The following is a 72,089-nucleotide window of genomic DNA, read 5'->3' on the forward strand; positions in this document are numbered from 1 at the left end:
TCATTAATTTTTTGGTGGGTTTGGGCCATGGCTTTGGCCGGCCACCCTCTTAAACTTGGGCCTCATTTTTTTTCTTTTCATTTTTCTTGGGCCAACCCGGTTGGTCCCGAGTTGGGCAAAGCCCACTGACCTTTCGACCTTAACACGTCCATATCTCCATGTACCGACGTCACCTAGGAACCCACGACCTATGGTAGGAAAGCTAATTCAATTATCTATAACTTATATCTCTTGGTATTTTTCCAAATTCCAAACTTTTAATACCATTTTTGACCCTCCAAGTCAGGTCACCCGGAAACGTTTTCTTAAAAATATTCGTTTGGAGGGCTTCCACTTTGATTTGGCCCAAGGGTCCTTCATGAGTTGTGTTTAACTTTACATATGTGATTCATATAGCTTGTCACATGTTCCAAAAAAAAAATCTTGACGTGTGGGCCCCACCTCAGCTTACAAATAATCCGACGTTCAAAAATACGGGATATAACATCTTGTACATGGATGGTAGTTAATGTTGTTGTCGTGGTGTTGTTGATATGGCTCATAAATTTGTAAGAAAGAAGTGTATAAGGTATCGTATATGAAGCGTATGTTGGTCTGTTTTGTGTATAATCTTAGATGTTAATGATTTAGGTTGAAAAAGGATTAAGAGAGGTTATTGGGTTGTGGTCGTTGTTGTTGGTTTGGTTGATTGAGTGGTGGTGATTAAATATTAGGGGAAATATTGTCCGTTTCATTTTCAAACCGAATCATCATTGATGTACACGATATACGAAAGCCCTCTAAAGTTGTGTACGTATTCCTATGGTTATAGGTTTGGCATACTAATTGTGGAAAGTTCGTGATTAAGTTGAGTTCCTAGGACGACGTAAGGTATGTAAAGCTATCCCTTTTTTTTTGGCATGATCTATGTGAGACAAACAGACAACGAATGTATAAGTTCCAAAGAAACTCCTATTCTTAGAGATACTAGGATAGCTAATGTTCTTGATATCCAGAACCTATTACACATTGTCTTGATACGTGTCTATGAATGTATAAGTTCCAAAGAAACTCCTATTCTTGAAGTTCTATTAGATATAATCCATAGTGACGTTCGAGGAGTACTTGATATGACTGTTGTCCTTGATACTCAAGTATTAGTTCATTCTACTTATTCTATTGAGTCTCAGATGATGATTTAGTTTGCATATGGTTGCTCACTACTCTGCTCGTGCATGCTGTTAATATATCTTTCACTGAGTCCCGGGCCGGGTATGTTTTCGTGCACAGTTTCACTGCATTGTTCACCGAGCCCCTCACTAGAGAGCCAGGTACGTATGCATATATATGATGATATGATTATGGCATCCAGTCCCATGATGGGTCGGGTATGGTATATGATGACTTTATTCACCGAGTCCCATAATGGGCCAGATATGGTATATGATATAGACATGCATGATTCTCATCTCATAAGGCACAGGTGCATTGGTATCTTTGATTATCATAATTTCCTCCTGTAATCTTCTATTCAGTTATGATTTCTTTATTGTATTTCATGCTTTATATACACAGTACACATCTCTTATTGACCCCCTTTCTTCGGGGGGCTGCGTTTCATGCCCGCAGGTACAGACACTTGGTTTGGTGATCCTCCTTTAGGACTTCTGCTCTGCTGTTTTGGAGAGCTCCATTGTTCCGGAGCCTAGATTATTTTGGTACAGATCTTTTGATGTCGACTTATGCATATCCAGGGGTATGGTGGGGCCGTGTCCCGTCATATTTCACTTGTACACTCTTAGAGGTCTGTAGACATATGTGGGTTGTATATAGGTTTTGGTCAGCCGTGTCGATATGCTTTGTTTTAGATCTTCCCGTATATAGTGGCAGCCTTGTCGGCTTACGTATTGTGTTATGCTTTGGTAAGCTGTGACTCCTCAGGAGACAGGTTTATGATGATATATGGCATTGGGAATCTATAGTTGCTTTTATAAGTTTCCATTCCGCCCTTAGTTTCAGTCTGACTATATCTAACAGGTTCGTATACGAGTGTCCAGCTCGGGCACTAGTCATGGCCCATGGGGTTGGGTCGTGACAATAGAGATTACGACAAAGGCCAGCATAAGAGGGCTAAATCAGCTGGCTATCCTGGTGAGTTTTGAGGCAGGCAGCCTCAGCAACATATTAAATATTCTTCCCAGCTAGGACAGAGTGCACCCCCACAGTTCACAGGTATGAGATTTGACAGCACAGGGTATTCAGGAGCCGGTCTGAGCTCCAAGACTTCAGGTTCACAGATGAACAGGGGTTCGAGTTAGTTGAGGCCACCATTGCATTGGTGTTCTCGGTGTGGAAGGCCCCATTTTGGGGAATGCCGTCTTACTACAGGTGCTTGTTTTTCTTGCGGCCGTTAGGGCCATATGAAGAGAGAGTGTCCTTATAGAGATGGTACAGGTGGTGTGGCTCAGCCTACTGGGTCGGTTGCTGGTTCATCTTCTTCTGTAGCTATGCGCCCTGTGGGGCAGGGTATTCAGACATCAGCAGGCCATGGTACAGGTCGTGGCGGAGCTTCCAGTTCTAGCGGTCCTTCGAACCGCATATATGCCTTGGCTAGTAGGCAGGATCAGGAGGCGTCACCGAATGTGGTTACAGGTATATTATCGATTTTCTCCCGGGACGTATATGCATTGATAGACCCAGGTTCCACCTTATCATATATATCTCCCTTTGTTGCTAGTAGAATCGGAATAGAACCTGAGTTGATAGAACCATTTGAGGTAGCTACACTGGTAGGAGATTCTGTCATAGCAAAGCAACTATATAGAAATTGTTCAGTGGTTATATATAGTCGTTACACCATGGAAGATCTGATAGAATTAGACATGACTGAGTTTGATGTTATTATGGGCATAGATTGGTTGGCTTCTTGTTATGCTAACGTTGATTGTAGAGAAAAGATAGTTCGATTTCAGTTCCCAGGAGAGCCGATTATAGAGTGGATAGGGAATACAACATCGCGAGGGGTAAGTTTATTTCATACCTCGAGGCAAGGAAGATGGTTAGAAAGGGTTAAATTTATCATCTGGTTCGTGTGCATGATATGAAAGCAAAGGTACCGACTCTTCAGTCAGTCACGATAGTTAATGAATTTCCAGATGTATCCCCCGATGAACTTCCAGGTCTTTCTCCTGAACGGGAGATAGAGTTTACTATAGATGTATTGCCAGATACTCAGCCCATATCTATTCCTCCTTATAGAATGGCACCTGCAGAGCTGAAGGAGTTAAAGGAGCGATTGAGAGACTTGTTGGAAAAAGGCTTTATCAGGCCTAGCACATCACCTTAGGGAGCACCGGTACTATTTGTGAGGAAGAAAGATGGGTCGCTGCGGATGTGTATTGATTATAGGCAGCTGAATAAAGTAACAATAACGAATAGGTGTCCCCTCCCCAGGATTGATGATCTATTTGACCAGTTGCAGGGTGCTAAGTGTTTTTCAAAGATAGAATTACGGTCAGGCTATCATCAGGTGCGGGTAAAGGAGGCAGATATTCCGAAGACGACATTCAGGACCCGATACGGGAATTATGAATTTAGAGTGATGTCTTTTGGGCTGACCAACGCCCCAGCAGTATTTATGGATTTGATGAACCGAGTATTCAAGCCATTCTTAAATATGTTCGTTATCGTGTTTATTGACAATATTCTAGTCTATTCACGTTCAGAAGAGGAGCATGCAGACCATTTGAGGACGGTACTTAGGGTGCTCCAGCACCAGAAGCTGTATGCTATGTTTTCTAAGTGCGAATTCTGGTTGACTTCAGTATCATTCTTGGGGCATATTATTGGAGCTGATGGTATTTGGGTAGATACGCAGAAGATTGAGGCTGTAAAGACTTGGCCTAGACCTACGACACCTACCGAGGTACGCAATTTTCTGGGGCTAGCAGGATATTACAGGAGATTCGTAGAAAAGTTTGCCTCGATTTCAGTGCCTTTAACAAGGCTAACTCAGAAGGCAGCTAAGTTCCAGTGGACTGATGCTTGTGAGCAAAGCTTCCAGTTGCTGAAAGACAAGTAGACTACCGCGCCAGTTCTAACTTTTCCTGAGGGACCAGATGGCTATGTTATTTATTGTGATGCTTCAGGTGTTGGAGTAGGTTGTGTATTGATGCAGCATGGCAGGGTTATATCCTATGCCTCCCGACAGCTCAGAAAGCACGAAAGAAATTATCCTACTCACGATCTGGAGTTAGCAGTGGTAATTCATGCCTTGAAGATATGAAGGCATTATTTATATGGTGTTCATGTTGATATTTATACGGATCATAAGAGTCTCCAAGATATTCTATACAATCCAGGGAAGGCATGTTGTAGCAGATGCTCTTAGCTGTAAATATATGGGTAGCTTGACCGACGTGCAACCAGAAAGGATGGAGATAGTTCGTGAGATTTACCGGCTAGCTAACCTTGGAGTTCGTTTGGCTGATTCTGGAGACGGTGGAGTTTCTATTCGAGAAGTTGCTGAGTCCTCTATCATAGAAGAGGTAAAGAGATGCCAGTACGAGGACCCTGTTCTGGCACAGTATAGAGATACAACTCTTCAAAAGGAGAAGACCCCATTCGAGGTTACACCTGACGGAGTGCTACGGTATGGGGGCAGATTATGTGTACCTGAGGTTGCAGGGCTACGACAACAAGTTATGGGAGAGGTACACTATGCCCGTTATTCGGTTCATCAAGGGTCAATGAAGATGTATCATGACCTCAGATGTTTATATTGGTGGGATGGTATGAAAAAGGACATAGCAGAGTTTTTTGCTCAGTGCCCGAATTGTCAATAGGTTAAGGTCGAACATCAGAAGCCTGGAGGGTTATTACAGGAGATAGAGATCCCAACTTGGAAATGGGAAGTAATTATAATGGACTTCATTATAGGTTTACCTCGCACTCCACGGAAGTATGACTCTATATGGGTTATTGTGGATAGGCTGACAAAATCAGCCCATTTTCTTCCAGTCAGAACTACTTATTCAGCTAAGGACTATGCGAGGTTATACATCAAGGAGATAGTGAAACTTCATGGGGTTCCCACATCTATTATATCGGACAGAGGAGCTCAGTTTACAGCTAACTTCTGGAGATCATTCCAGAAGGGATTGAGGACACAGGTGAGTCTTAGCACAGTATTTCACCCTCAGACTGGCGGACAGGCTGAGCGTACTATTCAGACGCTAGAAGATATGTTGCGAGCCTGTATTATTGACTTCAGAGGTAGCTGGGATGATCATTTGCCACTTATTGTGTTTTCTTATAATAATAGCTACCATTCTAGTATCCAGATGGCACCGTACGAGGCCTTATATGGGAGGAAGTGCAGGTCACCTATCAGTTGTGTCATGACCCGACTAGGGGCCGTGACGAGTACCCGATACTTGTACCGAGCACCCCTTATAGCAGTACTGTAGCAGCACTGTGGCAGTCCGGTTACTGTAGCAGCATTTCTGCTCTGTCAGCCTAACTTGTAACGTCCATAATTTTCCACTTCGATGTCGTATCGACGAGCGGTTTGTTGCGCTGGAAACTAGACATGACGAACTTTATTTTAGGCTTTTACTTTGCTTTAAAACACCTCATCTACTAAAAGATATTCTTTCTCCAAGTTTGGCCAAAATTACCCCTCATATTCTCTTCCAAGTTCCAACAAATTTAATTTCCTTAATTCACTTATCCTTCAATCCTTCCATAGCTTACTATATGCACTTAGACCCTTATCATCATAAGTTAAACACATATAAGCTCACATACCTCCTGAAAGGTAGCTTGAATCTCAACATACGAAACTACGGGGTGCAACAATATTGGAGCACTTCACTTGTTTCGGAGTTACAGTTTAGCTTGGTATGATTCTTTTGTGTACATATGGGTGTGGTGGGGTCTTTTCCCTTCCTTATTATGTTATGCACTCCAGTAGAGGCTCGTAGACAGATATGCACAGTTTGATGTTCTATGGCCATCTCAGTCTTCATTTTGTTGTATCACCAGTGTCACGACCCAACCCCGTAGACCGTGACTAGTGCCCGAGCTGGGCACCCGTACACACCTATTTACCAGATTCGACGTACACTGACTTATACAGATACATAGGTCAGATATTGTCTTAAGCGGTTACATATAATCAGATGTATCACAAGGAAGCCGACAAGGCTATCATAAAACATATCATCCCACAAATACATACATATGCATATACATACAAGCCGATGAGGATGTCACAGCAATTGGAACCGCTTAAGACACAAATCTTACAGACACAACAGAACAGTAACTATTCACAACCCACATGTATGTCTACAGACCTCTAATACAGACAACAGAATCATATGACGGGACAGGGCCCCGCCGTACCCCTGAATATATACATACATATATACAACGGAGGAGTCTATACCAGAATGTGGGCTCCAGAACAAAAGAAGCACTCCAAAACAGCAGAACAGGTGTACTAAGCTGGCGGGTCACCAGAACGAGTGTCTGTACCTGCGGGCATGAAACGCAGCCCCCGAAGAAAGGGGGTCAGTACGAAATATGTACTGAGTATATAAAGCATGAAAGACAATAATCTGAATCATAACTGAACTAAGAAGTATGGAAAACAGGTACAAAATCAGTATACCAAATGCTTACTTTTGAAACACAAGTAATGCATATCAAAATCATGCATGGGGCTCAGGAACGTGGTCGCCCCTCCCGTCATTGGCGCCACAGCACATCATACTCCAGAAGATTTCATATCTCCGTACAACCCCGAAACACATCATAACATCATAGCACATCATACGCCATAACACATCATAACGCCATATATAAGCGGTACCCGGCCCGCTAGTGGGGGACTCGGGGAACCGTAACACATCATACTGCCGAATATAACATAGTGCGCACGATGACAAAACCGGCCCGGGACTCGGCGAAAGATGTAAGTACAATATGCACGAGCAGAGTAGTGAGAAACTACATGCAATTTAAAAACATTATTATTTTAGGCTCAACAAATAAGTAAACTAACCAACACTCGAGGGTTAGGACAATAATTATGTTAAATCCTTTCAAAATCGTTAGAGTCATACAAAGGGAAGTCTCGGGGACCACGGACAAGTAGCAACCCAATCCGAGCCCGCCTACGAAAGTTACAAACATAATACGCTTTAGAACTCCCTAAGAACGTATCGGAGCGATCCAAGCTCGACTATGAAAGTTACAGACATTTTTCGACATAAAGCTATTAGGAATAAAAATCCTTTACACATATTTATTATCTAATCATACAAAAGCCACAAAGACCATAGTTCGACTATATTAGGAATGCTAACACTAAGAAGTGATAAAAATCGACGACATGCTCGGATCTTATGAATGGAGTTACCCCGAGGATCATTTCATAGCTTACTTGCAACTAGGACATGCCAAAAGAACGAAATGGTAAGCTTTACATACTTGGAAGATGATTCTCGACTTTCAACTTACTTCCCGTCTTGCAACTCGCGTAAGAATTATTCGTAGCCTCGTACTCTACATATGGAATCATTCATAATATCATTAGGATCATCGTCGTACGTTCGTCTCGAAACTTTAATTAAAACCCTTTTAAATTCTGCCGAAATTCGGGCAGCATTTCCCCTGTTTATATGTCTAGCCCGAAATTTCAAATCAACAACCAACAACATCAACAACAATACCAATAGTATTAACACCATTTCCAATACCGACGTATGCCATAAAACAGCTCGCACACTGTTTTCTAAATTTCTCAACCAACCAAATTTGCGATATAACTATTTAATAATTTTATTTCCGTAAAGAAGCTGAAATTAATACCAATAACATAAATAACAACATCCTCCACATTTTACAAGTTAAATACATTTATTATCATCCAAAATTTTCTTCAAGTTTCATTCCATAATTCACAACACCAACAAATGGATTTATCAGGCTATTCTCTCCGTGCTAATCCGTCGAAACTCTAAATAAACTCGTTAACAATGAAAAGGAACCTTTTTCATACCTTAAGCATGTAGCCACCACGTTATCACTCTTCTCCTTGGTTGATTTTTAGCTCAAATTGAAGACAACGCAGCGTACAACACTTTTCCCTTCATGGGCTTTGGGATTCGGGGCTCAGATTTCGATCAAAATTGGTTTTTCTTCTCCAAGACTCTTTTTCTCTCTCTCCCCAGAATTTTCTGGGCGTTCCTGGTCTGAAAATGAGGAGGAAGGCCGAAATTTGCACTTATAAAGACATGGGTAATGAGCCTAACCCGGTTGGGCTCGGATTGGGCCTAGCCCACTGACCTTTATGCCTTAAAACGTCCATATCCCCTTATTCCGACGTCACCTGTGGACGCACAACCTATGGTTGGAAAGATAATTCAATTATCTACAACTTCTATTGCTTGGTATTTTTCCAAATTCCAAACTTATAATACCGTTTTTTCCCCTCGAATTCAGATCACCCGAAAATGTTACTTAAAAATATTTGTTTGGAGGACTTCCACTTTGATTCGGCTCAAAGGTCCTTCTTGAGTTGTGTTCAACTTCACATATGTGCTTCATATAACTTGTCATGTGTCCTAAAAGAAATCTCGACGTGTGGGCCCCACCTCAGCTTATGAATAATCTGACGTACAAAAGTACGGAATATAACATTATCAATGTGAGTTTAAATTATGTGGCAACAACATGATTGTCAATTTTGAGGAAGCGCGTGTCACGCTCATGCTCTGAAAAAGCGGGGTATAACAATCAGATAGCCTTATCGGCTTGTATACTTGATCTTAGTTTGATTACGTATGTGTATATATATTTAGGCTTGTGTCCCTCTCAGTTTATGATATCTATCAGCTAGCATCATGACCCACACTTGGGTATGATTTTGTAATGCATGTATGTTCTGTGGTGCTCGATAAGATGGATTCGGGTGCCCGTCATAGCCCTCCGGTTGGGTCGTGACATTTACATCAACTTCGTTTACTCCATCTCCACCTTGCTCCTCATCACTAAGTACCTCAAAAGCATTTTGTGTCTCAACTTTGTCTCCTTCTTCTTGACTAGTAATGTCTCTCTCCTCCCCTAATATTATTCCACTTTTATCCCTGATATACTTATTTCTCCTTCTTTGCATCCATTCCTGCTTGGCTTGATTATTTCCCCGCATTCTTGCATTATTCCCATTCCTTCTCTGATATGCAACATTGTTTGTTTCCATGGATTTTTTTTCTTATTGTTTTTATTGGCATAAAGCCGTGTATATAGTTGTGATGATTGACAAACCAGAGACTTGGAACAACCAATTCAGCATAAAAGACATTAAGATAGCTAGTTGAAGCGAAGAACAGGTCCATAGACATGTTCCATTATACAACAGCAGAGATAGATGCAGGCACATGAACACAGACGGTACAAATATGTGAAATAAAGAAACCAGATCAAAGATGCTGAGAAAAAGAGACAGAATGATGAGTGCACAGGTGAATGGAACTGGTCAAAAAACATCTACCAGATACAGACAAGCACAGTCCAAGAGGAGAGAAAAAGTGACCCAGCCTACAGAGATGTTCAGTGTATAGTATGAATGATATTTGAATAGAGAAATTGAACAAGGCAGCAAAGGGAAAGTGTCACGACCCAGCTAGGGGCCGTGACGGGTACCCGGGGCTGACCACCGAGCACCGCTCGTTCTACTACTCATCATACTCATTAAACCTCTTTTTTTTTTCGTTCATAAACTTATAATCATAAGAAAATAATTTTCATTGTAGAACATAAATACTTTTATATACATAAGCCCTTTTTCTATCAAAAGATAATTTACACATATCTACGTATATACAGTAGTGACCTTGTGAGACCATATAACCCACACATACGTATCTACGAGCCTCTACTAGAGTACTAGACATATAGACGGGACAAGACCCCGTCGTGCCCAAAATATTTATACATATGTATATACATAAAAGTATAAGCCCGATTAGCACCTCCGAAATAATGGAGTGCTTCTGCAGATAGCTCCTAAAGGTCTGCACCGTCTCCCTGTCTACCTGTGGGTATGAACACAGCGTCCAAAGAAAACGGACGTCAGTACGAATATTGTACTGAGTATGTAAGGCATGAATGAAACACACATAATAGAGAAATCATAAGTCATGAGGTGAAGGCAAAACCTGCGCGACCTTTAAGGGTGAATACATGTCATACATATATCGCATATACATAATCGTCATACATGAACCATCATAGCGTACGCATCATCATGTCATATAATACATCATCGTAGTGCAGTAGCTTATCATACACATAAAACATTATCCGTATTCGGCCACGTCGGGCTCGACAATATCCGTATTCGGCCACGTGGTAGCTCGACACTATCCGTATTCGGCCACGTAGTGGCTCGACACTATCACACACATATCTTCCATATTCGGCCACGTAGTGGCTCGACCATATCACATGCATCATACAAGGATCAATATGTCTCATCATTATCATAGCCATCACATACATCTTATAAGCTTATCGTAACCTTTCATTAATGCACACATTTAAATTTAAAGACAATCTATGAAAATCACGTCATATTCGTAACATGAATTTCGTATAAATATCGCATGATAGTCTTTATAATCTTTGGGCTTAAGCTCATCATTTCCATTATCATTTCTATAGCGTATCTCTTACCTTTATCTCACATGAAATCTTTTATGAACAAAGACTCGCAGTTTCTCAAAATATTGGTCATAGGACATACATTGAGGCTTATGAACAATCTATAACAATGTCGGGGTGACGTAAGGTCGAGAACCCCCGTGCCCATTATTGAGCATTCATAGGCATTATGCCTCACCTTGAAGGAATTGGCATATAAGGTGAGTGTAGTCAATGATCAATACTAGGGAATCGTGAACAGGGTCATTAACTTCACATTCATCATATCTCATCTTACAATCTCTCTTGCTCGTATCGTATCTCTTTTCTTTACCTCTTATGAAGTTCTTTATACTCGTAGATTCGAAGTTCTCAATATGTAGGAAAATCATGGAGAGATAGGAGGGTTCATACCCTAAGATTCATGCCTTAGAAAGAAAGGGCTAGCCTTACATACCTTTGTCGTTTAGCTATTCTATTGCTTGCTCGTCCTCCTTTGATGACACGTCTCTACCTTCAAGAGAGAATTTATACTAACGTTAGTCAATCGACGATACGAACACGCTACTATTTCTAGGGAAAATTGGACAGCATTTCCTTTGTTTCCACTACGTTTCCCATGTTTTATTTCAACTCCCAAACATTCATCATAACACTCACCATGTCGTATTAATAATCGTCATTCGTCCACATTTACCACATTCCACCATTTTTACCCAATTTCTCCACACTTACTAGTTTTGGGCTCATCATCACATTTTCTCATACATAATACTTATTTCATGGTCTAAACATCATTTGCAACATATTCATAATCACAACACACTAACATTCATGATTCAATTCAACTACCATTCAATCATGACACTATTCACTCTTGAATGACCCATTTGCTATGCTTTTATACCATTCGGGTATCTTAACCTTCCAATACCTTAAACAACATGAAATGGTCATGAAACTTACCTTGGATGATGGTTGAACTTGTCTGGAATGAAGTTTCTCTTCTTAGCACAAAAACCCTATCTCACCTCCTTTGGTTTTCTTGAGGAAGATGAAATTTTCATGAGTTTCATACACTTTGATTCATGGATTATGTGTTGTTAATCTTATTTTCCCTTGGGTTTTTCTTGTAGTTTAAGAGTAAGGAAGGTTCTAGAGGTCTCTTGAAGTATGGAGTGAGAGTTGAATGAAATATGAAATGAAAAAGGGGTCCTTATACTTAAATTAAAAGCTGGTAGACCATCATTATGCGGACCAACATACGGTCCGTACTATTTATACTAACCGTATGTATGGGCGTACATTTGGTCCAGTGGCTAGTGGCCTTCTTGGCCAATTATACGGTCCAATATACGGCTGGTATAAATTATACGGTCCGTAGATTGGGCCGTATAATGCCCAGTGATTTCGTTTTCGTTCTCGTCGTCTCGTTTGATCTCCGATCCTTATGGAACCTTCTTGACACTTTTTTAACACTTCAATATCAATCTTAGGGACATTATTACACTTCTCTAAGACATCATTACGCCATCATGGACTCGTTGCTCGAAATTCTTATCCGATACACAACGTATGATTCGCTTTCCTTAGCAACTTTCTTTCCTTGCATCGTATGCCTTTAAGACCTCGTTGAGGGTCATCTAATTCTCTCTCTTACTCATCAAAACATCGTACACGCCGCGTCCTCTGTTATCCTATTCACTGTACATGTACGGGGGATTTTCCAAGGTGTAACATTCTTCCCCCCTTTTTGGAACATTCGTCCTCGAATGTTAAACACTCGAGATTCTACAAAAATTTCGCCAGAGTTTCCCCTGTAACTTGGCACTACCAACCTGTCACAACAACCCATAATATCATCGCCTCACAGGGCCACAACATAATAGCAACATATCTATGGCCACACACGGCCAAAAGCATGAAAAGAACCATACATACCTCAAAGTTTTGGCGTTCCATCATTAATCTCTTATGAGTGTTGGAATAAGTGCTGATATTTGAAATTCATACTCTCATTCTCATAAAACATATTGACGATATAGTTTACATAATAAGGGGGCTTTGACTCACAACTAACTTACTCGGCAGCGTATGTCACTCTCTTAACTGACGCTCTCTTTTCTTCATCGACTACTATCTTGGAAGTTCTACTCCTCACATCCTGCTTCCTTAGGACTTAAGTAGCATCGTCTTTACAATCCCCTTTAAGCCCCATGGGTAGTATTCTTTAAAAAGACATTTCAAGAATGTATGTATATATATATATATATATATATATGTATAAGCATTGTTAATACCTCATATCATACTTTACTGCTTTCCGTCGTACATAGTATAAAACCTCTCAATTCATACTTGCTTAATATTACAATTATTTATTCCTCTTTTCACATATTATCAAAGGTGCAGATATACCTGTGACGGCGTCGGGGAATGACTCTGGATCCTGCTGCCCAGCTAAAGCATATATATGGGGATGAGTGGCACCTGAAGTAGATGCTCTCCCTCTGCCTCTACCTGGACCTACTGGAACTAGGGAAGTCTGCCTTCCCGGGCGCACCGAGGAAGAACCAGCCGTTGATCCTGCAGGCTGAACCGCATGCCTACCGCCTCGAAATGGGCACTCTCTCATAATATGACCTAACTGGCCGCAAACATAACAAACATCCTATCCCAATCGGCATGGTCCCCAATGTAGCTTACCGCACTGGGTACATTGTGGTATAGATGATCTCATCTGGCCTGAATCACCCCTATATCGAGAGCCCGACTCCGTGAAACTCCGATCCGGTCCGGGATGACTAGAAAAATCGGACTCCTGGCCTGAAACTCGTGGGGGTACACTAGTCACCGACTGACCTGAGTGTCTAGAATATGTCCGCCTCGATCCCCTCCCATGGTCGCTATCAGGACCTATAGATCTGGCCTTCTTACTTGGCCTCTGATTCATATCACGCTCGCCCCATTGCTGATGTTGTTGCTCTTCTAGATTTTGAGCATGAGCTTGAATGCGAGAAATATCCATTCCGTCTTACAATGAAGCCATTAGGCAATCTTTGAACAAATGTGGCCCTAGGCCACTTACAAACCTATGCACTCTATCTCCCATGTCGGCCAAGCATATCTAGCCAATGAATTGAATTGGAGACTATACTCTCGGGCACTCATATTCCATTACCTTAGATTTAAGAACCTATCCGCTCTAGCTCGGCGGACCTCAGGTGGCAAATAGTGACGGACGAAAGCATCTACAAATTCTTCCCAAACCGGAGGGAGCGCATTCTCCCCTCTTGATAATATTCAGTTGTTATACCATAAGACTGCCACATCCCGGAGTCTATAAGATGCTAACTTCACGGATTCGGTCTCGGAGGCATGGATAAGTTTTAATGTCCTCAACATCTCTTCTATGAAACCTTGCGGGTCTTCATCCGGCTTTGACCCGAAAAACTCCGGAGGATTCAAAGTCATGAAGTCACGGGCTCTTGTACTAACGGCCTTGTCACTTGCACTCGAACCCTGCAGCTGTGCCTGGGCGGCAACTAGCTGTGTCAATAGGTGTATAGCCTCGGTCACTTGTTGACCCGAAGCACCCGGTGGAGGGATTTGAGATGAAGCTCCTCCTTGTTTTTCTACATGAGGCGGAGTGGAGGAAGTATTGGATGTAGCCTTATTTTGTGACTCGCCCTCTTCTATATTCATCGGAGGCTCTCTTTCCACCAGCCTCTTTGTCGTAGTCTTGCCCTTCTGGGCGGCTGTAGCTTTTCCTTTTAGCGGCATTTCTGAAATCATAACACACTATTAGGGAGGATAAAATCTTACACACGGCTCTATCGGACGATCTCATAGAAGAAAGGTGGTCATTTTTTCTAAATGCCCTGTAGCCTCTTGTTTATTGATGTAGCGCGCAACACACCATAAACAAGACTCTACTAGACACGGCTCGTAGACACTTCCTAGGACAAACTGCTCTGATACCACTTCTGTCACGACCCAGCTAGGGGCCGTGACGGGTACCCGGGGCTGACCACCGAGCACCGCTCGTTCTACTACTCATCATACTCATTAAACCTCTTTTTTTTCGTTCATAAACTTATAATCACAAGAAAATCATTTTCATTACAGAACATAAATACTTTTATATACATAAGCCCTTTTTCTATCAAAAGATAATGTACACATATCTACGTATATACAGCAGTGACCTTGTGAGACCACATAACCCACACATACATATCTACGAGTCACTACTAGAGTACTAGACATATAGACGGGACAAGACCCTGTTATGCCCAAAATATTTATACATATGTATATACACAAAAGTCTAAGCCCGATTAGCACCTCCGGAATAATGGAGTGCTTCTGCAAATCTGCTGATAGCTCCTAAAGGTCTGCACCGTCTCTCTGTCTATATGTGGGCATGAACACAGCGTCCAAAGAAAATGGACGTCATTACGAATATTGTACTGAGTATGTAAGGCATGAATGAAACACACATAATAGAGAAATCATAAGTCATGAGGTGAAGGCAAAACCTACGCGACCTTTAAGGGTGAATACATTTCATACATATATCGCATATACATAATCGTCATACATGAACCATCATAGCGTATGCATCATCATGTCATATAATTCATCATCGTAGTGTTGTAGCTTATCATACACATAAAACATTATCCGTATTCGGCCACGTAGGGCTCGACCATATCACATGCATCATACGAGGATCAATATGTATCATCATTATCATAGCCATCACATACATCTTATAAGCTTATCGTAACCTTTCATTAATGCACACATTTAAATTTAAAGACAATCTATGAAAATCACGTCATATTCGTAGCATGAATTTCGTATAAATATCGCATGATAGTCTTTATAATCTTTGGGCTTAAGCTCATCATTTCCATTATCATTTCTGTAGCGTATCTCTTACCTTTATCTCACATGAAATCTTTTATGAACATAGACTCGCAGTTTCTCAAAATATTGGTCATAGGACATACATTGAGGCTTATGAACAATCTATAACAATGTCGGGGTGACGTAAGGTCGAGAACCCCCGTGCCCATTATTGAGCATTCATAAGCATTATGCCTCACCTTGAAGGAATTGGCATATAAGGTGAGTGTAGTCAATGATCAATACCAGGGAATCGTGAACAGGGTCATTAACTTCACATTCATCATATCTCATCTTACAATCTCTAAGATTCATTTATCGACATCATCATCATATTCACAATATATTTCTCATCCTTATCTCCTAAGAAGCTCACTACCAACGTTGATTCATCGTTTCCGGAATGTAAGAAATATCATGGAGAAGTAGGGGGAAATAATATCATAGGGAGCATACAAGGATCATTAGCTTCGTAGGAATATCATACTGTGAGCTTTAGGGCTTTTAGACTTAGATTCGTTAATAGGACTATTCTTGGCATCATTAGCTTCATGGACATCTTATCTCGCTCTAGGATTATTCACACGGATACTCCACATCATCGTTATCTTGCTCGTATCGTATCTCTTTTCTTTACCTCTTATGAAGTTCTTTATACTCGTAGATTCGTAGTTCTCAATATGTAGGAAAATCATGGAGAGAGATGAGGGTTCATACCCTAAGATTCATGCCTTAGAAAGAAAGGGATAGCCTTACATACCTTTTTCGTTTAGCTATTCTATTGCTTGCCCGTCCTCCTTTGATGACACGTCTCTACCTTCAAGAGAGAATTTATACTAACGTTAGTCAATCGGCGATAAGAACACGCTACTATTTCTAGGGAAAATTGGATAGCATTTCCTTTGTTTCCACTACGTTTCCCATGTTTTATTTCAACTCCCAAACATTCATCATAACACTCACCATATCGTATTAATAATTGTCATTCGTCCACATTTACCACATCCCACCATTTTTACCCAATTTCTCCACTTACTAGTTTTGGGCTCATCATCACATTTTCTCATACATAATACTTATTTCATGGTCTAAACATCATTTGCAACATATTCATAATCACAACACACTAACATTTATGATTCAATTCAACTACCATTCAATCATGAAACTATTCACTCTTGAATGACCCATTTGCTATGCTTTTCTACCATTCGGGTATCTTAACCTTCCAATACCTTAAACAACATGAAATGGTCATGAAACTTACCTTGGATGATGGTTAAACAAGTCTTGAATGAAGTTTCTCTTCTTAGCACCAAAACCCTATCTCACCTCCTTTGGTTTTCTTGAGGAAGATGAACTTTGATTCATGGATTATGTGTTGTTGATCTTAGTTCCCCTTGGGTTTTTCTTGTAGTTGAAGAGTAGGGAAGGTTCTAGAGGTCTCTTGAAGTATGGAGTGAGAGTGGAATGAAGTATGAAATGAAAAAGGGGTCCTTATACTTAAATTAAAAGCTGGCCGACCATCATTATGCGGACCAACATACGGTCCGTACTATTTATACGAACCGTATGTATGGGCGTACATTTGGTCCAGTGGCTGGTGGCCTTCTTGGCCAATTATACGGTCCAATATACGGCTGGTATAAATTATACGGTCCGTAGATTGGGCCGTATAATGCCCAGTGATTCCGTTTTCGTTCTCGTCGTCTCGTTTGATCTCCGATCCTTATGGAACCTTCTTGGCACTTGTTTAACACTTCAATATCAATGTTAGGGACATTATTACACTTCTCTAAGACATCATTACGCCATCATGGACTCGTTGCTCAAAATTCTTATCCGATACACAACGTATGATTCGCTTTCCTTAGCAACTTTCTTTCCTTGCATCGTATGCCTTTAAGACCTCGTTGAGGGTCATCTAATACTCTCTCTTACTCATCAAAACATCGTACACGCTTCGTCCTCTGTTATCCTATTCACTGTACATGTACGGGGGAGTTTCCAAGGTGTAACAGAAAGTAGATGACTCAGTGAAAGAAGCAGTTAATTGAAGAAATAGATGAAGTATGCAAAACAAGTTCTATACCAAAGAGTCATCAGATGCAAAGGAGGAATGATCACAGGTCATTAGGTGTAGTAGATGAATGACCTAGGAGCGAAGACATTGTATGAAGAAGAGCTTAAAGTGATCAGAGGTGAAGTTGACCAGTTGCAGACACAGAGCTTACAGTTATATGAAACAGGTCAGTAAACATGTTCAAACCAAGATCTCAGTAGCAGCTCAACAACAGATGAAGAATGAAAGAGATTGGTGGAACAGGTACAAGAACATATTCTATCTCAAACAGTGCAGAGATTTAGAGGCAGAAGAACCAGATGGATGAAACAGGTTCGTGAACATGTTCCAGGGCAAGTCCTACATCAATTAGGATTTGCAGAATTATGGAAATAACTTGGTGTTCAAGTATGAAATATTCCTTGCCATAATTGTAGGGATTAGTAAGCCTTCTACACGTATTAGAAGCAGACTCAACAAGGCAAGAATCCAAGTACTACACAAACCCTACGTGCATGTCATTGACCGACTAGGAAAGGGTTTTTCGTTAACTGACTTGTGGAGCTTCAATGTTATAAATACCCAGGTCTTTCCAAGAAGAAGTTTGCGCACCCACAAAGAGAGAGTTCAGAATATTGTGCTGTCGAAAGATATATCCAGCATATTCAAGAATCCGGGGTTGCATCCCTATTACACAAAGAAAGATAGATGGAGTTGTTTTACTAAATAATGTTTCCTAGTTCTGAAGTGTAGATTTGTGTATTAGGCTGGTTTATCAAAGTATATCTTTATTAGCTTATTTAGAAGCATTAAAGTAGATACAAACAATTGTAACTCCAAGTATGAAGTTTACTACTTAGAGACAGCTTGCTAGGCAGAGTTTGGGTACCAAAGCTATTGTAGATATTAGGTTGCATAGTGTGTAACTTAATCTGCAATTGGCTCAGTTGTAGTGAAGTTGTTGGGGAAGTCCTATAGGTATGTGTGTCGTTGTTTTTATCACCTTTGAGCTGGGTGGTTTCCATGTAAAAATCATGTGCCCTTTACCTTACTGTTTGTTTTTATTCTGCAAACACGCTTATAGAACAGGTTAGGTAACGTGTTCTGTTCATAGGCAAAAAATAAGTATAAATTGGGAAAGTCACTTAGGTCGTGCAAAGCTAATAGTTTTCTCTTCTCTATACTGTTTCTTTAACTATGGGTGTAAAGCTTTGCATTCATTCTCTCCATGCCCCTGCAGTGTTCAGTGATTGCAATACTTGAGGAGAAAATCATAGTTTATTGCTATCCACTTGGATTGAATTCTACTTGTTTCATCATCCTCTTCTGCAATATGAATCCTCTTTGGATGTTCTGCTAACAAATCTATCTCTACTTTGACTTTGGCACAACTAGGTCTAGTCCTATTTGCAGTGGCTAAATCAATTACCAATGGCTTACCAACTGCTGATGCCAAGGAAAATATTGCATCTCTTGCAAAGAAGCAGGGGGGCAACTCAGAATAACTTATCCAGGCAACTGCTAGTGAATTCTCTTCATTTGACTTAAACTAAGGGTTCCATATTAATGGTTTCATCTGGCAATATCTAGAGTGCACCTTGATTTAAAATGCTGAAGTGGAGAGCATTTTAACTATTATACCCCGTATTTTTTACGTCGAGTTATTCATAAAAGAATCGACGCGAGTTAAAGACGGAACCCTTCCCGAACACGGAATAGAAATCCTTAATTTTTCAATTTTTATTAGGACATAAATTTGTTTATAAATTTTACTTAGTATAAACATATTAATGGAGATTAGGGATTAATTAACCATGATTGGATTATTAAGTGGGGATTGAGACTTAAATATTCACTAATTATACACTAGTGGCCGTGTGGGCCCCACTACCACATGACAAAATTAGATTTTTGCCCATGCTTGAGTTGGGGGGAAAAATGGTCTACTTTGTTGACCAAGTTCAGCCACTAACTCATTTCCCAACTCCACAAAGTGAACTTAGAGAGAGAGGCTCTCATCTTCACCAAGTGAAGGGAGAGAGAGAGCCACGGCCAGCCATGGCAGTTCCACCACCATTACACGGCCAGCCCTTCTATTTTTCTTACCATTAAACCCCTAAAGTGTTCTACACATTCACCATTATGTTTCAAGTGAAGGAGAAACCATAAACATGCCATGCAAGCTCTTATAGCTCACGGCCAGAACTTGGGTTCTCCAAGTTGATTAAAAAAAAATATTTTCTTCAAGAATTTCAACCCTTTGGAAGGTGTATAACAACGTGGGATTGATCCTAGTTAGCAAGAACAAGAATTAAATTCAAGGCACAAACTCTAGCCAAGTTGAGAAGTCAAATTGTCAAGGTAAGGTTTAACTTTCTTTTGCATGTATTAAGGGTGGTTAAAACGTATGGTAGATGTGTAAATATAAGTTGCATGTATGAAATTATGAATGTTGGTGTTGAAATGTTGTTGAAGCCGTAGGGGCTGTTTTAAGGGTGATTTGAATATGTTGTGCATATGTAAATGTGAATTGCATGTATGAAATTGTGTGTGTTGATGTTGAGGCATTGTGGAACCCGTAGGGGGTTGTTTGGTGTGGAATAATGGACTGATTTTATTTAATAATTATGGTTGTTGCTATCAAGATTTCATGGTAAAAAGAATGAAAAATAATTGGAAGGTTAAAGGTGAAGTTGTGTTGATATGAACATGTTGTGATTTTGTTGAATTGAGGCCGTGTAGTGGACTGTTTTGTGTGGAAGATAGTGAACTGATTTTACTTGGTATTTTGATGGTTGTTGTCATGAATTTTATGGTGGAAATGAAGGTATTTAATGGTTAGAATTGGAACTAAAATTGTTTGTGGGTTGTTGTAAGGTTTATAATGATGACAATGTAGCTTAGTTGCGTATGAATTGATGATGTAGTTGTCGTGTGACTGCTGGTCGTAACTTACTGAAATTATATGAAAAGAAGACATGAAATAATGTGTAAAAATTGTGTGTAGTTTGCTTAGTATGTTCGTAAGCGTTTGCAAGAATTCCGAATATCTTTTATGTTGATCGGTTAGGGACTGTTTTGGATGTGTCGTTGTTGTTCTTATTGAGCTTGGGAGGATTAATGATAGTTAAGAATATACATTGTATTTATGTTGTTTGGGCTGTTGTAAAGTTGTTACATGAAAACGTTAAGGCTACGGACTATTAGGAATAACTTGAGAATGTAGTAGTCGTATGTGGATCATTATTGAATGTTGTGAATGTGGGTTGTTTGGAATGTTGTGTGGGCTGTCCGGGTTGGTATTGAACGTATGATTATTGATGCTGGATTGGTTGTATGTAGTTCGTTTGGATATAAGGAAAACGTCGTCTAAACATCTAGAAAGGAGTTACTAACGTTAGAATACGTTTTGAATCTCCCCGTAGCTTAACCGTAGTTGTTGGCGCCTTAATATAGGTTGAGGTATTATTGGGCAGCGTGTACGTATTGTGTGGCGAATAAGCGCTAAAGGTATGTGAAGTTAACCCTTTTTTCTTTTTGGCATGATCGTTGTGAAATGAATATACGATATATACACGATTCCAAAGGAATTCCTATTCCTAGAACCACTAGGATGGCTAATGATCTTGATTCCCATAACTTATATTTTTTTTTTATATTTTGATATGTACATATGATTTCAAAGTTCCATTTTGATATAATCCACAGGGACATCCGAAAGGTATATGATATGACTATTATTTGAATTTGCAAACGATGGTTCGTGTTGACTATTCTATTGAGTCCTTAAAAATGTTTTAAATTGCATATAGTTTCTCACTACTCTGCTCGTGAATGCCTCAATATATCTTTCACCGAGTCCCGGGCCGGGTATGTTATCGTGCACAGTTTCACTGCATTGTTCACCGAGTCCCTCACTAGAGGGCCGGGTACGGTATATATATATGATGATATGATGAGATGATGATGAGATGATGATATGATGATATAATGACATGTTATGGCGGCCAGGAGGGCATATGATGACTTTATTCACCGAGTCCCTCACTAGAGGGCCGGGTACGATATATATGTATATGATATATGATATTGACAAGCATGATTATGTTTCAAAGGCAAGTGTTTTGGTATTCTGAACATTGTACTTGTTTCCTGTACTCCTTATTTCAGATATGCTCCTTTTACTGTATTTCTCACTTTACATGCTCAGTACATATTCCGTACTGACCCCCTTTCCTCGGGGGCTGCGTTTCATGCCCGCAGGTACAGATACGCGCTTTGGTGAGCCACCAGCTTAGGATTTCCCTTCTGCTATCTTGGAGAGCTCCGTTGTTCCGGAGCCCAGATTTTGGTATAGATCCTTTTTTATCTAAATATATGTATATGTTGTCTAAGGGTACGACGGGGCCTTGTCCCGTCATATTTCACTGTTGAAACTCTTAGAGGTCTGTAGACATGTATGTGGGTTGTATCCAAATGTGAACAGTTGTGTGTACGATTAGTATGCGTGTCCTATCGTTGCGACAGCCTTGCTGGCTTGCAGATATTGTCATGTTGTGGTAGCAGCCTTGTCGGCTTGCGTTTATATATATAGTTGGGACGTTCCCACATTTTATGACAGCCTTGTCGGCTTATGTACTGTGTTATCTGTTGATAATTGTGACTCCTCAGGAGACAGGTTGCCGAACATAGATGTACATTTATGCGACAGTTCCGAGACTATGTTTTGGTCGTTATAAGTTCCATATTATATTGTTGTGGACTGAATATATAGCTAACAGGTGTGTATACGAGTGCCCAGCTCGGGTACTAGTCACGGTCTACGGGGTTGGGTCGTGACATTAACATAATGTTCCAACAAATTCAGTCTTATCACGATGTGCCTGTTTTCAATCAATCCAATTGTAACTGGACCTTTTATGGAACATTGATCAGGAATCCCCATCCTTAATTCTTTAATGTCAATTATGTCATAAGAGAACTTACCCAACACTGCATATTGTAAATTCTCTTGTATGATAAACTTTTTTAAATTTAGAATATTTCCATGTCATTTGTGGTTCACCATCAATATCCACTACTTACTTAGGATGCACCAATTGTATCTCTTTTTTCTTATTCTACTTCAACAAATTTGCATATTGCACAGTTTGTGACATCGGAGGTGTCACGACCCGACTAGGGGCCATGACGGGTACACGGGACTAACCACCGAGCACCGCTCGTACTACTATTCATCATACTCATCCTGTGCTCATTCATTAATCTCATGCTTCTAATCATAGGGAAACCATTTTTACTTTGAAACATAATTACCTTTATATACATAAACCCCTTGGGCTATCAAAAGAATATACATATACAAATGGGAAATTGTGAGACCATACTACCCACACATACGTATCTATGAGCCTCTACTAGAGTACTAGACATATGGATAGGACAGGACCCCGTCATGCCCAAAACATATATACACACAAAATAGTAAATCAGTAGCACCTCCGGAATAATGGAGTGCTCTCAAAATCTGTTGATAGCTCCTACGAGTCTGGATCACCTCCCTGTCTACCTGTGGGCATGAACACAACGTCCAAAGAAAAGGACGTCAGTAGGAGCATTGTACTGAGTATGTATGGCTTAAATAAAATGAGCATAATAAAGAAATCATGAAACATAAGGTGAAAACATAACCTGCTTAGCCTTTAAGAGTAAATGCATTTTAAACATATCACATACATTGGCCTATCACATATATAATCCTCATTACCCGCGTCCGGGTACCATCATATGCCGCCCACTAGTGGTGTCATGTCCGTCCCTCTAGGCACGGTGTAATCATAAGCAGCCCGCATTAGTGGTGAAATGTCCGTCCATCTAGGCGCGGTGGAATCATATGCAGCCCGCCTTCGCGGTGACATGTCCGGCTATTTAGGCACGGTGGAATCGTATCATCGCATACATCTCATAAACTCATCATAAAACATACATTAGAGTCCCAAGATAATCTATAACCATATCGGGGTGACGTAAGGTCGAGAACCCTCGATTCTATTATGGGAAAATCATAATCATCGTACCTCACCTTGAAGGAACTAGTATCATAAGGTGGGTCTAGCAATAATAATTAACGTCATACCATAGGTTTTAGAATCTCTAGACTTAGGCTCCTCATTACCATTATCGAATTCAAAACGCATCTCTTATTCTTTGTCTCAGAAGGAACTCTATATAACGTTGACTCATATTTTCCGAAATATAAGAAAGTCATGGCAAGAAAAGGGAATTCATTTCATGAGGATTATGCCTTAGAAGGAAGGGACTAGCCTTACATACCTTTTCACTTGGCTACTCTATCACTTGAACGTTCTCTTCTAATGCTCACGTCTCTACCTTCAAGAGAGTCCATATTAACATTAGCTAATCGATCACATGAACATGCTTAACTAAGGCTAGAGAAAATTAGGAAATATTTCCTTTGTTTATACAACTTTCTCCATATCATATATCAACTTCCAAACGTCTATGATAACATTCACAATACCCTAAGCAATAATCTCCATTCACTTACATTATCCACATTTCCCAATTTCATTTCAAGTCATCCATAATCATGGTCATAGTGCACTACTACATTTACTCACATATAATGTTTATCCCATGTTCTCAATGTCATTTGTAACAAGATTCTATTCATAATACATCAAGAGTCATGATTCATGTCAACTATTATTCAAGAATACCATTGATTCTACATTTAAGCTCCATATTCTATGTTCTTCCATAATCCAAGTCTTTCAACCCCTCAATACCCTCAATAATAAGAAATAAACATAAAACTCACCTTAAACACTTGGGAACAAGCCTTGAGTCACTCTACTCCATTAGAATGGAACCCTTCACTTGCATGCCAAAGAAATTCTCACTCTCCACAAACCCTAATAGGCTTCTTAGTATATGAATCTCTTAGATCATGGCTTTTGCTCTTGATTTCTTGCTATATAGATTGTTGTAAAAATAGAGAGAGAGTTTTAGAGAGTTCTAGAGAGATATAGGGTTTGTTCTTGGGAGAAATAATGAAATAAAACATGGGAGCTTATATTGATAATCAAGGCTGGAAGCTTCCAGATATGCGGGTCGACGGCTCGTCAACGTGCGCCGTCGATTCTCCGCCTGAGTGGTCTGATCGCAGAACCACGTCGACGGTGCCAGGTGACGACTCGTCGACGTGTCGATAGTTCGTCCCTTGGGCCGTCGACGCTGACTGTTGTCAATAGTTTTCCTGAACTGCTTCGCTTTGCTCCGATTCGATTCATTTCACTTCCAATTTCCTCGAAATGTCTAAGAATACATACTTATACACCTGTACACATACCAAACAGAATATCTCATGACCAAAACTCTGGTGCGGACTACCGTACCGAAGGTATACACCACCAATAAGCCGAAATCTCTTCGAAATAAAATGGGAGGTGTAACAGGAGGACTTTTGGATATTAATGGATATCGCTAAGCAAAACTGTAGGCTCGGAGGTATTGATGATTTTTTTATTAGTATTTGGTATGGTGGTAGATGGTATGATGGTGGGACATGCGCTTGAGAGAGATTAGGTTTGAGAGGGCCAGAATAGCCACAATGGTGGATGTCCGCCGGTTGGATTAGCCATATAGGTCGCAGTAGGTGGTGTTTAACGGTGGCTAGGTTTTTTCTTTCTAGAGAGCTTTTTCTATCACATTTGAGGATACATACATGATGTCCGGACTCTTTGTGGTAGGTTACGCTAAAACACATAAAATCGATGAAATGGATGTTGTTATAATTGGGAAAATGCATAAAATTAGTCCGATTTTTCCTGTTACAACCTTCAAACTTGTGAAGGTCCTGTTACCTCTAAACTGATTTAAAATGATAATTTTTTTAATTCTTCATACACAATATGTACCCACATATATGATATATAACTAGATCTTATTTGTGCAGTGCCGGAACATGTAATCTCTTCAGAATAATTTCAATTATTTTTTTAATTGTATTCTTTCATCCAAGAAGTTTGGCCCCCCTCTAGTTTTTTTCACCTCCTTTTCAACTCACTTGACAATTGTTGTGTCTGCACACTCCATACGACGCGTGGGATAGGGAAAAGTTACCAAAAAAAATGTTTTATAGCATTTTTTACCATATGCATAATATATTTTATTTAATTACTAATTTTTTTTTCTTCCTTTTATTTATTTATTTAATTTGATTTTTGCTTCCTCCACCAGGATCGCCTTCATCTTCACATTAAATAGATTTGACGATAGAGGCGTAACTTTTTTTTTTAACCCCTCCCCACCAGGAGCTCCTTCCTTTGCTCCCTTGGTGACTCAAACTCGCAACCTTCGGGTTGAAAGTGGAGGACACTTACCATATGAGCAACCCCCTCTTGTCTATGTGAGGATATAATTTAAATAGGTGAAGGGTTAAATACTGCAACTAAAATTTTAAGTTGAAACTGAAAGAGACGTGACTTTTGGTAATTTTATTTATTTAGAGTACTTAGATAATAGAAAATGGCAAAACTCTAAGAAAATATATAAACAGAATTGGTGGCTTATGAAATATGTCAAAAGTCACTTCTTCTATGCCTAAATTTATTTATCTAGATATATAGATATTGCTTCAATATGGTCCCGATTTCTCTAATGTATTCATCTAAATGATAACTTGTGTATTTTTCTTGTTACTTCCTATAGAGTAATTAAAATGAACAAGTACAAGTTATGACCACAAAAAGAGAACCAAAAGCAGAACCATTCCCAATAGAGAATATTTGAATCTCCTTGAGATCTTGACTAGTAAGAACGTCAAAACTAGAACGTCAAAACTAGATCTTAACTACTAATGTCTTGTATTCTACAAGCACAACTATTATTCTATATTGGGTCTCTCCGTTCTCTTCTTTTTACCACCTGTCCTCTCGAAACGAGAAAAGAAAAAGCAATAACGTCGAAGAAACTACCATACAAATGGGCGTCCATAATTCATCTTAAACAACAAATTATTTCTCCAAATTATTGAAAGCATTGATGTGTTTTACCTGATTTGTTCTTATCACTTAAGAGATGTAATATCAATTTCCATATTTATACTCGGGCGTGGACCAACATGGATTGAGGGGACGGCGGCTAAAGCCCTGGCTTTTGTCACGCTCGTGGAACGTCATCTCTTTGATTGTGGTAGGCAGCGCCTTGAATCCAATTCTTTTTCCTTATCCCACAACATTTATATATATATTTCCCTTTGAACTCTTTTCAGAGAGTATTGGAATATTGGGTTTTGCATTTGTTGTCCAAATGCAGCCACAAGGCCTAGACAAAAAAGGGGCAACTTGCACGATTGCCTTATTCGGGGGTGGTATTTAATTTTTGCCCCTCAAATTGCTAGCCTTTAATTTTTGTCTTTCGTCTAAAAATTTATGGGTTCCGGGTACGAAACCCCGCTCAGTAAAATTTTTTTAAAAAAAATCGCAAGGCAGAATTTGCCTGTAAAACTCTATCTTAAGGCAGACAAAACTCTACCTTAAGGCAAAATTTGCTAGCTTATAACGCAGAGTTTGCCTTCAGGCAGGTAGAGTTGGAATCCAAAACTCTGCCTTGCGATTTTCTTTTTATTATTTTTGACTGAGTAGGGGTTTGAACTCCGAAACTCATGAGTTTTTAGGCGAAAGATAAAAATTAAATACCAATGCATTTGAAGGGAAATCCCCGCAAAAAAGGGATAACTGATGGCCCATTAAAATTAAATGTTATATTATATATTCACAAAATTGGAAGAGTTATTGCATTTATGAAGACCATGTGAAGAAATTGGTATCACCAAAGAGCTGTGTAGTCAGTAAAGTGACACAATAGCGGAAGCTTCAACATCGTATGACGTATCATGTATGCCATTAGCCGCACGTATTACATCGCTATAATCGAAACCACTGTTACGGGCACGAATTCATTAATATGAAACATTTTCATTAATTATAATGTCCTAGTCTAGGAAAGGATAGAAAAGTGATTTCATCGTAAGGTGTATTTGTATTTAAGCACATATATTTGTTTTCCCAGTTACATGAGCGGAAGTCCCTTTTTGAAATGTCGTTGCTCTCATATAATGACAGAAGGTCCGAAACAAAAATGATCTAATTTGACCAGTGTACATTAGTCATATATCTGTTTCAATTTATATAAACTTATTTCCTTATTAGTCCATGTCAAAAAGAATGATCCATTTCTATATTTAAAAATAATTTACCTTTATGCAATGATTTATACCCACACAAAATATATGTGACTCATTTAACACCGCAAAGTTTAAAAGTTTTTTCTTCTTTCTTAGACTCCGTGCCCAGTCAAATGGATTCACATAAATTGAAACAGAGGGAGTATATGTCTAAGACCTTATCGAAACCCTAATGCTCAAAGAATAAAAAGAAAGACAGGATACCATGCACTTGTTCCATTGCAAACTAGATAAAACTGATCAATTACGGGAAAAGAATTCCCTACAGGTTCTTGTCCCCCATTACGATTTCCATTTCTCGTCCACAGAATTTTCTTTTCCGGAAATTGAAAGCCACTTCAATTTCCTTTTATGTAAGAATTTATTACCATATGCTAGTAGGCTGCTCTCTTCCAAAGCTGAATCTTTCGAATTGGTGGAGCACTAAGGGAATAATTTTAATTTTCCACATGCTCTTTTCCATTATAAAACACACCCATTTCTTTTCATGCCAAGCATCAAAATTGTCAATTGTTCACTTCATTTACTTACTATTAAAAGGAATGGCTCAAATTCACAGAATTGAGCTGCAAGCTGAAATCAAATCTTCTCCAGAAAAACTCTTTAATGTTTACAAGAACAAAACCTTCCTCCTTCCCAAAATAAGCCCACACAAATTACAAAGCATTAAAGTGCTTGAGGGAGATGGAAAGAGTGTTGGCTCTATTAGGCTATGGACATACAATATGGGTAAGTTTGAATACGAAGGAAAAGGAAAAGTGGGGATATAATTCATGCATCTTTTCAACAAAGAGAAATATGATCGACTATGGGTTATAAATTGCTAAATTAGGTTGAAACTAATCCTCTAATTATAAGCTTAGTTTACTTCTATGAAACACAAAGTTGTATCATAGCAAATTAATATAGTTAGGTGTTGACATAAAATATGGATAAGATTTTACCGTATATGAAATGATTATTGCCGTAGTGGATATTCAATCTTTAACGACTTTAATCCATGCTTTCAGGCGCTCCAGTAATCGCAAAGGACAGGATTGACACTATTGACGAGAAAAACAATTCAATGACATTTGAACTTATTGGAGGTGAAGTCACCAAATACTTCATGAATTTTAAGGCTACTATTAAAGTGACTAATGAAGGTAATAGGAACTCGGTGAATTGGAGTCTGGAATATGAGAAGGCAAATGAAGATGTCCCAACTCCGTTATCCCATCTCGATTATCTAGTTAGCGTATCTAGAGAGGTTGATGCTTATTTGCCTCTTTAAATACTAAAACTCAAATATGGGAATTATGTAATGAATTGCCTAATTCTCTTCCTATTCTTATAAGTACAACTTTCATGGATTTGAGCTTCTTCGTGTATCTTGGTTATATCTTAGAAAGAAATGTTCTTGCATCTTGAAGCTTTCCTGCTTCTTCTCTCTCTCTCTCTCTCTCTCTCTCTCTCTCTCTCTCTATATATATATATATATATATATATATATATATATATATATATATATATATTCTGAATAAATAATATCCCAATGGAACAATGGATATCACTTCTTATGGAAGCTCTATATTTTCTTTGGAGAATATGGTAAGATTGGTCTAAGAGGGTAGAGCTTATTAGGACGTACTGTTTACTATTGCGTGCTGTTGAATGGTGGTAACAGTTTGTTACTTCTAGAAATTACTCTAAATAAGATTATAAATTCTCGTGTCTCAAACATTTATTTTATCACTCTCAATTCTCATATTATATTTTGCACCTTAATATTTGTTGTGATTTGTAATTGTTTAAATGGAAGGACTAACAATTTTGTGTAGGCTATCACTGTATTAGTCGACTAAGTCCAAAGAGTAGTCAACTGAATTTTAGCAGTTTTACAATTCAACCCCCGCCCTTCTTGAACTTTCAGTTTTTACACTGCACCTTTGAAACTCATCTTTAATTTGTATGATCACTATGTATGTATATTACCTTAATAGAATAAGTTGTTACTTAGATGAGCATTTTTAAGCCTAAAACTAATGTTAAGGGCATCAATAGGTGGAAGACAGGCATTTTTATGCCTAAAAATAACGTTAAGGGAAATTATGATCCAATAGGTGGAAGAGGAGTATTTTAAAACCATTTCTTATATGTTAAGGGTTTTTTTAACGCTTTTCCGTTCTTTATAATATTATAAGTTTATCCCTCAAATTGTTGATGTGTGGTATTATATAATGATGGAAAATAATACAATCTATCCAAATATTGTATTCATCAAAACAATACAATACAGTAGCATGTCAATGTCAATGTACAGAGAGGCAAAAAAGTAATCGGGAGCACTAGTATTAGGATCACCGAATAGTTAGTTTAGGCACGGGAAAGAATTTGAAGGAATATCAGGCCAACTTTGACCAAAGAGCTTGTTTTTTTCTTAAATTAACAGAACTTGTTAGTCCTATCACGGAGTTACATGAGTTCAGTGAAAAAGAGGATCTAATTTGATGAAACATCACCAGAAATCTCCACAAGAACAGCAGCCCTGCTTAAAATGATGAAATCTGTAATTATCTCGTATTGTGATATCTCGATTTGTGATCTTTGAGATGTGCTTCATTGTCATATGGCAGTCAAAGCAGATCCTAATGTTCTTGAATACACGTATAGTGGTTCCCTCAGGTAAGTTCAATAGGCCAAAGCAAACTGCTAACCGTTCACTGTGAAATAAGCATTTCTCTTTTGTTACCTTACCTGGTTCTGGATAAAGTACTGATGTTTTGGCTAAATTGTTAGAATCAGTCCGAATCTTTTGCATCAGGTTTTCCAATCTGCAATATACTTTTGGCATATCTATATGGCTTGTATCACCAGAAAAGAATCTATGAATCTTTGCATTCACCTCCACCCAGCTACAACCGGGTTCCTTCTGGACCAACTTAGACTTCATCAGCTCTCTTTGTTTGAGTGCATCACTTGCCTTGCCTGCTTCAACATACATGTTTGAGAGGGTGACATAAACAGATGCATCACCGGGGTCATGCTCTAATATTTTACTGGCCGCCATCTCTGCCAGTTCAAGGATACCGTAAAATTTGCAACCTGCAAGAAAAGGTCTCCAGATTGGAGCACTGGGTTCAATTGGCAACTTCTTTATGAATTTGAAAGCATTCTCTAACTGCCCTGATCTACTCAGTAGGTCAACCATGCAGCTATAGTGATTCTCTTCAGGTGGAATTCTGTAATCTCTTGTCATAGACTCAAAAAACTCTTTCCCTTGTTGAACTAAACCACAATGGCTACAAGCAGAAATAACAGCAAGGAAAGTAAAACTCGTTGGTGATACCCCTTTCTCCACCATCTTTTCAAACAAGAATATAGCCTTCATTGGATTCCCATACTGTGAATAAACTTTAATCATTGCGTTAAATGTCACATCATCTGGTGTAGATGTTAGACAGAAAACCTTCTCAGCATCCTCTAAATTGCCACATTGTGCATATGTTTCTATTAATGAGCTTGCCACATGCAGGTTCGTCTCAAACATCCCCTTAACTACCCGAGAATGCACCTGCTTGCAGATTGCCAAGGATGGCAGCGACGAACAGGCCTTCAGACTAACTGAACATGTATATTCATCACAAGCTATATCATTATTTAGCATCTTATGGAAGACCTCCAATCCGGAAGCAACCTCCCCATTGTGAACAAGTCCAGCGATCACTGCATTCCATGATGCACTAGATGCTTTATGTCCCATCTCCTCGAGCTGTCTTCTAGCATCACCCAGTTCTGCACATTTTGAGTACATATCTATGATAGCAGTCCCAACGAATAACTCTGAGTTCATTCCATGTTTAATTACCTGAGCATGAAGTGCGCAACCATAATCACGATATTCTGCAGAAGCTGCACATGCAAGGGCCACAGAGAAGGTGTATTCATTAGGTTCAATATTGTTCTTTCTCATCAAACAGAATTGTGTCAATGCCTTATAGAAGGCCTTTTGATGGTACAGTCCAGATATAAATGCTGTCCAAGATATAAGGTTCCTACTAGCAAGTCCTAGGAACAAATTCTCAGTCTCCTCAATCATTCTGAACTTGATGTACATTGTCAAAGCTGAATTCGCCACCACCGTAAGTGATATAAATTTCAGTTTTACATTTTGAGCATGCAACTGTTTTCCTACTTGAACAGGTATAGAAGGCCCTCCACAAGCAGATAACAATATCGAGTAGGTGTAGTGGTTTGGCGCGATATCTAGATTGCCCATATTGACAAAGAAAGCAAAGGCATCAGATAACATTCCATTGCTTACATACCCGCTAATCATGCTATTACACGAAGCAACATCAATGCAAGACATCCTATCAAATATCATCTCAGTACTCTCTATTTTACCACACTTGGCATACATATTAAGCAGGGCTGTAGCTACCAACTTGTTGAACCAAATAGCCGTCTTAATTGTTAAAGCATGGTATAATTCGCCAAGCTCAAGAATTCCTTCACTGCTACAGTATCTCAACTGATCAATTATATATTGCTCATCCATCTTATTGCTAGCACAACCAAAAGAATCCATCACAGACTCTCCTAATAGCTCATCACTTGCATCAGAATTTCTGAAATTGCCACTGCTTTCCATACCTATTTCAGCTTCATTTGCACATTCAGTGACATACAAATCTGCAACTCTTGTTCTTTTAACCATTTCATCAAACAGTTTGCGTGCAGCCAATTTATTTGAAGAATATGTCACCTTTCTCCATTGGACCGGCTTTAAGTTGCCATTTACAGTGAAAGACAAGGACCAAAAGATTGAGCTACTCATTTGGAGCTTCGAATTTACCGCAACAAAGTGAATTGATCCTTGTTCCTCTCGGTAAATAATTAACCAAGTGCTAAGCCTTTTGTAATATTAGATCAATTTTAAAAAATTAGGTACATAAAATATCTAATTTTGCGGAAAGATCATGGTCTCACATCCCCAAAATTAACACATAAATTCGCCTCTTACATACATGATAACAAACACTGAATGAGATAGAAATAAATTGGAGCATAGTGTAAGATGGGTCTTTTGGTAAAATAACACAAGTTATGATAGGGGTCAATTATCAGCCGTCCATTTATTATATCCAGGTGAAAGATAACACAACAAGATTCTTGAAATCAAGAACGTGCATGGATTTTGCATCTGTTCTATCTCAAAAGTCAGCAAACAATTTCAATTTTTTTCCTCTTCAAAATATCCTAAGAGAGTTAACTTCAAGACCCGTTTGTAGAATTGGGTATGGAATTGACTACAAACTCATGGCATTCTCACCTAGCTACAAGAAGAGGAAAAAATACAAAGATGCATTGGTAAAAGCAAGTAGAAAAGAGTCTCCTTATGATGTTTTAGGGGTGTCTTCATCTGCTACTGCTGATGAAATCAAGAGGGCATATCGCAAACTTGCTCTAAAGTATCATCCTGATGTTAACAAAGAGGTAAGCCAGCCCTTTGAATTACTCCCTCTGTCGTATCTTGCCCCCTCTTTGGATGGTGTTTCCCGTGGTTCATTAATGTATGATTTTCTAAGAAACCATGTTTATTTTCATTGTTCTTAAAATTATATGGTATGGTGTTGTAAACCCGTAATTCATTCCATGGTTATATAATCATGAAAAGTCTCAATTTTTGAAACCACGAATTTTATGATTTTTTCGTGGTTATGTATTTTATTTCTCCATTATACCTCCACCATCCACCCCACCCCCACCCTACCATTCACCCCTGCCCACGCTATCACTCACCCCCACCTCCCGCCACTCAACCTAACCCCACCCCCGCCCTACCATCCACCCCACCCCCAACTACCCCACTCCTCTGCCACCCACCCCACCTCCTGCCATTCACCCTAACCCCACCCCCGCCCTACCATCTACCCCACCCCCAACTACCCCACTCCTCTGCCACCCACCCCCACCAGCCCAACCACCACCCACTATCCCTCACCACCGCCCAACCCCAAACAACTCACCCCTACCCTCATCCCACACTACCACCCCTCTACCACCCCTACCCACTACCCCTCACCACCACCCAACCCCACCCCACCCCCACAACCACTCACCCCCACCCTACTACACACTATCCCCACTCTCATCTCACAATCACCCACCTCACACCACCACGCTTCCCCCACCCACTACCTACTTATTTTTTAAAGTTCCTATTTTATTCTTTACTTGAGTTTTATTAATATATATATAAATTATTTCTAATTAAGAGTTAAGGGTATTTTAGTAAACTTATAAGTTATTATACAGTACCATACAGTCAAACCAAACAATACAAATGTTATTAAACCACAACAAACGATACAGTCTATCCAAACATTGTATTAATTAATACAGTACAATACAATACAATACCATACTGTACCATACCATACTGTACATTAATGAACCACGGGAAACAACCATCCAAACAGAGGGTTAGTTTTACTGGACAGACACCAAGTTTAAGGAATAAAAGGAGACTTTTGAATATTGTGGTTCTAAATTAAAGATGTGTAATGTAGGATACTGTGATTTTAAATTTAATGTTTGAATTATCAACTTATTAAATATAGAAAGAGACACTTTTTATGAGACATATCAAAAAGAAAAGTAAGACACTTAAATTGGGATGGAGGGAGTAGTTTTTCATGAATTACTCTTTTCCGTGACATGTCTTTAACCCCATTTCGTGCAGAAGAGATGTTTGACTTGATAATTTTACCTGTAGGATGACCGTGATAGGATCTTTTTTCAATCAAGATTAATATGCCTATGCCAAGTGTTTAAGTTAATAGGACTACCACAGTTTATAAAATGATATGAATTCTGGAATCTGAAATTATTAAGTGGGCGGAATAAAAATTGTGAAATTTGGAAAAAAGTAGTGTTTGTTTTCAAGTTGAAAATAGTACTTGGAAATTGGAGTTGTGTTTGGACATGGATACAAATTGGAGTTGTTTTTGAATTTTTGTGAATGATTTGGAGTGAATTGTGAAAACAACTTTTTGGAGTTTTTCGAATTCCGGAAAATAGTAACAATTCTATGTCCAAATAGTTTCCCGGAATAAAATTCTGGAAAAAGTGAAAACTATCCATGGCCAAGTGAAACAGAAGTTTGGGGAAAATAGAACAAAGAGTTTTATGATTTGTTATTCTTATCATTTTGCTCTAGTCTCTAGGAAATGCTTCTGAACTGAATTTAGCCATTTCATAGCCTTGGGTAGGGAAGCACTCTCTCTGTTTCTGTTTGTGTTGTGTATAGTTTGTAACTCATTCTTTTGTGATGCCTTTCGTGGTCTAAGAATAGTCTGCCTTTGCAGCTGTGTTGATCTTGTTTGAAATTAATCTAGATTGAAACATTTGAGGCACTCCATTTCTGATGCTAAAAATCACCCTTTCCTGATGTCTGAAGTTGTGTTCGCAACTTTGTCATTTCAGATTGTTGTCAATCAAACTTAATTAGCAGAGTAAACTGCTGTCAGTATTCTGTATCTGTAGAACATGATTACATAAACTAAAAAACAAAACAAAGATAGCTCCAGTGTGCAGCACTTGAGGCATAGATCATCTGGATTTAGTAAAATTCTGCAATTATCAGAACTCGTGGATTGAGCTTGAAGGTCCAACTTTGGTAACTCTCTATACTGCTTTGCAAGTGATGTTTTTATGTTCGCAAAGAGGACGAAAAAGGGAGAAAGTTGTACATAGACTGGTACATAATCGTGATCGCTCAGCTTGTTGATTGTTTGTCACTGAAATATTCTCTGATTGATAGAATCTGTATTTTGCATAGCATAAAGCAATACTTCCATGGGATCAAATTCCCTTCCTTCTGCTCTAGTGTATATATGTAGGCACACACACATACATATTTGCAGAAGTGGCGATGGCTAAAGTGTCTGAAGTTGTTTAGATGTGTTGGTATGTGACTTGACACTGTTTACTGTTTGAAACAAGAAGAAGAAAGAAAGGTAGTGATGATTAGGGATCGGGGTCTTGAATGTGGGTTCTTCTCAACTTCCATACTACTGCTTGTCTTTGTGGATGTCCTTTTACTCCTTTTTCAAGTTTTTGGCAGTTAAGGGTTGAAGAAGTGTAGTGACTTATTTGCTGCTTTATTTCATTTCTACAAGTTAACTTTTATTCCTGTTGGGAGAGGCTGAGTTTCGTGCTGAGTACTTCCTATTGGTAGTGCTATCACAGCTCTTAGCCTTGGGACGATTCATAGAATGAAGAATGTTAAGAGTATTCAACCTTGAAATAACTAAAATGTCGTAAGAAAGACGACATTTGGCATTGTTGCCAGCCTTCCCATGCTTGCTTTGTATTTTACTTGTCCACCCAGGGCCAGGATTAGCACTAGAAATAACAGAAAATGGTATCTAGCAACAGAAATTCCACATATACTGCAACACGATTTATTTGCGTTAGGAAACCAACGGATCATATGTTAAATTACCTTTACTTTTTCACTTTGTTTGCATAATCCTTGTTAACGGCAGGAAAAAAAAAACAGATTTCCTCAAGTTAAAATGGGGAATAGGAACTAACACTTTTTTATCCTTCTGAGCGAACAAAACCTGTTTTTGTTTAAGTACTTCAGACTTGTTTGATGTCTTTCTGTACAGCACAATGCTCAAGAAAAGTTTATGAGGATTAAGCATGCATACAACACACTATTGAACTCCAAAACCAGGAAGAGATATGATTCTAGAAGTGACACATCAAGTTATTCATATTATAGTGGAGCAGAACAAGGTAGAAGTACTGCAGATGAAGAAGACTTCTATAGCTTTGGTAAAACATCTTTGCCATTTGTGATATATGTTGCTAACTAGTACTCATGTTTTGTTAATAAGGGTGTATGTTTATGTTCAGACATATAAAATATTAGTTTTCTACAAATAGTCCTCGGCGAAGCCTTGTAGTGAAGCAAAAGCCATTTTACATTGCCATCTCGAAGTCAGGAGATAGTTCAAAACCTCTATCATTTCTGTCCTCAAAGAGAACTAGATGACGTTTATAAGATTTATAACATGAAAATGGTTAAAGTATCTATCATCCATTAATAAATCAACTAGAGTGTGTATACTGAAATGCCTCCAGTTTCTTGATTGTATGTAAAGTTTACGAAAGAAAGCATTTAGATCGAACTTCTGAAGGATACATTTGTTGACCTTATAGGCACCAGCTCACAAAGTAGAACGAAAATCTTACTTTATGAGGATTGAGGTCTAACCTTTACCACGACATTTAGCTCTTCAGGCTTCCCCCACTCCCCAGGCTTTTATAGACAAACATCAGGGGGAAGCTCCATCGAAATAACTAATTCAATCGTGGATGACCATTCTCACCAGAGAACCTGATTACTTGATTGTTTAATAGAGTTGGAGCAATGGTAAAGTTGTCTTCGTGTAACCTATAGGTCACAGGTTAGAGCCGTGGAAGCAGCAACTAACGCTTGCACTAGGATAGGATGTCTACATCACACACCTTGAGGTGCGGCCCTTCTACCCTGGAAACGCGGGATGCTTTGTGCACCAGGCTGCCCTTTTTGGATGTTTGAACCCGATGTTGAAAATTGTTTGTGGTACCTCAAAATAGTTACATGAGTGATGACACCAATATCTTGAATATAGCAATACTTCCACCATACAACATCCAAGCATAAGGTCATTAACTTCAGTGTTCCAGAGGTTTCACCTACGATATCCATGCTAACAAACCGTATGATTTCATTAAACAAAAAGAAAGCTCAAAAATAAAAAAATAAACAAGAAATATAAAGCAGAAATATACATTAATCTGTTCAGTAAGGCTTTTTTTTTTTTTTTTTTGCTTTACATTCTTATGATTAACCCCTTCATGCTGCAGGTAGCTTTTTCAGGGATGCTCAGATAACAATAGGTAGATTTGCCCATGGCTGCTAAATATACAGTATCCGTATCGTCAATGTGCTAGGACATTTTTGTATGTATAGCTTATCTTGCAATTAAAGAGTTACGTGGTTCTCAAGTCTAAGTTCTTTCTGCAGCGGACTTCTTTAAGGATCTCCAAGAAGAATTTCGGAATTGGGAGGCAAATGTTGATTCCGGGGGAAAACCAAAGAGTCTGTGGGAAGAATTGGCGGTAAGAATTTTATAAATTCAACTTATGAAAAAGAAAAGCACAATTGAGAAATGTAGAAATGGTAAATTGCTATTTCTTCTTTTCTCCTTTTAATCATTTGCCTCTCACCACCCTGTAGGTCTTAACCTTTATTGTCTCTGGGTCCAGGGGGTTGAGAAGGTTTCCTTGGATGTGAAAATCGTTTAACTATTAGAGTTGGAAGAAATTGTGGTACTTTTACTTTGCACGCGATAAGAAAGAATCAGAGTTTGCAATTTGATTGTTGACAGGAAATCGGAGAAGAATTTGTTGAGTTTTTAGAGAAGGAGCTTAATATAACCGATGCAGAGGTTGAAGACGAAAGCAACAATGAGGGACGCCGGAAGGGCAATGCACAATCTGGAACAAACGCAACTGGTAATGCAAAACAAAACAGGACAGATAATGATAGCAGTATTGAAGAAAATATTGATGATATTGAAGCCGCCCTTGCCCAATTGAAAAAGGAATTAGGTCTCTGATGGGATTGAATTGATACTCCTTGCAAAGAAGAGCAATGATATATCGAGCAACATCTTTTTGGTTGTGTCTGGCTGTAACTAAAATGGTTTGAACATGTACCAACTGAAAATCACAAAGGTTTTGCTTTCTTGTCCTAGCACACCTGTTGCTATTGACAAAGTTTTTGTAGTAGCCATGGAGAACTGGCTGCTGCATCTTTCGATGTCTTGGAAGTATCTAGCACTAATATATTTTTTTTAATGATGTATACATTTGTTATGCACTTGATGCTTGGACGAGCACAATGATTTTGTTATTGCACGAGTTTAATAGCAAACACGGATATACTGCACACTAATTCCCATACGGTGGGTTAATTTTTGACGGTATACTCCTCAACCTACTGCCATATGATTGTTCATAGCAGCAACAACAACAACGGACCCAGCGTAATCCCAAAAAGTGGGGTCTATGATTGTTCATAGTGTGAGCCGATATTCAGCAAAATGAAAGATAAGCTTTCTGGGTAGTTCTGTTTTGTGTTGTGTATTGGTTAAAACCCATAGAGCCAGGTAGACTAGTTAGTTGGTAAGACGTGGCGGTGGGCGATAGATCATCCGTGAGTCAGCAAGTACAAAATACCGGACAGGTGTCTGTGGCCGGTCGGGGCTTTAACTAAGCTCACCGTTTCCGGAGGAAAAGACTACAAAGAATCCGGGGACACATGTCAGCCCACTGGTCAAGTGCATGCAGTCAGCCGTTAGGGAAGATCCCAGGTCTTCCTCCAACATTTATCACTCTTTATTACTCTTTATTGTCAACGTTCATATTAGAAATTAATAGGGCATGATTCGTGGATCATGCAAACCCTAGCTTATCTATAAATAGAGAGCTTCATTTTCATTGTAAGACATTCTGAATTCGATAAGCAAACAAAAATACTTACCATTTCTTTGTGATCTCCAATCTAGGGATGGCAGTGGGGCGGGGTGGTGTGGGTTCAACCTCAAACCGTAAAGATCTCAACCCGCCCCGCCCCGCCTCGCCTCGCATAACAAAGTTTCATGTTTTCAACCTGCCCTACCTCAACCCACATAAACTCGCCCCGCACCGCACCACATAGTAAAAAAAAAAAAAGTTACTTTTAAGAGTATTAACTCGATGGTAAATCTTCTTCCGATTTGAGAGGTCATTAATTCAATGTCCACTACTTTCATTATTTTCAGCTTGAGATAATTTCTTTCTAAATTCAGCCTTTGACAGTAATTACTAATTAATATATTCACTTTTTTGTCTTCTTTAATATTCCTTATTTGCTTTGACTCAATAGCTGAAACTCCCTGTACAAATGAATATAGATACATATTAGGGGAGACACATTTATATGCACTGTTGCTATATTTTTGTTTCACTGGGATGATTTTAATTTGGCCTCCGAAATTTATGATCCTATATTTAATTAGCGAAAATTGCAGGCTTCAGACTCTGAAATTTATGAAGCCTGCAATTTATGATCCTATACTCAATTTATATGCACTGTTGCTTGAAGATAAGTTTGCTGGTTCAATTGCAAAGCTTCTCAACTTAGCTACTTATTTTGATTTAAATTTATTTTCTTAAAACATAGGATATCAGAATTGCGAAATGTTTGAGTGGATAAGTGATAAAGGCGATACATTCAAGTTGAGCTATTCTTGAGTTGTCTTTCAGGGCTCGTTTGGTATGATGGATAAGCAAAAATAATCCTGTGATAAAAATTTAGTGCCGCCTTATTCCACGTTTGGTTTGAATAAAAACTCGGGATAACTAATCCTGGGATTAGTTATCTTGGGATTATAGTGTTTTTTTATCCCACGTTGAGGGTGGAATAACAATCCCGGGATTAGTTATCCCAGGACAACTAGTTTTCTAACCAAACGAGCCCTTAGTGTATATAATACAGTTTATGACACATGATTCGCTAAACCCGCAATGTAACCACTTTAATTTGTTTTATTAAATTGAACCCGCCTCGCAACCGTGTAAGCTTAAAATCACCTGAACCGCTTAACCCCCCCCCCCCCCCCGGCCCCACCCGCCCAGCCCTGTTGCCATCCCTACTCCAATATATATATCTTCAAGTTTTCAAGTTCAGTCCAGGTTCTAGCTCGGAGACATATATCAAAGCTCATGGCTTCATTGGAACCCAGGCTACATTGCTTTGAATATTCTTACTTTTCTTAGAATTAATTTGTTCTTCTTGTTAATCTGTCATTTTTGTCATAATTCGCGTGTCCATAACCACATATACAAATCCAAATGTACCATTGTATGGGTAAACAGTTTGGCGCTCACCGTGAGGCCTGGACAATTGTGGTATCATTGTGACCCACTCACTTTTAGTAATTCGTCTAAATTTCTTCTTTTAGGACACCCATTTCAGGTATGGCAAACACTGGTAACGATCAAATCAATGTCAACATCGGAAACAATGGTAACAACGACCAGGTGGGTGTGGACTGACTCCAACTGAGGATAATGGCGTCTCTGCCTGAGTCTCCTCTGAAGGTGAAAATAAATGTGGGTACCGGAATTTCATGTCCTCTTCGGCTTCCCAAGTCATTTCCTCTCTATTATTATTCTTCCATAAAACCTCAACCGAAGCTACCTCTTTGGTCCTAAGCTTTCGTACTTGCCTATCTAAAATGGCAATGGGGACTTCTTCATAAGACAATTGTTTAGTAACTTGAACATCATCTATTGGTACTATCCTAGAAGGGTCTCCAATGCACTTGCGAAGCATCAATATATGGAAAACTGGGTGGACTGACTCCAAACCAGGAGGTAGATCTAATTTGTAAGCCACTTTGCCCACCTTGCGTATAATCTCATAAGGCCCAATGTACCGGGGACTAAGCTTCCCCTTTTTGTCAAATCTCATAACGCCCTTCATTGACGACACCTTTAAGAATATTCAATCTTTCACTTGGAACTCTAAGTCCCTTCGACGATTATCTGCATAGGATTTTTGATGACTCTGAGCTGTCAGCAATCGATCCTGTATAAGCTTGACTTTCTCTATAGCTTGTTGGACCTGTCACGACCCAAACTGAAGAGCCGTTACAAGTGCCCGACCACTACTAGCCAAGCACTCCTATGCTTGCATTTACTTCTCACTGATTATCCTGGGCCCATATACAATCTATAACTGAGCTATACTGTCTCCCGAACAATCAACACAAAAGACACAGTACCGGGAACTCACGGCCAACGCATACATATAAACATAAACACTGAGAGTAACAGCACAAGCCGATTTGGCCGCTACACATATATACTGTACAACAAAATAAACGCCGACGAGGCTGCATAACATCACGACTACATATCACTGTCTACAGACCTCTATGGAGTACAAACTGTAGGAAGGACAGGACAAGGCCCTGCCGTACCCATATATGTACATAACAGAATAGCATACCAAAAGGGCTGTAGCTCCGGATCAATGGAGCATACTGACTGCCGCTGAGGGGAGGTCCTACTGCGATGGATCGTCCGACTGGCTACCTGATCCTGCGGGCATGAACGCCGCGCCCACAGGAAGGGACGTCAGTACGAGTAATGTACCGAGTATATAAGGTATGAATAATAACATAGTAAGGGATGTAAAGTATAAATAATAACAAAATGGAAATATAGAGTGTATCGTAAGATAAAAGAGTAACCTGTACATATGAGTGCCTCTTAGGGCGGATGCCATGCATGCTTAGCTTTCTTTGAAAAACATTTCTTGTTCATGTATACATAAAATATAACATATCATGTTGCCGAGGCGTCGGCTCCGATCTATTTAACCACATATGTCCCGCGTCCGGGATGATATCATGTCATATTATACCAACTGATCAGGTGGCCATGCGTCTATAGCGCCTCGCCCTTTTTCCCATATTCCCTATATACATATACATATATCATATTCATATATCATATAAGCAGCATGCATGAGAGCCCAAGAAAAACTATAACTCTATCGGAGTGACGTAAGGTCGGTAACCTCCGATTATATTATGGAATAATCATCATCGCTCTATCTCACCTTGAAGGAACAATTATTTTAAGTTGAGACTATAAATGAAGAATAACATCAAGAGAAAACATAGAATAAGGTCATAAATCTCATAAGGCGTCAATTCATATACTTTGAAGTCTTTAGAAAATAAAGTCATTATCAAGGAATAAAATTGAGGATCAAGAAATAGCTCAATATTCTCATATTCATGTTGAAACCATAAGCTTGGAACCTTTAAACATGAAATCGTTCTCTTCATAGTCATCATAGAAATATTCTCATCCTTGACATCATCGTTGTCATTACAAAAACATGTCCGTCGTTGTAGTCATAAAAGCTTACAAAATCATAAACCTCTGTTTTGGAAAATACGAACATTTTGGAAAACATTTACGGGTTATCGGGAAAGGAATCATGCCTTTGAAAGAAAGGGACTAGCCTTAACATACCTTTTTGGTCGCCTTAACTTTAACTACTTAACGCTAGTCCTTCCAGGCTCGTAAATCTATATTCAAGAAAATTTATACTATTGTTAGTCTCACCTTTATACGTTTGTCTTAGTCCTTCAAATAAATCTTTCTAGAATCTGCCGAAATTTCGGCAGCATCTCCCCTGTTTATTTGCCTAGCACAAAATAGTAATTCAGCAACCAACAACAACAACATCAATACCAACATTAATCATAACATTCTCAACACCAAAATACTCCATAAACATCCCATATGGGGTTTATCCCATATTTCCACCAACAAAATTATTATACTGCTATTTGAAAGTTTTATTTCACACCCCGACCTCGCTGGGGTGTGATGGGCACCCGACCCTTGCTTAGGGCCGAGCGAACCCTCAGACTCTCGCTGCACATAAAATCACGTCAACTTTTTTTTCTTTTTCTTTAAAACAAATAATAAAGTACATAGCAAAACTTTTCTTTCAGAAATATTCTTTCTCGTGGCTTTCAAGCCGAACAAATTTGTGATCATACAAAATTCATTACGTACACAGACCGACAACCAATACCCACGACACTGTCTGCAAAGTCTCTAGTAAGATCCCAAAAGCATAACATACAGAATCTGACTCGGCAGCACTCCGGGAACAAATGGAGCTTGCCATCTGCACTGTAACATCTTCCATCTGTCCTCAACTCAACTGGGAGTACCTGCGCGGCATGAAACGCAGCCCCCGAAGAACAGGGGGTCAGTACGGAAATGTACCGAGTATGTAAAGCGGAAATATAACAATATAAGCAAAACCGAGCCAGAAGTATAGAACTAGAACAGGTAGTATCGGATCCGAGTCCGAAACGGAAATACAGAGTGTGTGGCCAGGACCACGATATATATCATAAGCACGGGGTGTAGCCGTCTGAATCGTGATATGAAACAGAGGTACAAAGCCTAACTGGCAGGATCATCGTGCGGATCGGGGCACAGAGTGCGACTGACATACCCGCAACCGAAGCTAGGGGTGTAGAACTATAGCCGACTGAAGCATAGTCCGGCTCAATCATGCAGCAGCAACACCAACAGAATCATTCTCCGAATCCGCTGTCCAGAAATGTAACAGGAGAGAACCATGCATGCAGAATCATAAACTTACACAAGCACAGGTAGTATACATTTACCTCAGGTTTCGGCCCTTTAGTGAGGGGCGCAATGGACAGTGCACTAGGGTGTGCACGAATAACCAGGTCGCCACAGGGTCACCTCTAGTGCACAAGTCATACCCAAGAGGTTCCAGCAGGCAAATACGGCAGTTAGAATGTCAAAATGCTTTACTTTCTTTTGAAAAACATTTTTGTTTCACACATATAAAAGAATCAACGCACAATTTCCGCGGCCATAAGTCCAGCGGTCGCTACCACGCATACCGCGGCCAAGTACCCAGCGGTCACTATCACACATACCGCGGCCAAGGGTCCAGCGGTTATAATCACACATACCGCGACCAAAAGTCCAGCGGTTACAATCACACATACCGCGGTCGAGGGTCCAGCGGTCACAATCACACATTTGACATACCGCGGTCAAGGGTCCAACGGTCTATGTCAGGCACAATCACAAGTGCGGCAGAAGCGGTCAAGGGTCCAGCAGTCAATGCCACACGTCCGGCATGACGCGGTCAAGGGTCCAGCTGTCAATGTCGGACACGCCGCGGTCGAGGGTCCAGCGGCCAATATTACATATGCGCATATTCACATAACCGGCCCGGGACTCGGTGAAACAGAAAACAACCATACAGGATACCAAATCACTACTTCCCAAACATAAATCACACGTGCCAGGATCATGCATCACCCAAGATTCAGGTATGCCAAAATCGTATATCAGAAAATACAGAAGATAAGTAGTTTATCCAAATTATCAGGGTAAGGTTTTCAAAACGTTTTGGATGTCAAAAACATTTTATAACACTCATGAAGGTGGTCATAACACCTATCGTATAGTAAACAGCATAATAACCAGGAGTTACCTGCGAACTCCAGACAAGAGTACATTGGCTAAAGCCATACAACACATATCAGGGTTTCTGTCCCCGCAGTTGGTTCAATAATAATTAAAATCCGTCTCAGGATAGATAAAATATCTCCCGTTTAGTAGTCGGGACAATAGCCATAAGTCCCTAGACTTGTCGCACCGAAGTGAGACAAACAAAACCATAAGAGGGGCGCCGGGGGTAACGGGCCCACCTCGGGTCAAGTCGGGGTGGCGGACATGAATCACGCCCATTAGACTCTACAGAGTCATCCAGGAAAGTTTCGGAGTGATTGGATTACATTTGTGAAAGTTATGGAGGTTTAACCACTTTGTTTTCAACAAAAGCACCTTTTGAAGTTCAATTGAATTGAATGAATAATATCAAGAAATCAATCTCGATTTCCGATGAGCAGAATTGCCCCCGAGGCTAAAATCTCCACCTAGCACACCTAGGACATGCCAAAGAACAAAGGGGAAGGCTTTACATACCTCGATTGCGCCTTATGCTCGCTTGGCTTCAATTCCAATTTTGTCCAGAATCTACAAATGGTCATGTTTACCAATTGTCAATTTCAAGCTTTTCAAGAATGTAAGCTTAATCACATAATTGCCTACCGAAATTTCGGCAGCATTTCCCCTATAAACTCGCCTATCCGAATTTCCAATTGCTCTCCTGTTGACACAGAAATACCAACAATAACATATGGACACAACCATATCTTCAATTCTTTTATTTCAACAAGAACAACAACATATCAAAACAGCCCCCAACTATAACATAACGATGCCCGAAATTCTAACGAACACTTGCAATACACCAAGCAGCCCGTATGCACTTCTTATACCTTATTCAATGCAATCTTTTCAGCAAATTTCTGAGAAATACAACAGCAGCCACACGACACCACATCATCTATTCATATGCAACTAAACCACATTATTATCTCTATAATCCTTACAACAACCCACAACAATTTTTAACTCCAACTCTAACCTTCAAATTCTTTCATTCTCATCACATAATCTATGATTACAACAACCAAAATATTAATTCAAATCAGTCCATAAATTTCAATTAAAACAGCCCCTAATCCATAAATCTCAACAAAACAACAAACGAGTTTATAATGTTGTTTTCTCCGTTCTAATTCGTTAAAACTCTAAATAAACACTTTAATAACATAAAATGAATCTTATAACTACCTTAGAAGCAGCTCAAACACGAAAATTTCATTCCCCAAGACCAATATTTAGCTCAAATTGAAGGCAACTCAACGTACAATGCTTTTCTCTTCATGAGCTTCGGGATTCGGGGCTCGGATTTTGATCAAAATGACCTTCTTAGCCTTGAAGTTTTCTCTCTCTCTCTCTAATGTTCTTGGAAGATTTTATGTTAAATGAAAAGCCCTCAAATAATTTTTCCTTATATACTTGACGTTAATGGGCCTCATGGGCCGAAATGTGAATGTTTGGATCGGGTCACAATTTTCTGCCCCGCTAGCCCAACTTGCATCGTCCATATCTGCTTATCCAGATATCTTTTTGATGAGCGGTTTGTTGCGTTAGAAACTATACTCGATGAACTTCATTTTAGAATTTTGAAACACCTTAAAAATCCTCATATACTAGGAGATATGCCTCCAACAATATGGGCTAAAAATCTGGTCCGAGATATTTTCTGAAGTTGTTTGGATTCATTTCGTTCAGCTTCGTTTAACTTCTAATCCTCTTCCGACCCTCATGTAACCTCTTATACATACATATACATACTCATATATTCTCATAACGCGATTTCAAATCCTTTAGGTTACGATGTCACCTCGGGATACGTAAGGCAACCATATATATATAACGATATTCTTACTAACTCGATTAACTTTCCTTGAACTTTCTTAACTCATTCTTTCTTGTCTTAATTAAAATAGCACGGACTCTTACGGGGTATAACATCCTTCCCCCCTTAGGAACATTCGTCCCCGAATGTCAAATTAGTCCTACATAAGTATACTGCTTCTGGTGATGTTATAACGAATCATTTGTAACTTGAACTCATCTATCATGATGTGCCTTTCTTTACTTAGCCTAATTCCATTCTCCACCTGACATCTGTTAATATTGATCTTCCAAATATAGTAGACACTATTTAGCTACCTCTGTAATCGACTGCAACTTACCATTTCCATCTACACTTGAAGCTTAAGTCGAGTTCTTCTTGATCGTCCTCTTTAAATTCACTGTCTTCTTGTAACTAGCTCGTTCTGACCATCTCACTTAAGTCATTTTGCAATTTCCCTTAATCCCACTTATAACACTTTAAGCATATTATCTCGTGTCGTTTCTCTATTTTTGACTCAACTCTTCTATTGCCTCTTTACTCAGATTTGCTCTTAGTTCTCCTATCATGCATCTTATTGCAAGCTTTACACGAGTATATAGGTACTCAAATCAGCCCAGAAAATATCTTAGCGTTGTCTCACTAGTCTTTATGCTTTACTTTACATTCTTCCTTCATACCTTCCAATAGTATCGGGGCCCAATTATGGCTTTTGCTCTCCGTACTAATGATGTCTCTGTAGTTTTGCCTTAAACCACCTTACACCTTTCTTTGACGTATCCAAAATATTGCAACCGCACTATTGTTATTGAATTCTTACCCTTTTTATATTTCTGGGAAAATTTGGCTAGGTATGCACCCGCTATAGTAGCAGAGATGGCCGACAGGGTGCACCGGTATGTGATGGGGCTAGACCCCTATTTGATTGATGGTTGCCTGGCGATGGCTTCCCAGCCAGGAATGCATGTTGCCCAAGTACAGGCATATGCCTAGGGCATGGAGGACCGGCGTAGGGAGCGTCGGCCTGATAGGGGTCCCGATAGGGCCCGGCTTAAGAGAGCCAGATCGGCCGGATATTTAGGGGGATTCCAGGGTGAGTTTTCTCAGTGGCAGGGTAACAGGTATCCGTCCCAGCCAGCATACAGTACGCCCCCACAGTTTTCGCGACAAAACTCCATGGCTTCGAGTTCGCGAGTAGATGGGAGTTTCAGTCAGATGGGGCCATCCATACCTCGATGTCCTCATTGCAGGAGGCGCCACCCCGGCGAGTGTTATCATGCCACTGGTGCCTGCTATTCTTGTGGCCAACAAGGCCATACGACGAGAGAGTGTCCATATAGGGGTGGTCCAGGTGGTTCAACCCAGCTTACCGGGTCAATTGCTGGCTCATCCCCTCCTTTGGCAGCCATACGCCCCACGGGGCGAGGGGCCCCAGCACCAGCACCAGCACCAGCGCCAGCGAGTCGTGGCAGGGGTCGCGGTGCGGCTTCGGGTTACAGCGGTCCTTCGAACCGCGTATTTGCTTTGACCGGCCGGCAGGACCCAGGAGCGTCTTCCAGTGCACACCCAGGTATGCTACTAATCTCTTTTTGAGGGATGTGTGTATGAACAAGTCTGTATCTCATTACGTCATATGATTTCCTTCTTCTGGGTACTAGTAGGGGTAAGGTAATGTCTAACTCGATAGACACCGAGAGTTCGGAAGGGCGATATGATAATTGTACGGTTTAGCCCGGGGTGGGACCCACTACGAGAATTTTCCGAAAATTTACCAAGATCCCGATTTGCCCTAAATCACATGACAAAGGTCGTGCGGGGCGGTCGACGAAATTATACTAGCCGTAACGTATCAAAACGCATGAAAATTTCGAGGTTAAGCGTGCTAAGGCTAGAGTAATTCTGGGATGGGTGACCCCCCTGGGAAGGATGCAGAAAAAAAAAAAACCCTGTGGTATAATCGTCGGGATTAATGATGAGATATCGATAAAGGAAATTTCCAAAAACCACAGGAGCCTCAACAAGAGTGGTCCGATTCTGATCAAAATTTCGTTTGTCATACCTCTGTCCGTCTGATTCTGAATACGTTTCTGTTTGACATACCTCTGTATGATTAACTCTGATTGCGAATCTGTCTGACACGCCTCTGTATGTCTGACGCTGGATATGAATCCGTCCGATATGCCTCTGTACGTCTGATTCTGATTTCGAATCTGTCTGATGCCTCTCTGTACGTCTGACTCCGATCTCAGATTTGTCTGACATACTTCTGTACCTCTGATTTTGACTATGAATCCGTCCGCCATAGTTTAGTACGTCTGCCTCTGATTACGAATCCGTCCGATATGCTTCTACGCGTCCGGTCCTAGTTCTGAATCTGTTTGGTATGAAGTGTCTGGTATGAAGTGGGATTACGATAGTGTGGGAAGGAACTCAGAAGTGTAACAAGAGGTGATGTTAATTATAATGTCTGAAAAGCATTCGTCTGCTACGAGAATATAGTTTATGGTCTGATAATTATGTGGGGTATGAGAAAATATATTATGAAGGCATTTGAATCAGAGATGTGAAGAATTACCCCCTTTATGTTGGTAAAGAAGCTATGTCGGAAAGTCCACGAAGGACAATTATAAAGAGAACCCTCCCGAAGTAGTATGACGCCCCATAAGGTCAATTTAACATTCGAGGACGAATGTTTTAAAGGAGGGGAGGATGTTACATCCTACATTTTCGCTTATTCGAAAAATTCAAGATAAATTGACTTGTAATGAATGAGGCCACAATTGGACATTACTTGGTATGAATGTGTAGGTTATGAATTCAATGGTATGGAATTACGAAAGGAGGCCAAGGGCAAAATTAGAATTTTGGAAACTTGTTCCATAAATCACAAAATTAGCCAAGTGGGCTCAAAAAAAAAATAATAAGAAGAAAACTAAGGCCCAAGTGGGAGCCCAACCGGCCATGTAAGGCCTTGGCCCATGGGATTTATTAAATTACCATGTGATAATTATCACATGGATTTTATTATATATGAAAATGCATCATTATCCAAAGAAGCTTCAAGAAAAAGAATTGAAAGGAAAAGAAAGAAGAGAATTCGGGTGGAAGGGAGAATAAGAAAGAAAAGAAAGAAAAAAAATTTTGGAGCCAATTCTTTGGTTTAAAAGTTCATCTCTTGTGAAATTATTACCAAGTGCAAAACCCTCTACAAGTTGATATAAGTATTGTGGCAAGAAAACAATTTTATCCTCCAAGTGAAGAACTTGAAGAAAGGTGAGGATTTCATGCTCTTGTTATGTTATAAATGGTATATGTATGATGTAGTATGTGTGAATGAATGAAAAACATGGAAATTTTGTGTGTTGGAACTAAGTGTGTGTTGGCCGAATATATATATGTATATTGCATGATTTGGATGATTTGAATTCATGTTGTAATTTAGTTGTAGTATGATGGAAATTGTATTAGAAATGAAAGTGGAATGAATTAGTGAAAATTGGAAAATATTGTAGGTGGCCGTGTGGTTATGTGATGTTGGAAGGAGAACCAAATCTTGTTAGCATGTTAATTGTGTTGTTATGGATTTGTGAAGTAGATGGGAGGATAATGGTTAAGCTAACACGAAGTATTTGTTGGTAAAGTTGTTGTCGGAAAGTATGTTGTTTTAGCATGGTTTCTTGAAATTATGATTAAGGATAATGAACTTGGAATATGGAAATGTGTTTATGAACTTGTATGTTGAAGGTTGGGAAAATGGGATAAGTAGTAGATTAATGGAAAGTTTGAATGTTTGCATATCTTATGTATATCGTGTGAAAATGGTATGGATGCCTCCGATGTATGTCGTAATGATTTTGATGGATAATGAATATGAAAATAATAAGTTTGGTTTGGAAATGTAAGTTTGAAACGAAAGATGTTTCGTTATGTCGAAAGATGGCTAGTGATGCCATAGTGTATGTCTTAATGTTTATTGTTGTTCTAATGTCATTTCTGGGTTGTTGTGTTGATGAATTGAGCCGAGCTAAGTCTCGGGGGTGTATACAGAGGAAATGCTGCCGAAATTTCGGTAGGCAAGCATGTGTTAAGTTGGAATATTGAAAGTTTGAAACTAACAAATGGTAAACTTGACCATTTCCAGATTTTGGACGAAATTTGGATTGACGCCAAGCGAGCGTAAGGTGCTACCAAGGTATGTGAAGCATTTCCCTTTGTTCCTAGGCATGTTCCGGATGTGATAGGCTCGGCCGCGAGCCTTAAGTACGACTCCGTCCCCCGGAATTCGAGACGGAAAACCGCTCCAATTCCTTCAATCCAATTGAAGCTATTTTCTTACAAATTGCCTTTAAAGTGAATTTTTGTACAAAACTTCCCTAAACGGAGTCGGAACACTTCCAGATGATTATGGATGACCTTATAAGGTCTACTATCGGTAATTTACCTATGTCGCCTCGAGTTTATCCGCGGCGGGCCCACGAGGCCCGATACCTTCTGTATGATCTTAATTACTTTAGTTTTGCCCGATTTTCTCAGAAAACACCTGGACTACTATTCTGATCACGATACGACTGTTTTTATACAAATCTTACAAAATAGTTTTTGACATTTGGAAATCTGGTTCTGATTATAATCTGTCGTGCCTCCCCAAGTGACGTGTAGGCACGTACCTTGAAAACTATCCGAATACTTGGTTCGATCGGCCAGTTGGCCTACTTCTGTTGAGTCTGTATGACGATCTGTATGTATGTGGTTCCTCATTAATCAGTTCGTGCGCATTCTATGATTCCTTTCACCGGATCCCGGGTCGGTACGTATATCGTGCGGTGGGCCGCCGAGCCCCATATGTGAATTCTGAAGTATGATGTGTCCGGTTTCAGGGTACTGTGTTACATGTGCGTCCCCGGTTACCGAGGATATATTACGAAGTACGATGAGTCCGGGCTCGGGGTGCTGTGTTATCTGTCCGCCCCCGGGTACCCTGGTTATGTTATGATGTGTGACGGAGATCGGAGAAGAATTTCTGATATCTGACGTGTTGTGGTGCCAATGGCAGGAGTGGCGACCACGTTCCTGCACCCTATGTGTGATTCTTTCTGTCTGTATGACTTATGCTTCTGTATGTCCGTCTGGATTATCTGACCGACGGGTTATGCTTCTGTATGTCCGTCTGGATTATCTGACCGACGGGTTATGTTTCTGTATGTCCGTCTGGATTATCTGTCCGACTGGTTATGATTCTGTATGTCCGTCCGGATTATCTGTCCGACTGGTTATGATTCTGTATGTCCGTCCGGATTATCTGTCCAACCGGTTACGATTCCGTCTGTCCGTCTGGATTATCTGGCCGACGGGTTCCGATTCTGTACGTCCGTATTAATCCTGATTCTGTCTGTCTGGACTATGATTCTGTCCGTTTATCGGAACTATGACTCTGTCCGTCCGGCTTATGAGCCTGTCTATTATATTTCTGTGCTTCCGGTCCAGATCATGATTATGTTTTATATATTTCTGCTTTACATACTCGGTACATTTTTCGTACTGACCCCCGGTTCTTCGGGGGCTGCGTTACATGCCCGCAGGTACAGGCGCACTCGGTGACACGCCGCCAGCGTAGGGTTCTGATTCAGCTATTTTGAAGAGCTCCTTTGATCCGGAGCGTACACTTTTGGTATATATCTTCTGTTTTCCGTATGTTATGTATGTATGGAAATTCTGGGTACGGCGGGGCTCTGTCCCGTCATATGATTTTGTATGTCTGTAGAGGCCTGTAGATCGATGTGTGGGTTACGAGTTTCGTCTGTATATTAGCCTTATCGGCTTATCTGTAAAGTACTGCATGTTCAGGTATATACATATATATGTTTGCGCGCGTGCCGTATCTGTATCGGCCTACTTCTGTAACATCTGTTTTAAAAAAAAAAATCTGTATGATACGAAATTCGGTCAGGTGGGTATGTACGGGTACCCAGTTAGGGTACCAGTCGCGGCCCACGGGGTTGGGTCGTGACAGAAGTGGTATCAAAGCGGTTAGTCCTCGGAATGTCTACAGGCCGTGTCTAGTAGAGTCTTGTTTATTAATGTGTTGTGCACCACATCTATAAACAGGAAGCTACAGGGCATTTAGGATGTTACCCTTTTTGGATTCTTAGATCGTGCGATAGAACTGTATTAGTAGGATGATCCTCTCCTAACGATCTGCTATGTTTCAGTGATGCCTCCGAAGAAGGCAACAGCTGCCTAGAAGGGCAAGGCGAGGATTGAGGCAGGAGAGACCAGCCGGGCCCCGAGGGTTACCAGGGCCAGTGTGCAGCCTGCACTTGGGGATGTGCCCCCGTCGTCTGGATCTGTTACACCCCCCTTGCCGGAGGATATCAGAGCAGCAGGAGCTGTTAATCGGGAGACGGCTCCACCGTAAGCTCCTGAGGTTCCAGTGCCCGAGCCTCCAGCTCCACAGGCAGGGGTGGAGGGTAGGGCCATGCGAGATGCGGTTCAGCTATTGACCACACTGATGGCGGAGCAGGTTCGCAGGCATGGATTTGGGGGTGGTCGTACGGACAGGTATGAGAGCTCCAGGGCTCGTGAGTTTTTGACGTGTAATCCTCCAGAATTCTCCGGGACAAAACCTGAGGAGGACCCCCAGGAGTTCATTAGAAAGATGGAGAGCACGATACGATTGATTAAGGCCTCGCCGATTGAGTCTGTGGAGTTGGCTTCGTATCGACTATATGAGGTGGCGGCAAATTGGTATGAGTCTTGGCAGCTCTCCAGGGGTGACGGAGCTCCCCCAGCAGTATGGGCCGAGTTTACTAAGGCCTTCCTTGAGCATTTTCTGCCTCCAGAGCTACGGAGAGCCAGGGTTGATCGATTCTTGCATCTAAAACAGAATGGTAGGAGTGTTCGAGAGTATAGCCTGGAGTTCGACTCATTGGCTAGGTATGCACCCGCTATAGTAGCAGAGATGGCCGACAGGGTGCACCGGTATGTGATGGGGCTAGACCCCTATTTGATTGATGGTTGCCTGGCGATGGCTTCCCAGCCAGGAATGCATGTTGCCCGAGTACAGGCATATGCCCAGGGCATGGAGGACCGGCGTAGGGAGCGTCGGCCTGATAGGGGTCCCGATAGGGGCCGGCTTAAGAGAGCCAGATCGGCCGGATATTTAGGGGGATTCCAGGGTGAGTTTTCTCAGTGGCAGGGTAACAGGTATCCGTCCCAGCCAGCATACAGTACGCCCCCACAGTTTTCGCGACAAAACTCCATGGGTTCGAGTTCGCGAGTAGATGGGAGTTTCAGTCAGATGGGGCCATCCATACCTCGATGTCCTCATTGCAGGAGGCGCCACCCCGGCGAGTGTTATCATGCCACTGGTGCCTGATATTCTTGTGGCCAACAAGGCCATACGACGAGAGAGTGTCCATATAGGGGTGGTCCAGGTGGTTCAACCCAGCTTACCGGGTCAATTGCTGGCTCATCCCCTCCTTTGGCAGCCATACGCCCCACGGGGCGAGGGGCCCCAGCACCAGCACCAGCACCAGCGCCAGCGAGTCGTGGCAGGGGTCGCGGTGCGGCTTCGGGTTACAACGGTCCTTCGAACCGCGTATTTGCTTTGACCGGCCGGCAGGACCCAGGAGCGTCTTCCAGTGCACACCCAGGTATGCTACTAATCTCTTTTTGAGGGATGTGTGTATGAACAAGTCTGTATCTCATTACGTCATATGATTTCCTTCTTCTGGGTACTAGTAGGGGTAAGGTAATGTCTAACTCGATAGACACCGAGAGTTCGGAAGGGCGATATGATAATTGTACGGTTTAGCCCGGGGTGGGACCCACTACGAGAATTTTCCGAAAATTTACCAAGATCCCGATTTGCCCTAAATCACATGACAAAGGTCGTGCGGGGCGGTCGACGAAATTATACTAGCCGTAACGTATCAAAACGCATGAAAATTTCGAGGTTAAGCGTGCTAAGGCTAGAGTAATTCTGGGATGGGTGACCCCCCTGGGAAGGATGCAGAAAAAAAAAAAAAACCTGTGGTATAATCGTCGGGATTAATGATGAGATATCGATAAAGGAAATTTCCATAAACCACAGGAGCCTCAACAAGAGTGGTCCGATTCTGATCAAAATTTCGTTTGTCATACCTCTGTCCGTCTGATTCTGAATACGTTTCTGTTTGACATACCTCTGTATGATTAACTCTGATTGCGAATCTGTCTGACACGCCTCTGTATGTCTGACGCTGGATATGAATCCGTCCGATATGCCTCTGTACGTCTGATTCTGATTTCGAATCTGTCTGATGCCTCTCTGTACGTCTGACTCCGATCTCAGAGTTGTCTGACATACTTCTGTACCTCTGATTTTGACTATGAATCCGTCCGCCATAGTTTAGTACGTCTGCCTCTGATTACGAATCCGTCCGATATGCTTCTACGCGTCCGGTCCTAGTTCTGAATCTGTTTGGTATGAAGTGTCTGGTATGAAGTGGGATTACGATAGTGTGGGAAGGAACTCAGAAGTGTAACAAGAGGTGATGTTAATTATAATGTCTGAAAAGCATTCGTCTGCTACGAGAATATAGTTTATGGTCTGATAATTATGTGGGGTATGAGAAAATATATTATGAAGGCATTTGAATCAGAGATGTGAAGAATTACCCCCTTTATGTTGGTAAAGAAGCTATGTCGGAAAGTCCACGAAGGACAATTATAAAGAGAACCCTCCCGAAGTAGTATGACGCCCCATAAGGTCAATTTAACATTCGAGGACGAATGTTTTAAAGGAGGGGAGGATGTTACATCCGACATTTTCGCTTATTCGAAAAATTCAAGATAAATTGACTTGTAATGAATGGGGCCACAATTGGACATTACTTGGTATGAATGTGTAGGTTATGAATTCAATGGTATGGAATTACGAAAGGAGGCCAAGGGCAAAATTGGAATTTTGGAAACTTGTTCCATAAATCACAAAATTAGCCAAGTGGGCACAAAAAAAAATAATAAGAAAACTAAGGCCCAAGTGGGAGCCCAACCGGCCATGTAAGGCCTTGGCCCATGGGATTTATTAAATTACCATGTGATAATTATCACATGGATTTTATTATATATGAAAATGCATCATTATCCAAAGAAGCTTCAAGAAAAAGAATTGAAAGGAAAAGAAAGAAGAGAATTCGGGTGGAAGGGAGAATAAGAAAGAAAAAAATTTTTGGAGCCAATTCTTTGGTTTAAAAGTTCATCTCTTGTGAAATTATTACCAAGTGCAAAGCCCTCTACAAGTTGATATAAGTATTGTGGCAAGAAAACAATTTTATCCTCCAAGTGAAGAACTTGAAGAAAGGTGAGGATTTCATGCTCTTGTTATGTTATAAATGGTATATGTATGATGTAGTATGTTTGAATGAATGAAAAACATGGAAATTTTGTGTGTTGGAACTAAGTGTGTGTTGGCCGAATATATATATGTATATTGCATGATTTGGATGATTTGAATTCATGTTGTAATTTAGTTGTAGTATGATGGAAATTGTATTAGAAATGAAAGTGGAATGAATTAGTGAAAATTGGAAAATATTGTAGGTGGCCGTGTGGTTATGTGATGTTGGAAGGAGAACCAAATCTTGTTAGCATGTTAATTGTGTTGTTATGGATTTGTGAAGTAGATGGGAGGATAATGGTTAAGCTAACACGAAGTATTTGTTGGTAAAGTTGTTGTCGGAAAGTATGTTGTTTTAGCATGGTTTCTTGAAATTATGATTAAGGATAATGAACTTGGAATATGGAAATGTGTTTATGAACTTGTATGTTGAAGGTTGGGAAAATGGGATAAGTAGTAGCTTAATGGAAAGTTTGAATGTTTGCATATCTTATGTATATCGTGTGAAAATGGTATGGATGCCTCCGATGTATGTCGTAATGATTTTGATGGATAATGAATATGAAAATAATAAGTTTGGTTTGGAAATGTAAGTTTGAAACGAAAGATGTTTCGTTATGTCGAAAGATGGCTAGGGATGCCATAGTGTATGTCTTAATGTTTATTGTTGTTCTAATGTCATTTCTGGGTTGTTGTGTTGATGAATTGAGCCGAGCTAAGTCTCGGGGATGTCGTGTATACAGAGGAAATGCTGCCGAAATTTCGGTAGGCAAGCATGTGTTAAGTTGGAATATTGAAAGTTTGAAACTAACAAATGGTAAACTTGACCATTTCCAGATTTTGGACGAAATTTGGATTGACGCCAAGCGAGCGTAAGGTGCTACCAAGGTATGTGAAGCATTTCCCTTTGTTCCTAGGTATGTTCCGGATGTGATAGGCTCGGCCGCGAGCCTTAAGTACGACTCCGTCCCCCGGAATTCGAGACGGAAAACCGCTCCAATTCCTTCAATCCAATTGAAGCTATTTTCTTACAAATTTCCTTTAAAGTGAATTTTTGTACAAAACTTCCCTAAACGGAGTCGGAACACTTCCAGATGATTATGGATGACCTTATAAGGTCTACTATCGGTAATTTACCTATGTCGCCTCGAGTTTATCCGCGGCGGGCCCACGAGGCCCGATACCTTCTGTATGATCTTAATTACTTTAGTTTTGCCCGATTTTCTCAGAAAACACCTGGACTACTATTCTGATCACGATACGACTGTTTTTATACAAATCTTACAAAATAGTTTTTGACATTTGGAAATCTGGTTCTGATTATAATCTGTCGTGCCTCCCCAAGTGACGTGTAGGCACGTCCTTGAAAACTATCCGAATACTTCGTTCGATCGGCCAGTTGGCCTACTTCTGTTGAGTCTGTATGACGATCTGTATGTATGTGGTTCCTCATTAATCAGTTCGTGCACATGATATGATTCCTTTCACCGGATCCCGGGCCGGTACGTATATCGTGTGGTGGGCCGCCGAGCCCCATATGTGAATTCTGAAGTATGATGTGTCCGGTTCCGGGGTACTGTGTTACATGTCCGTCCCCGGTTACCGATGATATATTACGAAGTATGATGAGTCCGGGCTCGGGGTGCTGTGTTATCTGTCCGCCCCCGGGTACCGTGGTTATGTTATGATGTGTGACGGAGATCGAAGAAGAATTTCTGTATGTCCGTCCGGATTATCTGTCCGACTGGTTATGATTCTGTATGTCCGTCCGGATTATCTGTCCGACTGGTTATGATTCTGTATGTCCGTCTGGATTATCTGACCGACGGGTTATGCTTCTGTATGTCCGTCTGGATTATCTGACCGACGGGTTATGCTTCTGTATGTCCGTCTGGATTGTCTGTCCGACTGGTTATGATTCTGTATGTCCGTCCGGATTATCTGTCCGACTGGTTATGATTCTGTATGTCCGTCCGGATTATCTGTCCAACCGGTTACGATACCGTCTGTCCGTCTGGATTATCTGGCCGACGGGTTCCGATTCTGTACGTCCGTATGAATCCTGATTTTGTCTGTCTGGACTATGATTCTGTCCGTTTGTCGGGACTATGACTCTGTCCGTCCGGCTTATGAGCCTGTCTATTATATTTCTGTGCTTCCGGTCCAGATCATGATTATGTTTGATATATTTCTGCTTTACATACTCGGTACATTTTTCGTACTGACCGCCGGTTCTTCGGGGGCTGCGTTACATGCCCGCAGGTACAGGCGGACTCGGTGACACGCCGCCAGCGTAGGGTTCTGATTCAGCTATTTTGAAGAGCTCCTTTGATCCGGAGCGTACACTTTTGGTATATATCTTCTGTTTTCCGTATGTTCTGTATGTATGGAAATTTTGGGTACGGCGGGGCCCTGTCCCGTCATATGATTCTGTATGTCTGTAGAGGCCTGTAGATAGATGTGTGGGTTACGGGTTTCGTTTGTATGTTAGCCTTATCGGCTTATCTGTAAAGTACTGCATGTTCAGGTATATACATATATATGTTTGCGCGCGTGCCGTATCTGTATCGGCCTACTTCTGTAACATCTGTTTTAAAAAAAAAAAAATCTGTATGATACGAAATTCGGTCAGGTGGGTATGTACGGGTACCCAGTTAGGGTACCAGTCGCGGCCCACGGGGTTGGGTCGTGACACCTTACTTAGGGCCGAGCGAACCCTCAGACTCTCGCTGCACATAAAATCACGTCAACTCTTTTTTTTTCTTTAAAACAAATAATAAAGTACATAGCAAAACTTTTCTTTCAGAAATATTCTTTCTCGTGGCTTTCAAGCCGAACAAATTTGTGATCATACAAAATTCATTACGTACACAGACCGACAACCAATACCCACGACACTGTCTGCAAAGTCTCTAGTAAGATCCCAAAAGCATAACATACAGAATCTGACTCGGCAGCACTCCGGGAACAAATGGAGCTTTCCATCTGCACTGGAACATCTTCCATCTGTCCTCAACTCAACTGGGAGTACCTGCGCGGCATGAAACACAGCCCCCGAAGAACAGGGGGTCAGTACGGAAATGTACCGAGTATGTAAAGCGGAAATATAACAATATAAGCAAAACCGAGCCAGAAGTATAGAACTAGAACAGGTAGTATCGGATCCGAGTCCGAAACGGAAATACAGAGTGTGTGGCCAGGACCACGATATATATCATAAGCACGGGGTGTAGCCGTCTGAATCGTGATATGAAACAGAGGTACAAAGCCTAACTGGCAGGATCATCGTGCGGATCGGGGCACAGAGTGCGACTGACATACCCGCAACCGAAGCTAGGGGTGTAGAACTATAGCCGACTGAAGCATAGTCCGGCTCAATCATGCAGAAGCAACACCAACAGAATCATTCTCCGAATCCGCTGTCCAGAAATGTAACAGGCAGAACCATGCATGCAGAATCATAAACTTACACAAGCACAGGTAGTATACATTTACCTCAGGTTTCGGCCCTTTAGTGAGGGGCGCAATGGACAGTGCACTGGGGTGTGCACGAATAACCAGGTCGCCACAGGGTCGCCTCTAGTGCACAAGTCATACCCAAGAGGTTCCAGCAGGCAAATACGGCAGTTAGAATGTCAAAATGCTTTACTTTCTTTTGAAAAACATTTTTGTTTCACACATATAAAAGAATCAACGCACAATTTCTGCGGCCATAAATCCAGCGGTCGCTACCACGCATACCGCGGCCAAGTACCCAGCAGTCACTATCACACGTACCGCAGCCAAGGGTCCAGCGGTTATAATCACACATACCGCGACCAAAAGTCCAGCGGTTACAATCACACATACCGCGGTCGAGGGTCCAGCGGTCACAATCACACATTTGACATACCGCGGTCAAGGGTCCAGTGGTCTATGTCAGGCACAATCAGAAGTGCGGCAGACGCGGTCAAGGGTCCAGCAGTCAATGCCACACGTCCGGCATGACGCGGTCAAGGGTCCAACTGTCAATGTCGGACACGCCGCGGTCGAGGGTCCAGCGGCCAATATTACATATGCGCATATTCACATTACCGGCCCGGGACTCGGTGAAACAGAAAACAACCATACAGGATACCAAATCACAACTTCCCAAACATAAATCACACGTGCCAGGATCATGCATCACACAAGATTCAGGTATGCCAAAATCGTATATCAGAAAATACAGAAGATAAGTAGTTTATCCAAATTATCAGGGTAAGGTTTTCAAAACGTTTTAGATGTCAAAAACATTTTATAACGCTCATGAAGGTGGTCATAACACCTATCGTATAGTAAACAGCATAATAACCAGGAGTTACCTGCGAACTCCGGACAAGAGTACATTGGCTAAAGCCATACAACACATATCAGGGTTTCTGTCCCCGCAGTTGGTTCAATAATAATTAAAGTCCGTCTCAGGATAGATAAAATATCTCCCGTTTAGTAGTCGGGACAATAGCCATAAGTCCCTAGACTTGTCGCACCGAAGTGAGACAAACAAAACCATAGGAGGGGCGCCGGGGGTAACGGGCCCACCTTGGGTCAAGTCGGGGTGGCGGACATGAATCACGCCCATTAGACTCTACGGAGTCATCCAGGAAAGTTTCGGAGTGATTGGATTACATTTGTGAAAGTTATGGAGGTTTAACCACTTTTTTTTCAACAAAAGCACCTTTTGAAGTTCAATTGAATTGAATGAATAGTATCAAGAAATCAATCTCGGTTTCCGATGAGCAGAATTGCCCCCGAGGCTAAAATCTCCACCTAGCACACCTAGGACATGCCAAAGAACAAAGGGGAAGGCTTTACATACCTCGATTGCGCCTTATGCTCGCTTGGCTTCAATTCCAATTTCGTCCAGAATTTACAAATGGTCATGTTTACCAATTGTCAATTTCAAGCTTTTCAAGAATCTAAGCTTAATCACATAATTGCCTACCGAAATTTCGGCAGCATTTCCCCTATAAACTCGCCTATCCGAATTTCCAATTGCTCTTCTGTTGACACAGAAATACCAACAATAACATATGGACACAACCATATCTTCAATTCTTTTATTTCAACAAGAACAACAACATATCAAAACAGCCCCCAACTATAACATAACGATGCCCGAAATTCTAACGAACACTTGCAATACACCAAGCAGCCCGTATGCACTTCTTATACCTTATTCCATGCAATCTTTTCAGCAAATTTCTGAGAAATACAACAGCAGCCACACGACACCACATCATCTATTCATATGCAACTAAACCACATTATTATCTCTATAATCCTTACAACAACCCACAACAATTTTTAACTCCAACTCTAACCTTCAAATTCCTTCATTCTTATCACATAATCTATGATTACAACAACCAAAATATTAATTCAAATCAGTCCATCAATTTCAATTAAAACAACCCCTAATCCATAAATCTCAACAAAACAACAAACGAGTTTATAATGTTGTTTTCTCCGTTCTAATTCGTTAAAACTCTAAATAAACACTTTAATAACATAAAATGAATCTTATAACTACCTTAGAAGCAGCTCAAACACGAAAATTTCATTCCCCAAGACCAATATTTAGCTCAAATTGAAGGCAACTCAACGTACAATGCTTTTCTCTTCATGAGCTTCGGGATTCGGGGCTCGGATTTTGATCAAAATGACCTTCTTAGCCTTGAAGTTTTCTCTCTCTCTCTCTCTCTCTCTCTAATGTTCGTGGAAGATTTTATGTTAAATGAAAAGCCCTCAAATAATTTTTCCTTATATACTTGACGTTAATGGGCCTCATGGGCCGAAATGTGAATGTTTGGATCGGGTCACAATTTTCTGCCCCACCAGCCCAACTTGCATCGTCCATATCTGCTTATCCAGATATCGTTTTGACGAGCGGTTTGTTGCGTTAGAAACTATACTTGATGAACTTCATTTTAGAATTTTGAAACACCTTAAAACTCCTCATATACTAGGAGATATGCCTCCAACAATATGGGCTAAAAATCTGGTCCGAGATATTTTCTGAAGTTGTTTGGATTCATTTCGTTCAGCTTCGTTTAACTTCTAATCCTCTTCCGACCCTCATGTAACCTCTTATACATACATATACATACTCATATACGCTCATAACACGATTTCAAATCCTTTAGGTTACGATGTCACCTCGGGATACTTAAGGCAACCATATATATATATAACGATATTCTTACTAACTCGATTAACTTTCCTTGAACTTTCTTAACTCATTCTTTCTTGTCTTAATTAAAATAGCACGGACTCTTACGGGGTATAACATTTTATCTCCGTAAATAAACCAAAATTAACATTAATAATAGGAGGTTCATACCTTGCTCCTGATAATATCGCCATATCTTCACTTTTTTCACCTTAAACTTGAACCACACGCGTCGCTATTTGATTCTATACTCGCAACTATACGTTGCCCGAACCGGAATTCGTGAATTATAGCTGATTTAGGCTTGAAATTTGGGTTTGAGAGTTGGGGAACTTTGTAGAGCATTTTGGAATAGTTTGGAAGAACTCTTGGCTGAAAAAAAGAGGGGGCAAGCCCCTTTTATATTGATTCAAATTCGGGCTGGGTCACTGTAGCACACGTTTCTGCTCTGTCAGCTGAACTTGTAACGTCCATAATTCTCTACTCCGATGTCCTATTGAGGAGAGGTTTGTTGCGTTGGAAACTAGACTCGACGAACTTCATGTTAGGTCTTTGTTTCACCTTAAAACACTTCATATGCTAAGATATATTCGTCCCCCAAGTTGGACCAAAATTTTCACACAAAACATTACCCATCCTTTCTCCAAAGTCGTACTACTCCATTTCTTCCACTCATTTCCTTATAAAACCTTCTGGTATACTTTATATACATCCTTAACTTATTAAATATATTTAATAATGCTTGCTCCTTATATTCCAAAGTGGGTTTACTTAACCCTAACTCAACGTACTTATGTTTCAAATTTGATAAGTGCTTCTTCGAAGATACGGGGTGTAACATTCTTCTCCCCTAAAAAACATTCGTCCTCGAATGTTGCAGTATTTCCAACCCACGAAACCATCTTTGATTCGTTAGAACAATTATTTTTTTCCTTTAGGGTCCGATTACCATTTGCTTAAACTATAACTTGGGTCAGTCTCTTCTCATTCTTTCTTAACTCTTTTATTGCCTTCAGTCATCTTTTTTCACTTTTTTGTCCTCATGTACATGATCGGAAATTAACTAGAATACCGCTCTTGTTCTTTCTCCATTATGGTAATCTTGACTTGCCGTGCCATAACTATTCATCGTCCTGTAAGTACTCCCCCCCCCCCCCCCCCCTATTTTTTTCTCGCTCCTTGTTCCCTTGTTAGTGGGCAACTACTTTTCTCTCTCTACGGCGCCCTCTTTGCGTTTACTCCTTCGGTGCCATCTTGGGCTATCCTTTTTGTACCCGTTGATCTTAGATATACACTGTACAATTTTTGTTTTGTAGTCCATTAGTCAGGCTCTCTAATCCTTACATCCTTGTCGCCATCTCTTTTACCTTTACATTCAAAATGTTTACCATGGTTATGTTCCTTTCTAAGGCCAGTTATATCATTATCTGAAATACGTATATACGTAATGTTTCTTCGCCATTTATTATCCTTCGCAGTCTAGTTACACTTATGGCAAACTTATAATCCGAGTTCAACTAATTTCATAGCTAGCAACATCTTTGAGCTCCTGCTACAACTTTTTCTTTACTTCCTTCCCTCACATCTATCAATACAATCCCAGAAGCATAGGACTACGGCAATTCTTCTATTATGACTCTCTTGCAACGCAAGTATACTTATCTTCGATTTCCTTGTATCGGTGATCGTTTCGTCAGTCGTTATTCCTTGTTGGCTTTCCAGTGTGGCCTTCTTACAATTGTAGTTGGGCATAGCTTCACGTTGATGGTTCATATAATTCCATAGCATATGCTCTCATGTTCAGTATAATTAGTGGTCCATGAATTGTTTTCTAATATCCGATGAACTCTTTTATTTCCATTCATAGGAGCAGTATTCTTTCTTTCCTTCAAAAATTTCCAAACTACCAATCGTTGTTCCTTTTTATTACAATTGTCATTGTCATCCCAAGTGTTCTTTGGGTTCGTCATCCTCTCTAACACCCTTTGTAAATTTAGGTTAGAGACCTTTCTTGCTCTTTTCATTACCCTTTAGGGCATGTCACTGCATACTTAGGTACGGCGCAATTTTTGCCCGATACGAGGGATTCAAATCATGGTCTAAAAATATCGTAGTTCATCTTGGCGTAAAGTGCTCTCTTGAGTTATCTTCCATACTTTCTCCCTATGTCTGCCTCATGGTACACTTATTGTCAATTCGTTTCTACTTCTTTCCGTTACCTTCCCGATGTGCCAATACGCGTCGAACTCTGGCCCCGAGCTAGTAAATCTCCTTTTCTGGAGTTTGAAACGTCATAGTTCCTTTCAAGTCTAGTATGTTCTTCCCCCCTTATTAAGGAGGTCCTTATACGCCCATAGCCTTCGAGTAACCGTCCTCTTCGATAATTATCTGCCGCCCTTCACGATCTTCTTAGGGTCGGGGTTCCGTCATCGTATGGTCTGACTTGTCTATTTTTTTGCTAGTTACAGTCTTGTATCCAATCGGAATACTTATAAGGGTTAGATCCAATTCTGATGCCTTCTTTTCCATCTTTTCACACCTCTGTTTTTTTTTTATGACTAACGATTTTCCGGACCCGCAAGTTAATGGGGACATCAAGATTCACCACGTCCTTTATGAAGTCTTCGATTATACCTTACTCCTCATTTTTCTTTCCGACTTTTCTTATAGCATATCTAAAACTTCTTTCCCTGAGTTCTTCTCTCTATCCTGGTTCATCAAACCTTGATGAGTAATCGGTTTCCTACCGCCAACTCGTTAAAGATTTCCAGTTACTTTACTCCTAAATGCTCTCCTCTTCCTTCGACCAACCCATTAGTATACCTTTCTTACGTTCATCCTTAACTCTCCTTGGGTTTCTTTCTCCTCGAGCACCTTTCTTCTCTTGTTATTTGTAGTATCGGCTCTGAAGTTAGTGAAATATTCCTTAAAATGCACAAATCCGTTCTATTCTTAAGTCATCTTTTTGGAAAGCTTGTCCATGTCCGAGGCAACCGTGTTAATTTGACCACACACTTATCCCTTTATATACCCTTCAAGTGCTAAAAATCTCTTAACATCGTCGCAAGGCCTAGCCATTCTTTCTCTTACTTCACATTCCTCGTCGTGGTCACTATCCTTTTAGCCCCACTTATCGAAGCCTATTCGCTGACCCCACACATTCCTCTTTTGTTGCATACTGCCACACTTTATCCAATTCGCATGCCTACCTTCAATTGTTTTTACCCAAATAGTCCCGTGCTTGCCCGTCGTCCCTCTTGGAGGCTTCACTCACTCATATTTCTTACTTTTCACTTTTTTCGGTATTTTGATCTCCTTACCTTCCACCTACTCACTTTCTTTCCTTTCCAGATGTCATTACATTAAAGCTCTCCAAGCCTAACCTGTAGTGAAAATAGCATCAGCTTACCTTGTAACATTTGTGCCATTTTCTTTTGTCACTTGAACTTCGTTACCCTGTTCGATTAATGCCTTCCATATACCGCAACGTTAGTTGTCGGGATACACATACCCGCTGATATAGCAACGTATGGGATATCATATGCATACGTATATATATATAATTACTACCATCCCCACTTACAAAATATTTCCAAACGCTATTCAAACTCACCCTAATTCTAGAGCTGTGATACACCTTCTTTCTCTTCACCGCTCTAGTCTGCCTCGTCCTACGCGACCTCTTAAGATGTCCAACCACTCCGCATACTCCAATCTCCCTTAGGCTGCTTTAGCTTCTCATTTGCCTCTTATATCTAAATTTATAGGACTTTTTGTACACTTCCCAGGGGGTCACCCATCCTAGTATTTCTCTCACCCCAGCATGCTTAACCTCGAAACTCTGATGAAATCCGGTGTGTTAATGCTGGTATAATCGTATCCACCTCACCGCATGACCTTCACCACATAATCTAAAGTAAGTTGAAGTCTTGACAGATTCCAAAACGTTCTCGTAACACATCTCCCTCCGAATTAGAAAGGGTCTCTTACTCTTCCGACTACACAATTATTATTTTGGCCTTTTTAATTCTCAATATTCACCTTTCATCTGTATGTATGACTACTTTCTGTCCTAAATTTCCAGATTTCCAATGGTAGCGAACACACCTTAGTCGCCATTACTTGTAAATACTTGGTTATCGGCCCTTGGATTTCCGCTCGCTGTTTTTAAGTAATAATCTTATAGCAAATACACATACATAGAAAATTCCAATAAAGGCTCATATACCTGTAGCCGATCGGTCTCTAGTCTGATCTGGTGGACTATAAGGTAAAGTGTGATCCTCGTCATCGTCTACCCACCATATACTCGTCTAGCCTTCATCATCTCTCTTATCTGAGTCCGAGGGGTATGGATAATCGGGCAACTCCTGGTTTACCGACGGCTAGGATAGAGGGATAGAGTAATCCGTAACACTCACCGGGGTAGCTGGTCTGTGTTACACCTCGGAAAATCTTCCGTTGGTATGCAAGTGAATGAACTAGTGATGAGTACGAGTGTACGATGTTTCAGCGAGTAAGAAATAACATTTGACGACCCTAAGTGAGATTCCGAAGGCAATCGCAATAAGAGAGAGGTTATGCTCTATAATGAATAATTATAGGTTTTGGAAATGTGAAAAGTTGCAAGTTTGCATTCTGGCCAGTTGGTCGTAAAATGAAATACGGACCGTAAAGTGGTATACGGTCCGTAAACTGCCATGTCGTATTTTAGCTTCCAAAACTTCAACTTTCTGCCAAATGAGCAAATGGTTAAAAACGACCCAAAATACGGACCGTAAACTGCGTTCGTAAATCACCACATCTCAGTTTGAGTTTCTGGTTCTGATATGATTAAATACGATCACGAAGGACGGTCCGTAAACTGGAATACGGACCGTAAACCATGTTTACGACCACTGTGCACTTCAAATCAGATTTTTAAGTCATTAAATAAGGGGACCAAGGCTTACTTCATTTCATTTCTACATCACACCCCTTCTCTCTAGAACATCTCTCTACATATATTCCATAAGTTTTCAAGGATTATTAAGGATCAACAATACAAATCAAGTGAATCAAGTGTGAGCAAACCCATTAAGATCATTCAAAGTCAAGAGATCCAAATAGAGATAAACTAGGGTTTTGATCAAGGTGGAGTATTATCAACTAAAGCTTGTTCCTACAACATTTAAGGTAAGATTCATGATATTTCTATGTTGTTTAAGGTAGTTAAGAGTTGAAATACTTGGATTGTAGAAGAGTATAGAAAAATGAGTCATCAATATGGAATAGTGTCTTTTTGAGAAATAGTATGAATTGAGCTATGGGTCTTGATGTATTGTGAGGTAAATACGATATAAATGATGTTGAGAACATGAGATGAACAATGTATGTAAATGGACGTCGTGTGTGTTATGGCCATGGTTATGGATGAATTGAATGTAAGTCTAGAAATATGGATAATGTGAATGAGTAATGGCTATTGTTATGGCATCGTGAATTTATTATTGACGTTTGGGAGTTGGGATACGTTTTGGAGGAGATGCTGTCCGATTTTCTCTAGCTTTAGTCATATATGCTAGCTATCGATTCTAACGATAGTATGACCTTTAATGAAGGTATAAACGCAAGCGTTGAAAGAGAACGTGCAGGTGATATATATTCGAACGAAAAGGTATGCAAGGCTAACCCTTCTTTCATAAGGCATGGTTCTTTGGCCAAACGTCTAAATCTCCTATAAGACTGATTCCTTCAAATGATTTGATCTTCCGAGCTAGTAAGCTCACGATGCTTAATATGCTACGATTGTACTAAGTTCCTCATATGCCGAGTAGGCCTATAAGATAGATGTAATGATAACGACGATGATAGTGATAATGATAGTAATGATGATGAGAATAATATGATGCTAAAGATGCCTATGAGCTATTATATGTATGTGTGCCTATGAAAGGCTATAATAAGACCCCGAGCTTATGATGCCGGGCAGAATGTATGTATATGAATATGTATAGAGTATGTAAATGATTACGTAACGCGCTCGCACTTCTGCAGAAGGTACGGATAAACCTGAAGCCTTGGTAGGGCCAGGTAGGTATAACCTTGAGCCTTGGTTGGCCAAGTATGTATGAAACACCGATCCTTCATGGATGGGTACGCTATATAAAGGCTATATGTATATGTATATATATATATATATATATATATATATATATATATATGACATCAATATGAGTACGAATATGCTGAGTATATGTAAATGTTGCGCAAAGGCTATGTATATGCAATGTATATGAGATGTAGACGATATGAATATGAGTATGAATACGAATGAATAAGACTATGTATACGGATACGCGATAAGAAATAAACGCCCCTATGGAAAACAAGTAAGTGCCATGGCGACGATGCTATTGTCTCCCCTCCTATGCTGTTTCATATGTTATCTATTACGCTTTTATATTGATGATGATCATGCTTTACTTACTCAGTACATTCTTCGTACTGACGTCCTTTTGTTTGTGGACGCTGCGTCATGCCCGCAGGTGGCCAGGGAGACAGTGTTGATTTGTAGCTACATTCTCAGTGATTACATAACAGAGCTCCATTTCATTCGGAGCCATAGCTTTGGGTACTTATTCTTTTGTGTACATAGTATGGGCATAGCGGGGTCCTGTCTTGCTTATGTGTTATGTTATACTTTCCTTAGAGGCTCGTAGTCACGTGTATATGGGTAGATATGTCTGGCCTTGTCGGCCTATATTTTGTATATCATTTTGTTGGCCTCGTCGGCCCATGTACATTGATGTGGCATAAGTGCCTATGATGATATAAAGAATCTTGTTGTCCAAGGGGACTAGTATGATGGATGAATAGAAATGTATGTTTTAAATATATGGCTCACCTAGATATTATGCAAAAGTCTGTCAAGGGGTGCCGGGTGGGATAGCACCGGGTGCTCATCGCGGCCCCTTAGTTGGGTCGTGACAGTCTGACATAGTGCTCTGCCACGGGAGCAGCTGGTACGGCCTTGGGGATCTCCTCCTCCGGTGTCCCAGATGAATCCTCAGATGGATCTGTGTCATAACTGTCCCCTGCAGGGTCCTCCTCCCTGGAAATCAAAAACGCTGGAGGAACCGTCGCTGGGTCCTCCAAGGGATCAGTCTCAATAGAATAACTGAGGCTCCTCCTGCTTGGTCCTGGAGCCTGGGGTCTTGAATCAACTCTGGGGGCCTTCTTAGTACTCCCACTGTCTGAAGCTGATCTCTTCATCTTTGTCTGCACTTACCTACAGGGAAAGGGGTCAGAAACGATCTCTCCTAGACTCCAGCTCTATCTCACGATCTAAGATAGAAAGAAAGGTCAGTGATTCCTAAATGCCCTGCAGCCTCCTATTTATAAGTGTGACCGGATTCACACCCATAAACAGGACTCTACCGGACACGGTATGTAGACAATCCCTAGGATGAACTGCTCTGATACCACATTTGTCACGACCCAAACTGAAGGGCCGTAACAAGTGCCTGACCTGTTACACCTAGAAAAATTCCCCGTTAACGTACAGTGAATAGGCTAGCGAAGAGCATGACGTATACGATGTTTTGATAAGTAAGAAATACCATTCGATGATTTTAAATAAGATTTGAGAGACATTTGAGATAGGAGATGAAAGTTGTTAAGGAAAGCAAGATATATGTTACGTACCGGACATAATTTATGAATATCGAATTAATGATGGCTTAGTAATGTTTTGGAGAAGAGTTATAATATCCTTTAGATTGTTAACGAGGTGTTAAACAAGTATCACAAAGGTCCTACGAGGATTTGAAATCAAATGAAGTGTCGAGAACCAAAATCAGAGAAGAGGTTGATTATACGGTCCGTATAATGGTCCGTAGAACCATCACAGTGAAGGTCCCTCACTGATGGGATTATACGGTCACTTATACGGACCGTATAATGTGCCGTCAAATTGACACAGAATGGGATGGTTACTGGGACAGTTTCACGGTCACTTATATACAGACCGTATAAATTTATACGGACCGTATAAGTGTCCGTATAATGATGTCGGGATAGCTTTTTCATTTATAAAAGAATATCCCAAGTTCATTTAATTCATTTTTTTTCTCTCTCCACGACTCAATAGCTCTCTAGAACTTTCCAAACTCCTCAAATAGAAGAATCCAAGTGAAATTAATGATCAACTTCATGAAATCAAGGGAAACAAGTGCAAGAAACTCACTAGGGTTCACCTAAGGCAAGAAAATTTCATGGGCAGTGAACTAGGGTTTTGGTGAAAGAGAAATATTTCAACTCAAGGCATATTCCTACACTATCTAAGGTGAGTTGTATGGTAGTTACATGTTATTTAAGGTATTGAAAAGTTGAAACACTTGGATTGTAGAAGGAGGTAGAAAATGGGTCATGAATGTGTGACTAGTGTCATTGTTGAGTAGTAGTTTGGGGTGAATTATGAATATTGGTATGTTGTGATTGTAAGTATGTTGTGAACGACATTTAGAACATGGAATAAGTATTATATGTGAGAAAATCCAATAATGAACTATGATCATGATTATGGAGAAATTGGAGTGAAACTACGAAATGTGGGTAATGTATATGAATGATGATTGTTGCTTGTGATATTGTGAATGTTGTTATCGATGTTTGGGAGTTGATATGGAAAATGGGGAAAGTCGTATAAACAAAGGAAATGCTGCCCAATTTCCCCTAGAAATAGTAAGCACGTTTAAGTAATCGATTAGCTAATGTTAATGTGAATTCTCTTGAAGGTAAAAACGTGGGCATCAAAGGAGAACGAGCAAGCGATAAATTAGTTAAACGAAAAAGGTATGTGAGGCTAGTCCTTTCTTTCTATGGCATGAATCCGATTGCATGATTTTTCCTTCTTTTCCATGAATCCTCTATATCCCGGAAAGCTAAGAGTCTATGTTCATGAATAGCTACATGAGATAAGAGATACATTACGAGCCCAATAACGATGATGATGAGCTTAAGTCTAAAGATTCTAGAGTTCATGATATGATGTTCCTATGTAGTTAATGATGTCGTTTATTGTATACACTCACCTTATGTGCTATTTCCTTCAAGGTGAGGCAGAATACTTATAAATGCTCCATATCGAGGGTTCACGACCTTATGTCACCTCGATAAAGTATAGCTGTCTTTGAGATTTTATGCATGCATTATGATGAGTACATGTTGATGATATTACACCGCGCCTATATGGCACGGGCAGCACCGCTAAGGCGGGAGGCTTATAGATGATTACATCGTGTCTATATGGCACGGGCAGCACCACTAGTGGGTGGTATGAGATGGTACCCCGGACGTGGGAGGCCTAGACGCAGGCTAATGATTATCACACCGTACCTATATGGACAGGCAGATTATACATTTATGCATATATGATATGATGATGATTTTGAAGTAAGCCAGCATACATTATTCCTTTTATAATTGATAGTCAGATACAATTGCTGCTTATTTGATGCTTCCTTTATCTCATTGACGTATTATTATTATTATTTATGCCTCTCATACTTAGTACAGTGTTCGTACTGACGTTCATTTTCT

The 72,089-nt window shown here is 40.3% G+C and overlaps 3 protein-coding genes across 5 annotated transcripts; 2 read left to right on the forward strand and 1 right to left on the reverse strand.

Annotated features, from left to right (window-relative positions):
• Positions 1 to 28,227: 28,227 nt before the first annotated feature.
• On the forward strand, positions 28,228 to 29,339 carry LOC132631578 (MLP-like protein 423). The gene is made up of 2 exons (XM_060347170.1): positions 28,228 to 28,664; positions 28,946 to 29,339. The coding sequence occupies exons 1-2, from the start codon at positions 28,307 to 28,309 to the stop codon at positions 29,206 to 29,208; spliced, it is 621 nt and encodes a 206-aa protein (XP_060203153.1). The 5' UTR covers positions 28,228 to 28,306; the 3' UTR covers positions 29,209 to 29,339.
• Positions 29,340 to 30,170: 831 nt separating this feature from the next.
• LOC132631576 (putative pentatricopeptide repeat-containing protein At3g23330) lies at positions 30,171 to 32,763 on the reverse strand. The gene has a single exon (XM_060347166.1). The coding sequence runs from the start codon at positions 32,752 to 32,754 to the stop codon at positions 30,433 to 30,435; it is 2,322 nt and encodes a 773-aa protein (XP_060203149.1). The 5' UTR covers positions 32,755 to 32,763; the 3' UTR covers positions 30,171 to 30,432.
• A 75-nt stretch (positions 32,764 to 32,838) lies between these two features.
• LOC132631577 (chaperone protein dnaJ 20, chloroplastic) lies at positions 32,839 to 38,913 on the forward strand. Of its 3 annotated transcripts, none has more exons than XM_060347167.1 (5): positions 32,839 to 33,413; positions 36,596 to 36,764; positions 37,842 to 37,874; positions 38,002 to 38,096; positions 38,366 to 38,913. In XM_060347167.1, the coding sequence occupies exons 1-5, from the start codon at positions 33,024 to 33,026 to the stop codon at positions 38,594 to 38,596; spliced, it is 918 nt and encodes a 305-aa protein (XP_060203150.1). In that variant the 5' UTR covers positions 32,839 to 33,023; the 3' UTR covers positions 38,597 to 38,913. The 3 variants fall into 3 exon arrangements, with proteins under 3 accessions (XP_060203150.1, XP_060203152.1, XP_060203151.1); XM_060347169.1 differs by lacking the exon at positions 38,366 to 38,913 and adding an exon at positions 38,215 to 38,358; XM_060347168.1 differs by lacking the exon at positions 37,842 to 37,874.
• The last annotated feature ends 33,176 nt before the right edge of the window (positions 38,914 to 72,089 follow it).

Source organism: Lycium barbarum, chromosome 3 (assembly GCF_019175385.1).
Source record: "Lycium barbarum isolate Lr01 chromosome 3, ASM1917538v2, whole genome shotgun sequence".
In the NCBI taxonomy this organism is placed as follows: domain Eukaryota; kingdom Viridiplantae; phylum Streptophyta; class Magnoliopsida; order Solanales; family Solanaceae; genus Lycium; species Lycium barbarum.

Coding starts and splice junctions, on each gene's coding strand:
- LOC132631578 (XM_060347170.1), top strand. CDS start 28,307: ATGCTAGTAGGCTGCTCTCTTCCAAAGCTGAATCTTTCGAATTGGTGG. Junction 28,665..28,945: donor GCTATGGACATACAATATGG/GTAAGTTTGAAT, acceptor CCATGCTTTCAG/GCGCTCCAGTAATCGCAAAG.
- LOC132631576 (XM_060347166.1), bottom strand. CDS start 32,754: ATGAGTAGCTCAATCTTTTGGTCCTTGTCTTTCACTGTAAATGGCAAC.
- LOC132631577 (XM_060347167.1), top strand. CDS start 33,024: ATGATAGGGGTCAATTATCAGCCGTCCATTTATTATATCCAGGTGAAA. Junction 36,765..37,841: donor AGAAGACTTCTATAGCTTTG/GTAAAACATCTT, acceptor TTCATGCTGCAG/GTAGCTTTTTCAGGGATGCT. Junction 37,875..38,001: donor GGATGCTCAGATAACAATAG/GTAGATTTGCCC, acceptor TTCTTTCTGCAG/CGGACTTCTTTAAGGATCTC.